A 66,950-nucleotide genomic window follows, 5' to 3' on the forward strand; every position below is an offset into this window, starting at 1 on the left:
GATGCATACAATATGCCCCATTTTATGGTCACGGGTTTTGATAGAAAGAAAGCAACTATGGGCAAGGAGTAATTAATGAAATCTTTAATCCATAATTAGCACACATACACTTATATAAAAAAAAATAACATATATAATTGTTGTTTTTATTTATGATCTTACATCACCTCCTACTTAATTAGGAAGCTTAATTTCCTTTTGTTACATTAAAAGTTGTTTCCTTTTTTATATTACAAAAAGCATGTATACGAGAAAACACTTGGATGGGTGGTTTTACCATGTAATGAATGTCAACTTGTTCTGTTGGCCTTATTCATATTTGAAGGTTATTTAGAAATCCATCACAAGTTGCGTGATTTGTTGAACTTCTTTTTCTTTGTTTGGGTTTCCATTTATTAACAAGAGGTTGTTGAGTCTAAGACGTTTCCTTCTAATTGGAGAACACTCAACAACTTGCATTTAATTAATTAACTCTTCTATTCCATGTCTAAAAGTGACATCTTCAAATTTTCATAGAAAAATTATACTTTAACTTCTATCATTTACTTACTTTCTGACGTGATTTAGTATGAATTATTGATTCTTTAAAAAATAATAATACATTAATGATGAAAATCAAAAAATAAAAATCATATCATTGTTCATTTTCATATTACTTAAACCACAAATTATATACTCTAATCACAATAATAATATTAATTAATTAAGTATTGCATGTCTATAAATATACTATATATAGTGTTGATATTTTTGACCAAAGGATTAGACGGTGCAAAAAGCAAAAGAAAAAAGAAAATTTTACGATGAGAATTGAATGAGGGTTATGTTATGAAACATTGTTGCAGGAGGATAATGACAATGCAGTCTTCAAAGGAAAGTTGTGTGTGCACAGTAACTAATGTTGAAATTTGATAATGATAATATGAAGCAGTAGTCAACTGAAGCACGTTGAATTTTGATAACTTAGACAAAGAAAACGATTGGCCGGCAATGGAGTGGTTGGCCTTAGTCTCTCTCACATTCTGCACTGCTCAAACTTTATGGAAAAATCATTCATTTCCTTTTTAGATTACAATTTTATAAAACGAGGTTCATGTATAAATTTTGTAAATAAAAATATATCAAAGATAAATTTCATTCAAAATATCAATTAGATATATGTCTTGGAAGAAATTTATCGTAACTGATAATCAACGTATTATTTCCCCTCTTGATGAGGTGGTGGTTGGTATGTATTTATAAGAATGATTTTCTAAAAAATTTAAATGTGTGATTTGTAAGATTAAACATTTTTGAAGAATAATATATTCGTCGCTGGTTATTGTAAAATAATTATAATTTTACATTTAATTATTGTGAAAAAGAATATGGTTTTCTGTCAATCAAAGTGAAAAAGGTTATGAAACGTATTCGTAAATGAATATTCCGTAAATCTTTATTCTCAAATAAATGTTTTTTATTTCTTCTGCCAAATAAATGTTACCTTCATTTAGTAAGATGTTTTTCACGTCACTTAAGAGTTTCATACGTGACACTTGTCGAGTGTTGTTATGCCCTGCGTTTAATGGCTATATTTCAATTTTCTTTTTGATGTTTTTATTTAATATGAATTTCTTTGGAGTCTTTATTGTACACATGATCGGAATTCGAGTAGATAAAATTGAAAAAGTAGAACATTAATTATATATTAATATTTATAAATTTTCTTAAAGTTATAGGATGAAAATAATATTAATCTTTTATGTGAATTAAGTTTATATTGTATTTGTATTATTTGTCGTATCAGAGTGAGCTCGTGATTAACTCGATGATATGTTCATACACTATATTATGGTTCTTGTAGAAAAAATTTGTACAACAAAAGACTTGAGAGTGAATGTACCGATGTGAAATGTGAGAGAGACTTATTCTTAAGGAGAAGAATATTACGAATTTAAGTGAGTATAAATTTTACATTTGGTAGAAATGAGAAAGTTCATATAAAAATAAAGGTTTGTAAATTTATTGTCTTTTTAAGGTTTTGAATTAAAAATAACATCAATTATTTTATATCCATTACATTCAAGTCCTATTTGATGGGTTTATATTTTATCATATATGGGTTATAGTTATAATTATTGTGAGATTGTGGTTCCATATCGTTATATAACATTAGTCTTACACATATAAGACATTTCACACCATTTTAATCCCAAAACCTTAAGGCAATGGTGTTATGAGTTTTTATTCTTATATAGTGTTTAACTTTGTCTATTCTATCCAATGTAGGACCTTTTGACTCACACTTGTACTATTCTCAACAATTTCCCCTCAAGGGTCAATCCCTTGTTTTTTTCTTTTTCATATGGTATATTTTCCCTCAGGTGTATGGTGACCCCTTTTTGGTTGTGGTCATACGATCAGTCACATAGGTGACCCTCCTTTTTTGTTATGGTTATGGTTATGTGGGTTGTCACTTCGAACCATTGACTCTGATACCACTGATAGGTTATATATATTTTTCACATATGATTATATATACCAATGGATACCTTTTGATTCATACTTAAACTATTCTCAACACTATTATTGAAGTTGTTTGTCTATTTTTAGTAAATCCTTTATAAAGATCCATCAATAAATATTTTAAAATAATAAGAATAACAACTTTTTATTTGTAAAATTTTTTAATAATATCAAATGTTAAAAGTGAGTTTAATAAACGAAACTGTAAGTTTGCAAACTTTTTCTCCTCAAACAAAAATATATTATTGAACTTAATTTTGTTTATAAAATGTTCATAGAAAAGTTTTGAAGATTCTAATGCATTATAAGAACATTATCTCGAGATGAAAATACAATATAAATTTTCTATTTGTGATAATAATTAATAACAAGAGGCTTATACGACTGTATAGTGAGATTATACTTTTCAAGACAAACTCAAACTCAAAATGAATATGAATATCTTATATACAAATTATTATATCTTTCGATGAAAGAGAATTCTAAATTATCTTTTTTACACCAACTCAAAAACCAACTAATATACGAAACAAAAGAAATAGTACAAAATATTTTATTTAGTAAATGTTTCTATAATTATGCAACCCCTATTACCTAATTAATAGTTTATTATAATGAAAAAAAAACTTTGTCCTTCGATAACCAAAGAAATTATCAAGTTAGTTACAGCTATGAACTTGACCATGATGACTCCATTTATAAATAGAAAAAAAAAAAATTCCAAATCCACACCAAATGAAAGTAGGTATTTTCTTCAAAATCAGAGGATAATTAGAATTCAAATTTGATTATCGTATCATATCCATACAAGACGTGTAAGAAGAAATAACAAAACTTACAAGTTATTATTATTATTATTATTATTCCAACCTAAAAGATTGAGGAAAGACTCAATCTTCACATGGAGTACTTGCTAATAAATTGCCTAAAATATAACATTGCTGACCAAATTAAATAGTCCTGGTTTGCCATTATTTTTTCTTCTGAGTTTCATGCAATTTTATATATACTAATTCTATTTATCATCAACAAGGCACTGATTTTTTCCAACATAATCACCGCACTTTTTGGTGATACTCAATTGTTCCCAAATCACATAATTTTACATATGGCAACATGGAATCACTGCAAATCATTTTCTTCACTTTGATGCTTCCCACACGATCCTTTCAAACAAGTTCACCAGCAATGTAATTTCCCTCTTTAAATTCAATTACATTAAGATAATAAGCTTAATGTAATATAATTAGAAAAAAAAATCTTGTCACATACCAAAGGACACGAATAGATCATTAAGTTTTTCTTTCTTTTAATAAAATTGTTATTCAGACCCTTATAGTTGAACGTCTCATGTTGAATATAGATAAAATAATTTTATAATATATAGAAATAGTCATATGTTTAGTAAATAATGAAATCTCGGTATTTTTTGAGATTTCATACAATCTTCGAAATTTTTAGATATTATTTTCAATATCGATTCTTAAAATTGGTAAAAATATAAAAAAATTCAATAAATAATATTCTCGTGGGTGAATATTTACTCTTTTATTCTCAAATTTAGATGTAATGAAATTTAGATGTTAATGTAAAGTACAATTCCTAAAAAATGGATTGTTTTAAGGTTTCTTCCGCCATTTCATCAAAGAAATCATTAAGATTTGTTTTCTTTAAGATTTTTTTAATAAAATCTTAAGTCTTAAGTATTTGCAGGTATCGACGTTGTTATCATCGCCTCTCGAAATTTTATATAATAAACTAATTTTATAAAATTGAATTATATTTATAAAATGAGAAAGATTGAAAAGTAAAATAATAAATTTTTATAAGTGAGAATTAAAGATAATACTTCTTTAATAACTGGGTGACAATTTTTTATTAGTTTTATAAAATTAAAATAAAATATGTAGTTTTTATTTTTGTAATTTCAACTTTTCTAGGTAAAACTTATCTTTCTCTTGACTGTGCAAAGACATCCAATTCAACGGAAACACTTGGTACTTTTGTTTGTGCTTATGTTGTTATAAACATGACAGTTCATGTAACAATGGGGGCCTGAAAATATGGATAGGGTGGGTGGCTCATTCATTCATGTTTCAAAATTAAGTTTTTTATTTTTTTTAAGAAAAAAAATATTTCCCTTTTTGTTTTAATTTACAATGTTGAGAATTTGTATGTTTTCTAACAAAGTATTTCTATTATCATGATTAGCAATCCAATTTCTAACTTAAGAAACCTATTTTTATTTATTTTTTACTTTTTATATAGAATATCTCAACCAAGTCTATTTTTCTTCAAATTAAACAAAAATCACTACGAACATTCAATTATTTTCTTTTCAAATATTAAGGACCACTGTTCACCAATTAAAATATGGTGGTATGCAGAGTGATTCAACGACGTAATGACGTTGATAACGAGAGAAAAATATTACATTAAATGACACATCTGAGTTTCGTTATTGTAAAATACTTTTCTAATTACGACAGGAAAACTTATACAAACCAAAAAAAAAAAACTAGAATAATTCGTGTCTACATATTTCAATTTTTGTATCTTACAAATAATTCCAAATATCTTATGACGAATCTGAATTTAAAAATTAAGATTGTTTAAGAAAAATGGAATTTAAATAAACCTTACAGGAATGACAATACAAAATTTATGTAAGATTCTTGGATTATTTTAAAGTAAAAACAATAATTTTCATGAAACTAGTTTTATCATATATATGTTATAAAAAACATATGATAACATGTATTAACATCTCATACTTTCATTTTAGGATAATTTTTGTCCTCTTATGTAATATAAGTACATCATATATTGAATAAAATCTTATGAACTAAAATAAGATGAACTGTTATTGGTTGCAGCATAACCAAGATTCAAGGTAACATTTATCATTTCTCTTTCCCACATCAATTATTACCTTTGTCCTACTATACACCGTATATTATTTTTCTTTTATTGGTTTTTTATAGATAAAATCGTCATAAAATTTCATATTTTAAACTGAATAATAATTCAAAACCATAATAATTTTTTTAACATGTTATTAAATTGATTGGATCGGAACACTTTTCTTTATATATATATATATTTAAAAAGTAAAAAAAATATATTATGACTTTTATTTTTTCACCTCTATTTTTAAAATGATTTAGTATTAATCATCAATTAATATATTAATATTTTTTTTATGAATTAATAACCTACATTAAACTATAATTTGATACATATGCATGTGGTTTTGTTGAGTTGGTACTCAGTCCAAAGAAAATTCAATAATATTGAATTCCATCTAAGCTAAGAAAGCTGCTGCTGCTACTTGTTGCCTCTCTCTACCCTATCATCACCACTCATCATCTCATACCTTCACTCCACTCCAGCAGTTGAAAAGGGCCAAACTTTCTCTCTCTTTCTCTCTCTCAACTCATTCATTACAGCCACCGTTTTCTCTCTCTTCTTACTTCCTTTGCTTCTTCTCTTCTATACCTAAAGCCTACCCTTCTTCATACCCATCTCCATTTCTAGCATGTTTCGTCTTGGCCACCCCAAAGTTCAATTTTTTCTCACACACTCCTTCCATTCAAACCTCTACACGCTCTTGGGTCACTTCTAGAAGATCTATCTCTCAACCCTTTTGGGTGAACACAAAGAAGAAAAAAAAATGGGAAGCAAGTGGAGAAAATTGAAGCTGGCTCTTGGTTTGGATTCCTGCGTTCACATTCCTAGAAGAACCTTTGATGATTCCTCCGCCACAGACAGGTTTTCCGGCAGCGTCTCACCCAGCGTCGTGTCGCCGGCCGGAGACACCTCCGGCTATCGCCCATCGACTCCCACGCCGTCGTCCTCTGGTCTACGGTTACCCAAATCCGGACCCAAATCTCCCAAGGTTAGAAGAACTTAGCATTACCCTTTGAACCTTTGCGTATAAAGTTCCGTTTTTTATCCTCTGTTTTTTCTTGGGTTGATTTCTAAAGTTGCCCTTTTTACTTCACCTGTAACACACCCGTGAATCTCCCTGGCAGGTTCTGGTTTTCAGTGGCCGCATTCATTACATTTCTTATCTTTATCGTTTTTGTTTTGTTTTCTGCGTTAAATTGGCATATTAGATGCTATGATTCATGCTATCCATTAAGATATGACTTGATGGACATCAACTTCAGCTTTAATCACACTTTAGCATTCTTAATTGGGGCATGGTGGAGTGTGACGCATTCTGACTATTGCTGAAGCGTTTTATTCTTTGTTGTGTTATTTTCAACTCCATTATGGGTGGGGAATGGCATAAAGTGGAATACTGTGCCTACCCTTTTATGGACCAGTTGCTTGGCTCAACAAAACATGCTTTGCATTTTACACCCTTCTTGTTTCGTCCATTTCTCAAATTTACTCTGCACTGTTCAATTTTGTGGGCACATTTTTCTCTCTCTCTCTCTCTCATTTCCCTTACTTTGTTATCCCCACTTGAGACCCCATAACCGTTGATAGGAAATTTCCCAGATACAAACAAAATAAAAAAGTTGCAGGATAATCCATCTACCGAATGAAAATCAATATAAACTAATATTAATAAAAATTTTAATTTTTTTTTTCCTGTCAGGTAAGACTTTGTACTATTAATCCATAAGAAATAAACAGGGAAAGATGTACTAATTTGTAATTGGATGACAGTGCATAGATTATTTAATAATTATAAGATATAATAATGATACAGATTAATAAAGATAAAGATGGTAGACCAGTGAATAAATCATGTTAGGTTTCGCTTTCTTTCGATGAAATTTGCAATTTTTTAGTTGTGAATTTGTCTTGGTGGCTTTTTTTAAAGGGGGTTGCTGATTGTTGTTATTTGTTTTTCCTTGGTGACCTCAAAGTCTTTGACCAGGGAACGTTGACCTAGTGTTGTTACCTTTGTACTGTATTAAGATGTGGATTCGGCTGAGAATCTAGGCCTCTGTGGTAAAAAGATGGGTTGCATTCAATTTCATCTTTTTATGCAATGGTCTTACTAGTGGACCTGCATCGGGACGAAAGAGTGCAGTGTGATACACTGTAGTGTAACAGTGACCTTTGCAAATGTTACATTTATCAATGATTACTTTACTGAGTCACTGTTCAGATTCTCGCCTATTCAATCCATTTAGTGCTTTTTCTTTTAATTTTTAATAACTTGCTAATTCAGATATTAGCATGGATTGTTGGGATCGATGTCCCCATAGATATATCTGTGTGGCCACGTTTTTCATTGTTAGAAAATTTTAATCATAGTGATAATTTATTTTAGTCAAAAACCTTCATATATACATACAGACAGTGGGATTTGAACCTGGGAATTGTTGTTTCCACCAACTGTTTGCTTCAATTTCTCTGAGAGCTTTGTTACTTATAAGTGCATCAATATGGCCATATTTTCCTAATATTTTTATCCACTGTGTGCAGGGTACGTGTGCAATATGCCTTTACACAATGAAACCAGGGCAGGGCCATGCCATTTTCACTGCAGAATGTTCTCACTCTTTCCATTTTCATTGCATCACTTCTAATGTGAAACATGGGAACCAGATTTGCCCTGTCTGCCGAGCAAAATGGAAAGAAGTTCCTTTTCAGAGTCCTACTTCTAATATACCTCATGACTTACCTCGAATTAACCTTGTTGCTGCTCGAGATGAAGGCTGGTCAGCTGCTGTACGGAGGCTTCCTTCTCCTCAAGGTGATGCTGCTAGGCCGATTTCGTCACTTTACCATGTTACTGAACCAGCTATTTTCGATGATGATGAAGCCCTGGATCAACAAACTTCTATTACCCATCAAAAAAATGAAACTGACCATGATATGATAAATACAGTAGAGATAAAAACATTTCCTGAGGTTTCAGCTGTTCCAAAATCAGCCTCTCATGATGCCTTTGCTGTATTAATCCATCTCAAAGCGCCTCATTCAGGGAGAAAACCACATATTGGACAAAATATTGAATCATCGCCTCCAGTTGAGAACACTCGAGCTGCGGTTGATCTTGTTACAGTTCTTGATGTGAGTGGTAGCATGGCAGGTACTAAACTAGCGTTGCTAAAGCGTGCTATGGGTTTTGTCATTCAGAATCTCGGTCCATCAGACCGGCTGTCTGTCATTGCCTTCTCCTCCACAGCACGCCGCATCTTCCCTCTCCGGTTGATGACTGAGACTGGACGACAGCAGGCATTGCAGGCTGTTAATTCTTTGGTTTCAAATGGGGGGACAAACATTGCCGAAGGCCTGAGAAAAGGTGCCAAGGTGTTTGCTGATCGCCGGTGGAAGAACTCCGTCAACAGCATCATATTACTCTCTGATGGGCAGGATACATATACAGTCAATAGCAGGCCTAATACTGGAACAGATTACCAGTCACTTGTTCCAAACTCCATTCATCGAAATAATGGTGTTGGCATGCAGATTCCAGTGCATGCATTTGGGTTTGGCTCTGATCATGATGCCACTTCAATGCATTCAATTTCAGAGATATCTGGGGGTACATTTTCTTTTATCGAAGCTGAGGATGTGATCCAGGATGCATTTGCACAGTGTATCGGAGGACTCTTGAGTGTGGTGGTACAAGAATTACAAGTGGAAGTGGGGTGTGTTCATCCTCATTTACAACTTAGTTCTGTAAAAGCAGGAAGCTACCAAACAAGCTTGATGCCGAATGCAAGACTGGCTACTATCAGTGTGGGAGATTTGTATGCTGAAGAGGAAAGAGACTTTTTGGTGACAGTTAATGTTCCAGTTGATGAATCAACTGATGAGATGCCTCTGTTGATTGTGAAAGGTCTTTACCGAGATCCCATAACAAAAGAAATGGTGGCTTTGGAAGAAAACAGTGAAGTTAAAATTCAGAGACCTGACATCGCTGGAGAACTAGTTGTGTCAATAGAGGTAGACAGACAGCGAAACAGGCTTCAAGCTGCTGAGGCCATGGCTGAGGCTAGAGTTGCAGCTGAACGCGGTGATTTGTCTACTGCAGTTTCAGTCCTGGATAACTGTCACAAGGCATTGTCTGAAACCATTTCTGCACAAGCTGCAGATAGGTTATGTGTTGCTCTTTCTGCAGAGTTGAAGGAGATGCAGGAGAGGATGGCGAATCAACGTGTTTATGAGCAGTCTGGAAGGGCCTATGTTCTGTCAGGATTGAGTTCACACTCATGGCAGAGGGCAACCGCACGCGGTGATTCCACAGACAGCTCTAGCCTTGTGCAAGCATACCAAACTCCTTCAATGGTTGACATGGTGACGCGCTCCCAGACCATGGTTTTTGGAACGCCGCAAAATAAACGAGTTCTCAGGCCTGCCAAATCATTTCCTGAGAGACAGAGAAGACAATAGGAATGAAAAACTATGTTTGGAAAATACTATTTGGCCTATACTTATACTTTCTGAGGAAACCTTCATGTTTCTTCGTATCTTAAGCTACCCTTTTGTTTTTGGTTTTGTGAAGGTGGGGTATAATGGAAAGGAAGGAGTTTTAGGTGGATAAAATTCCTGATTTTGCCAATATGAAAAAAGTGTAAATGCATAGGCTGGAAAAGGGGCTCTGCAGAGAATGAATGGCGAAAAAGGATGCACAGGTTGAATATTTCAGTGTGATTCCGAGTGATGTACATAACCTATTGTTTTCAGTTGAATTGTGCGGGTGAATTTCATCACTCGATTATATACATATGGTATAATATATGTGCTTCTGATTCTTTTCATCAGTGGTGATATTCTTTATTATGCTTTTCCTTAATTTTATGTCACTTTAGTTTGCATGCTTTCATTTTATATTATTAAAGTTCTTTTCAAATTCAAGAACCACCGTTTGTGGATTCTAATTCACCAATATTCTGGCAACAATGAAGGAGAACTTGCATTCTTCTCTAAAACGCCTTTGTTCAAGATGAAATCTGTAGGATTCTGAATATATTCTAATATAAGCGACATGATTGTGATATGAAAGAGGATGAAAAAATCTATTGGTGCCACTTTTAGAATCTAATATTCCAAAGCATATATTGTTCTTTAAAAAAGCAAAATTCAAACTTTTACATAAAACATATATAATATATTTTTGGACAAATGAAAGAGTTCCTCATCATGTTTTATACCCCCACCACTTGTTTCCTTACTGGATAATCTTGGATTTCATTCTCTAATGTCTCAATTCAGGCCTAACTCATAAGTTCGTTCTCACTTGTTTTCGATTTTCAATCCAAACTTACACCAAGTGTCATGTACTATGATACATCGGTATAATTTGAGTCACGTATCCGTGTCTTATATGAATGAAGTATTTAATTTATAAAGTCATAGTAAATTACAAAAGAAATATTTGAATAATGACCGATTCTAGTAACAAAAAATAATTAGTCACTATAGTGATAAATTTATGTTTAGGTACTAATTTATAAACAAAAACTTATCGACAACTAGAATAATTTAAAAAATTATAATTAATCTCTAAATTGATAACTAAAATACTTTCTATTTTAAATTAGTTTCGAAATTATTATTAATATTAACTAATAAGGTTTTGACTACAAAAATAATTTGTTTCTAAAGTGATCTTTAATTAGAAAATTAGTCTTTAACATATTTTTTGTTACTAAAATTGGTAATTATTTAAGAGTTTTTTTACAATAATGCTTTTATGATGACAAAAATTTATATTTTTTATGTTTTATGTTGAAAACTTCATTACATATAATTTTAATTTAGATTCACACAATAATAATAATAGTTTTATTATATTTTTAAAAATTATTATAAACTTTTTAATATTTATATATCATATTTTATTATTTTCAAAATAAAAATAACTATATCATAGTTCATATATATATATATATATATATATATATATATATATTTTTTTTTTTTTTGCTTTTCTTCATTCATTACGTGAAATCATATTCCTTTTCTTAAAAACAAACCACTCAAACCTTTTTTTTGTCTTCTAAAATTCAAATCCTATATTATATTCCCACTCTCTCCCACGTTCCATAGGTTTTGCGTTTTGACCTGCTTTTTATATGACATGGGCCAGAAAAGTAAAACTCCACCTACTCTTTTCGGATCTTTCATTGCAAACCTAAACATGTAGTGATAATGGAGCTATGGACACCACATGATTGGATATACCTCGTAATGTGAGTCATCAAGTCACGTGATTCTCATACCAATCTATGTAATAAATTTTCTTTGATGCAGATAATTAATCTGTTTAATAGAAGATTAAAACAGCTACGATTAGATATTTAATTTGTAATCAAGTGTGATTAATATGATATATTAGAGTGAATTTATTGCATGTATGACAAAAACTTGGTAGGACCACCACGTGTTTGATAAAGTAAGCAATGCTTGCCACCTTTGCACTTGCTTCTCTCTAGTTATGGAGCTACCTTCAGGAACCTCATCAATCTCTCATTCTCTGTGACTTCATTATAAGCTAAAGCAGTACCACAACCACTCTCTCTGTCATATTTGCGAAGGAAAAGACAGTGGCCATGGTAGAGAACGTAGAAGAGAGAGATTGGAAGAGAAAACGAAGAATGGTGAAGAGAGAAAGGGGATCTGCAGTGAGGTGCAGAGCCAAGCTCGTGGGAGAAGCAAGAGAAAGGTAAGAACTGTTTCTGTTATTGTTTTTATTTCTCTGTTCATACAAAAGGGGAAAAACCCAATCGGGTTTTATAGAAAGAGGGGAAAAACAGGGGTACAATGAAAACCCTAGATTACTGATTAAATCAGTAATCAGTTATAAGAAAAGGGGGAAAACGGGAAAAACCCTAAGGGTTAGGGTTTCAATATCCTCCCCTCAAGCTGGATGGTGGATGCTCAACATCCCAAGCTTGTGAACATTGAGCTTGAAGTTGGTACGGTGGAGCGCTTTCGTAAAGATGTCGGCAAGCTGGTTATTGGAGCTGATAGGGAGAAGACGAAAGAGGTTGTTCTGGAGGCGTTCGCGAATCACATGACAGTCAATGTCAATGTGCTTCGTTCGTTCGTGGAAAGAGGGATTCTGAGCGATATGTCTGGCGGCCTGATTATCACAATAGAGAACTGGGGGCAGATCAAGTTGAATGCAGAGGTCATGAAGAATATAGCTAATCCACTGAATCTCACATGATGTAGTCGCGAGAGCCCTGTACTCAGCTTCAGAAGATGATCGGGAAACAGTACTCTGTTTCTTGGATTTCCATGAGATGAGGGACTCTCCCAGGAACACACAATAACCAGTGACACTGCGTCTTGTTTCAGGGCATGTGGCCCAATCAGAGTCACTGAAGCCTTTTATTTGTAGATCAGTGTCTTTAGGAAAAAACAGTCCTCGACCAGGATCAGCCTTGATGTATCTTAGGATATGATGGGCAGCTTGGTTGTGGCAAACAGTGGGTGCCTGTACAAACTGACTGAGAAGATGCACAGAGTAATTGATGTCAGGTCTGGAGTTGGTGAGATAGAGAAGTTTCCCTATCAATCGCCTATAGGAATCAGCATTGTAGGAGGTATTATTAGTTGCGAAAAGAGGCTTTGTGTCATTCATGAGGGGGGTTTGGCAAGGCTTGCTGTTAGTCATTCCAGTTTCACTTAGTATGTCCAAGGCATACTTTCTTTGGCACATATGGATCCCTCTCTTGGTCCTTGAAATCTCAAAACCCAAAAAATATTTTAGTTTCCCTAAATCCTTGATTCTGAAGGTCTGATGCAGAGTACCTTTGGTCTTATTGATAATCTCCATAGAATTCCCTGCTAATATAATGTCATCTACATACACAAGTAAGGCAGTGAAAGTACTAGCAGTTTTATGTATGAAAAGGGAGTAGTCAGAAGTGGATTGAATAAAACCGAGTTCTAAGAGAAAAGAGGAAAGCTTAGCAAACCACTGACGGCTGGCCTGCTTTAGGCCATATAGAGATTTAGTTAGACGGCAGACTTGTCCTTGTTTGGGAAGTTTCAGTCCTGGTGGAGGTGTCATGTAGACTTCTTCATTTAAATCTCCATGTAAAAAAGCGTTATCAACATCAAGCTGATATAGGTACCAATCCTTGGCAGCTGCTAAGGCTAAAATGATTCTGACAGTTGTGAGTTTAGCCACAGGGGAGAAAGTGTCAAAGTAGTCTATTCCCTCTTGTTGGGAATATCCTTTCGCAACCAACCTAGCCTTATGCCTTTCTATACTTCCATCAGATTTATACTTGGTCTTGAAAACCCATTTGCAACCTATGGGCTTCTTTCCATTTGGGAGATTGGTGAGATACCAGGTTTTGTTGTTTTCAAGAGCTTGTATTTCCTTGTTCATAGCATCCCTCCATTCTTTAGTTTTGCTAGCTTCAGTATAGGACTGTGGTTCGTGGTTGGCAGTGATGGCGAGAGTGTAGTGAAGATGCTCCTTTGATAAACCATCATAAGAAACGACAGAATCAATGGGATAAGCAGTTTTATAGTTGGCCTTTATTTTGTTACTGTATTTAGGTTGACAAGAGTTATTGATAGTTAAGGAACCATTAACCTGGTAGTCCTTCAGATAATGAGGAATTTTTCTGTCTCTCCTGGATCTTCTCAAATCCTGAATGTTGTCTTCTGTGTCATCTTGTTCATATGCTGTATTTTCTTGGTTGTCATGATCTTGGGCAGGTTGATTCACAATCTGTTCAGGTTCTGTCTGCTGTAAATTGGAGCTGTCAGTTGTCCTGTCTTCTTCATCATCAATAGTGCTATCATTTTCTTGAATTTCTCCTGTAGGATCGTTAAGAGCAATATGGTTCTCCCTAATGTTGATATGAGAGTCATTTAAGAAACTAAAATCCTGATTCATGTGATTATTTCTTTCAGCAATGATGGTTTCAGTGGAACTGCAAGGGAAAATGGTTTCATAGAACAAGACATTTCTACTTATAAAGATCTCTCTAGATTTTAAGTCAAGCAGAATGTATCCTTTTATTCCATTTTTAAAGCCAATAAAAACACATTTTCTTGCCCTAGGATCAAGTTTGTTTCTATTTATGTCAGGGGTAGAAGCAAAACTTAAGCAACCAAAGGTTTTCAGATCAAGATAAGTGGGAGATTTTGAATAAAGCATTTCATATGGGGATTTATTTTTTAAAACAGCAGAGGGTATTCTGTTTATTATATGAACAGCATGATTAACAGCATAAGACCAATAGCATTTAGGTATATTAGACTGAAATAGCAGGCTTCTAGTAACATTTAAAATATGTTGATGTTTTCTTTCAACTACAGAGTTCTGCTGAGGAGTATGAACACAACTCTTTTGGTGAATAATACCATATTTATTATAAAGATCATCATACTCAAATTCAGGGCCATTGTCAGATCTGATGATTTTTATATCCTTCTTAAACTGATTTTTAATGTATATAACAAAATTCAATAAAAGGCTTCTGGTTTCTCCTTTAGAATGCATGAGGAAAACCCAAGTATGTCTAGATAAGTCATCAACAACAGTAAGAAAGTATTTATGCCCATGTATGGAAGGAATGGAAATAGGACCCCATATATCAACATGAATTAAATCAAAACAATTATCAGAAATGGTAATACTGTGAGGAAAGGGCAATTTATGTTGCTTCGAGTAATGGCATATGTCACATATGTTGTTACAAGAATCACGAACATAAGGAAAAGTTCTACAAATTTGTCTTAGCACACTATTACATGGGTGTCCAAGTCTGTAATGCCATACATTTATGTCTTTCTTAGAGTAATTCATAGCATTATTAACAAAACCATGATCTTGTGAAGTAGAGGTGTTTTCATCAAGGTAGTACAGCCCCTTTATCATGCTAGCATGCCCAATCATCTTGTATGAATGATTGTCCTGTATCTGACATTGCTCACAAGAGAAAGTTAGTTTACAGTTTGAGTCATTTATGAGAGATTGAACAGATATTATATTGAAAGAAAATTCAGGAATGTATAGCACATTAAAAATGATCAAAGATTCTGAGAATTTCTTAGTTCCAGCAAATTCAGCAGTGACAGTAGAATTGTTAGGCAATTTTACAGTAATAGGTTTAATTCTGTAAAAGCTTGAAAATTGGCTTAGGTCATGGGACACATGGTTTGTGGCCCCTGTATCAAGTATCCAGGCTTTACCTTGCTGATTTTTGTGAGTTGAGACATTGTTGCTGAAGCTCTGGATGTGGCTGACAGAGTGCTTAGGCTCATCTTTGTCATCTAAAAGCTTCAGCAGTCTCTGAATTTGTTCAATACTTAAGGTTGTATTGGCAGTACCTTCTTCTGGAGTGTGATCAGAGGATTTTTGAGATTCAGGATTGACATTAAGGTTGCACATCTGTTGAGTATTGGAGTTTTTATTACTATAGGAGCCTTTATCTTGTTCTGTCCTTTGCTTGTACCATGGAGGATATCCGTGTTTTGAATAACACTCCTCTGCAGTGTGATTCATTTTGTGGCAGTAGGTGCATTGTTTTCCTTGATTAGGATTCCTGCCTCTGCCTCTTCCTTGTGCTCGAGACCCATTGCCTCTTCCTTGGCCTCTCCAAGAAGCTTGTTCTTGGTTCCTATATCCTTTGTCAGCTGTATTCATGAGAACTTTATTCTCATTAGCCAAATTTCCAGAACCATTGCCCTTTCTTTCTTGCTGCATGACAAGAGAGAAAACTTTGTTTATGTTAGGTAGAGGCTCCATGAGCAGTATCTGAGTTCTGACACTGTTGTAGTTATCATTTAATCCCTTTAGAAAGCAGATGGCATGTTCAGTCTCCCTCTGTTTCAAGAAAACTTTGGACAAATCACACTCACAGGGCTTTCCACAGGTGCAGTTAGGTATGGGTCTCAAGAACTCTAGTTCTTCCCACAACTTCTTTAATTCAGTGAAAAATTGACTTATGCTTCTATCTCCTTGTCTGATGGAATGAATTTCCTGCAACAGATCGGATATTTGAAAGTAGTCCCCTTGAGAAAATCTTTCCCTTAATTCTTCCCATAGTTCTTTAGCAGAATCTATGTACATAACACTCTCTGCAATGTCTGGTGCAAGAGTTCTCATAATCCATGAAAGAATCATCACGTTACATCTTTCCCAGGCTTCATAATTTGGGTCAGTGGGCAGAGGTGTTTTAATGCTGCCATTAACGAATTTCAGCTTGTTCTTGGAGAGCAAAGCACGTTGCATGTTCCTGCTCCAGGAAACATAGTTATTGTCATTTAAAACATTAGAAACTAGAACCAAACCTGGATTTTCTCCAGGATGTAGGTAGTAGGGACTGGTGGGTATGAGTGATTGGTCAAGATCAAAGTTGTTGGCCTTTTGGCTGGTGTATTCTGGCTTTGTTTCAGATTTCCCATCCATGATCCTTCAAAAAGATGCCAAGAATCACGTTCTTGGTATAAAGAAAGGGAAAAGCGGAAGCACAGCAGGTTAGAAACCTGCTCTGATACCATAAAGCAGTACCACAACCACTCTCTCTGTCATATTTGCGAAGGAAAAGACAGTGGCCATGGTAGAGAACGTAGAAGAGAGAGATTGGAAGAGAAAACGAAGAATGGTGAAGAGAGAAAGGGGATCTGCAGTGAGGTGCAGAGCCAAGCTCGTGGGAGAAGCAAGAGAAAGGTAAGAACTGTTTCTGTTATTGTTTTTATTTCTCTGTTCATACAAAAGGGGAAAAACCCAATCGGGTTTTATAGAAAGAGGGGAAAAACAGGGGTACAATGAAAACCCTAGATTACTGATTAAATCAGTAATCAGTTATAAGAAAAGGGGGAAAACGGGAAAAACCCTAAGGGTTAGGGTTAAGCCCTTCGACACTCTCAAGTCCTTCATATTCTTCACCAAAACTTGCACTCAAATTCTCATTTCCCCAACATTGCATGTTTCACAGTTGGCAGATCAAAGGCTTTGAGGCACGTACTATGGTGAGTCCTATTTTTTTCAAAAAATATAGGTGGTGTTATTATTCTCGTACGTAGTTGTACCTAAAGAAGGTGGCATTGTGGTTTGGTTTGGCACATCAACCCCACCAAATTAAGGGAAAAAGTTAAGAGGGTATGTTTATTAGTGTAGGACATGATTGATTAAGGATGCTTGACAGCATAATTTGATTGCATTTTTTGGATTAACATGCTTTCCAATAACGATCTCAGAGTCACCACCGCTGATTAAGATTGTTCTTGAGGAACGGAAATGCTCATTTTTCTGATTGATTTCTGTGCTGACATCTCTCTCCTTCACGTTTGGCACTGACCCCACAAACGACAAAGCAACATGTCACTTGGGACCCACACTTTAGATCAAAACAACTCAGCGTTGAATTTCTTCTTTACGGGATTAAGTACATTTTAACCATATGTAGCTAGCTCCATGTCTTTCAAGCTAAGTTATGTTATATGATATGTATAGAAACAGTCATGAACCAGTGGACAAATAGTATAACTAGTATAATTATTAATTATACTTTATTCAATTCTTATCTAGATTCTCTCACATTTTCACTGGTAACTGCTAAGTTACTAATTAACATTTATTGATTAAAAGGTTGTGGTTCTGGAATGCATATACCAGTAGTTGTAGCCGTTATTATTGTGTGATCTGTATTCTGTCACATTTTCAATGGCAACTTAATAACACATTTATTGATCAAGATTTATTAAGAGAGAGACTTGCAAAGTTTTTGTGATTTTTAATAAATTTAACTGAGTTCAAAGAAGTGTTCTACTACCACAGAATATTACTGACGGTTCTCTTGTAACATGAAGTTATGGTATGCTTTATTTATCTAAATCCATTAAACTGTGTATACCGTCAGTGTTTTTTCATTGTCTCTCACGTCTTTTCATTCAAGAAATGACAAAGCAGTACTTTATCTTTTTGGCCGTTAGCTACACCTTATTGTTCTATTCTTTTGAAGTAAGTAAAATTTGGTGCTCCAAAGTTGAAACTAATTTATTCCATTTCGTTTTTCATGTTTGTGATAAAAGATATACTTGTCCCTTAATTTTTATATATTTTTAAATAAAGTACAAATTCTGTTACGACTACAAGACAATTCTGTAAATTCAGTGGGTCAGATTGTTCATACGAAGGAAGAATGGATCAGGAAATGGGTGAAAAACTAGACAAGCTGTGAGGTGGTTTTATTTTGGATAGATGCAAGTAAATTTAGAAGGGAGGTTGAAGTGTTGTTTTCAGTTAGCAATGAGTTATTTTCAAAGAGGTGGAGGATTAGATGGTTCCTTTTTTAAGCTTCAATTGAATCAATTCATATCTAGATGTTTATGTTGTTTTTGTAGAATAGACTCATTTGGATAGGTCTCTATCCTCTATATCTGTTTACCATTTGTGTGATTGATTTTCTTCCAATTGCCATCTATTGTTCTCCAATAATGAAACTTGGAGGTTGGTGACTGGGGTTCTCATCACTCTAATTTACTTCTGTTTTTTCCTTGTTCACTTTAGTGAAATAGTTTAGTTTCTTTCCAGAACAGAGAAAATGTGCATAATTTGAGGGGAAATTACAAAACCTTGCAAACCCTCCTTGCTATATTATTAATCTTAGTCTTTGCTTTCTCAGATGCTCATTGTAGCTTTCTTTCTCTTTTTTTCTGTTGCTGCTGCTTTGAATTTCTTTGCACCAAAACCCTCTTCTCCTATCTCCAAAATTCAAAAGCTTTGCAGAATTGTGGGTGAAAACCGTGATGGTTTCTTGTGTTGTGGTACATTCCATTTGTAGACTTTCGAGGCTGTTCTCAAGCCCTGCTTCTACCAGTTCACTACCTGTACTGATTTCTGTTTTTGTGGTTTAAGATGTAACATTTCTGTCGGTCGATCTGTCTTCCTGCAAATGAACATTATTGCAACCTTTTTTGTTGACTTCCTAACTCTTTATCTACTATTTACTCTACTAAATGCTCACGCCTTCAATGCTTCTGCATACAATGTTTTATAGTCAATAACCTACCCACTGCCACAGCTTTATGTTGTTTTAGTATATGGAACTGAGGGAGAATAACCTTGACTCTGATGTTTTGTTGGGAAACCCAGCATTTGTTCCTTCCTACCTTTTTACCTTCATTGCATACATGGCTGTGAAATTAGGTCAGGAAACGAGACTTTATATCCCCTTATTAAGAATGAAATTATTGACATCCATTTCCTTGCTCAGTGTAGAAACTGAAAAATGGGGATGCAGTTGGCTCTCTTGATTTATTTTTGTGAAGCTTGTAATTTTTGGATTAGTTAACCGGTGGATCACTTTTCCATTTTGCTTCCACAGATGCAGATTGGACTCACAATATTAGAAGACTAAGCCTGTTCTTAATACTGGTTTAATTTGTTTCCTTTCTTTTACTTGCAGTGTATGGGTTGGAATAAATGAAGCCACAGCTCAAAATTGCTCTTGCTTTAGTTATTAGCTTGCTTTGGATTCAGAGCTCATTTTGTGGTCAGTATAGCAATTTAGAAAATACTATGTAATTGGCTCTGCAATTGGTTTTAGTAGCTTAGCTCAGAAATTTAGGTGATTTACGGCTTCAATGAAAAAGGAATCCTATGGGCACTTCAGGGAGTATTTGATTTCAGTTTGCTCTGTATTTTAGCACTAGTTATTTCACAAATTACGAAAAAATATTTCTTTGCCTTTCTAATTTTGTGAGTAGTATAGTATAGCATACCTTGAATACTGATATTTAGGTGCTTTCTGCATAAATAAAGAAAAAGGTAAATAGATGTATTTGATACACGGGACATTACATAGACTTATTCCTGCAACGTGAGATGATTGATAATTCATAATCAGTTTCACTTTCATGTTCTTTTAATATGGAGTTTTTTGAGTTTCTGTCTTTTACTTGTTTCATCTTAGTGATAAATTAAACTCAAAATGAGCCAAAAATACATTTTTTTTTTTGCCTTGTATTGTTCTTTACAGATGAAGCTTCTGATAACCTAAACAAGTGGAGATGCAGATGTTCTTTTGGAGGGAATCAGAGTTTCTCTCTGGCTAACTGTTCTAAGTCATGTGATTGCCACTCAGGTATGCTGTTAATATCTTAGTGGAATGAAGACCGATAGCCTCCTGCTGTATATTTTTAGGAACCTACAAGCAAGACATCTGAGAAAAGAAAGAAAGAAAGATGATCTGCAAACTTTGATTACATTTTAATAAAGAAAATCGATAATTCTATTTCACAGTATATCTGGTGCTCAGTTTTCCATCACAATCAAATTTCAGAATGAATCTTTTTCTACTCCCTTCTAAGCTAACCACTCTGATTACCTTGCTTTGTTTTTCTTTATTACTGTGTCCTATCAGTTTTTTTAACCTTCTTTTCACTTGTTATATTCTAACACTTGATTATTTAACTTGGTCTTTGATTTTGGGTACGAGTAGTAGATGGATTTTTGAAAAAAATTCCTGGTAAAGGGAATCAATATAGATTTATACAAGTTGCTTTCACAATAAATTTCAAATTATATTTGTTGATAACAGAACACCCTGTAGAGTGGCAAAAACTCATTGGATATTAGTAGGTGTAGGTTAACTTTGATCCTCCAAACGTTTCATTGTAGATTTCATATTAAATGTTGACACTAGCATAAGAAGTTTTGGAGCTAAGATGCTAAAGTAGGTAATTGTGGTTGATAATCAGTATGCATGGTAGGAATGCAATGTATTTCTCCATTTCGGTTGAAATGGGGATACCATGATTACAGCTTCAGTATCATATGGTGACTACTTTGCCTTCCATGTAGATGCTGAAGAAAGTGCATCCGTATGGACATGCACATGCGATTCAAATGGGTTTCCCCAAGTGGCAGCAGATGGTCATAGCCCTAATTGCTTTAAAGCTTGCAACTGCACTTGGGGTACTTTCCCTCTATCTCTTCCTCTAGTCCTGAATTTCCATCTCTTAAATTTCACTTGCTCTTTTTTGGGGACATTTAATACAATTTTTCCACAACAGTTAACTTCTTACTTCAAGATTGGTTTTGTTTCTCAATTTTTTCCTATTTCCATCATATTCTGGTCCAGTTGATACTGGAAAAAGATTATACCATTTCACACAAAATTATTGATTTATTCCTATATCAAGCAACTCAGAAGCTGAATATATGATTTCTTATAACAGATGACTTCTTACTTGAAGATTTTTTTCTTCTTCGTATTTTTTTCTTAATGATATTGGAAAAAGTTCACTGAATGTATGATTTTTTATGTATTCTTCAGGAACTGTCAGCAATCGGGGAGGTTCAAAGAAACGTGTTTCCATCAAGATTGTTGTAGTTATCCTATTAATATGTGTTATATGCACAACCATGGCGTTTCTTGTCTCACTCTTATGCCATGTATACAGAAGGGACAGATGTACTATTCAATCACCCATATTCTCAACATATAAGGAAACAAGTAGTGGTAGTACCACCAACTTAATTAGTCATAGGTCAGGGGCTTCCTCAGTGCCAGAAACAAAATTTGCAATAAATTCTCCAATTTGTCATATTACAGGTGAGCTGGTTTTAATTTCATGCTTCAAATGTGTATCCCTTTTCAAATTTTATGAATGTATATGCAATTCCGGGGCTTTTCTGTTAATTTGCTATTGTTCATTGGTTCTCAATTAGCATTTTTCTTTTCTGTAGGATGCTTTCAGAAAGCCTCTTTCTTATTTGGGAGCCCAAAAGAAACTTACCATGGAAATATTTTTCCATTTTCCTTAGCTGAACTGGAAAATGCTACTGAAAACTTTTCATCTTCCAACCTGATTGGACTAGGCGGAAGCAGTTATGTATACCATGGTCGTCTGAAAGATGGTAGCAATGTGGCGGTTAAACGACTAAAAGATCAAGGAGGGTCAGAAGCAGACTCTGCATTTTTCAAGGAGGTTGTTCCTAATGTTGCATTATCAGTATTCTTTGGCTTTCCATTTGAAGTTATTGCTGCACAGCATTTACAGTAATTATTGATTAATCGTTTTTGGTTGCGCAGATTGAATTATTATCTAGACTTCATCATTGTCATTTGGTGCCTTTGCTAGGATACTGTTCAGAGTTAAAAGGAAAACATGTTCAGAGGTTACTTGTATTTGACTACATGGCTAATGGAAATTTGAGGGATTGTTTAGATGGAGTTTCAGGAAAACATGTAGATTGGGCTACTCGTGTCATGATTGCGTTAGGAGCTGCAAGGGGCTTGGAGTATCTCCATGAAGCAGCTGCTCCAAGAATTCTTCATAGAGATGTCAAATCAACTAACATTCTTCTGGATGAAAATTGGCAAGCAAAAGTATGAATCTTGTGTGTTCTGGATGCACTGTAGTAGTAAATTTGGGAATTAGATGAAATATTTTACCTGGATTTGCACATGAATACGAGTTTGGCTTATGATACAGAGCCAGTAAGATACTGAAAGCAGATAAAAAATGGTTTTGGACTAGAATCCTGTAACACCTTTCTGGCTGCTGAATTTATTTTATGAATCTACTATCTTTAGGAAGTATAGTTAATGATTCATAGCTGGTAATTGTTGTTTAAATCAAAAAGGTATACTTCCATAATGTTTTCAAATATTGAACTTGCAGATAACTGATCTTGGCATGGCTAAAAACCTGAGATCTGATGACCTCCCTAGCTGTTCAAATTCTCCAGCAAGAATGCAGGGTACATTTGGCTATTTTGCACCTGAGTATGCCATTGTTGGTAGAGCTTCTCTTGAGTCAGATGTCTTTAGTTTTGGTGTGGTTCTTCTTGAGCTTATCAGTGGCCGCCAACCCATCCATAAATCTACTGGCAAAGAAGAAAGCCTTGTTATATGGGTATTTTAAATTATCCTCTAACTACATAACCATAACCTTGATTTTACATTTGTTCATCTTAGGAACATCATTTTTCATGAGGATCTTTGACTTATAATAGCTTAAACTTGTTTTGTTTTATTCATTTCAATCATTGATTCATCATGTCTTCTGCATCCCCATAATACATTTCATTTTCCATTTACAATCTGAATCCCCATTGGTGAATTCAACCCTGAGGCATTGATACATGTTTGTTAACTTGTGTTTTAGGCTACTCCTCGCTTACAGGATAGTAGGCGAGTAATAATGGAGCTGGTTGATCCACAATTAAAGGGAAATTTTCCAGAAGAAGAGGTGCAGGTGATGGCATACTTAGCAAAGGAGTGTTTGCTGCTAGATCCTGACACTCGACCAACCATGAGTGAGGTTGTTCAGATTCTTTTAAGTATTTCCCCAGGAAAATCTAGGAGGAGAAGAAACATTCCAGGCACCCTCTTTCAGGTTTCTTATTTTTTTCAAAGCTTTGATGTATACTTTGGTTGTCTGGTTGTTACATTTGGTGGTATATCCTGATGTTTTGTTTCTTGATGGACTTGTAAAGGAAACGCAGGATGAAGAAAAGCAAAGGCAAGGCACACCCAGTAAAATATTTATTGATCATAATGTTTCTGTTAAGAACAAAAGTAAAGAAGCAGATCCAGTTTCAGGTGAGTGTATGGAGAGTTTGATCCTCTTGGCTTCAAAATCTGATGGCTCTTGTGTATCAGAAGAGGAAATGGTAGACCTAACTGAGCCTAGGTTTGAATCCTTTTGCATCACCACTGCCAAAGCCCCTTGAAAACATAGCACCTGCCAGAATTCTCTTGTGCATGGCTGAATCAATTGCAGAATTCTGCAATTAATTTCTTGTGTTGTTTCACTTTGTTTTGAAAGGAAGAGCACGTAGGTGGTGTTAGATAAGCACTGAAAATATTCGTTTGTTTCTTGTACAGAAAAGCATATAGGATGATACAAATTTCTGGTTTTCTTTATGTGGAAAAGAACTAAAGAAGAACCGGATGACATACACATTAAATTAAAGGTTTTGCTCTTTGATCTCAAAATTTTATTTTATTTTTGCAATTATTCTAATTATTGGTATACAATATGAATCATATGATGATAAAACATGAAACATATAGGCCCATGATAACATGAAATGTTTTTATGAAACTGAAAAGTAAATAAAATAATGAGAAGATCAAGGAGACAATGAGAAAGATGCACAAGTTATTGAAGTAAAAGATGACTCCATTATTTTCCCAGATAAATTTCTAGTATGGAATCATTACTTGTCTCATAACAACCAAAATAATTCTATAAAAATTGTCCTTCTCACACAATAGGCCCGAAATCAATCTTTAACGAAACTATTTATAAGATAAGTCGTCTTGAAATTCAAATATTACTTAACAATGAAATGTAATTTCTATTCCAACATTTGTTTTATGAATTCTAAAAAATAATAGAAACAAAAATTCAAATTTTATAAGTTTTTAGATTAATTAATCAATGGATAAGATCATCTTTATACTTTTCATGCTCTTATTACATTTTTTATGTTTACCTCATCGTGTTTTATATTCTTTGACTCAATCATATGGATTTTGAGGGGGTCTCAAAGGTAGACAGATACTCTTGGAGCAGTTTCTTTATGCACCTTCATACATTCTTCTAGCACTTACATAATTTTTCCCCCTTTTTTTATTTCATAATTTGAAAGTTATACTTTAATTTTCGGTTATCCGATTCAAAAGTTAAAAAATGATTTTCAAATTTTGTAATTCAAAATTCATTTTTTCCTTAAAAATAAGCTTCGAGAGTATATAATTCAAAAAGTATTTTTACTTTTTGAATTATGCAATCTCAAAATAAAATAACTTGCAAACTGTGCAATTCAAAAGTTAAATGATTCTAAATTATATAATTCAAAAACTATTTTTAGAAAGAAATAAAATTCAAATTACACAATTTAGAAATCATGTTCAACTCTCGAATTATTTAATCTAAATTTATTTTTATCTTTCAAATTGTACAATCCAAAAAAAAGTAAAATAGCAAAAAACAACTATAGAAAAAAAAAACAACCTACTCTTAGTTTGCCTGTACTCCTTCACCCTCATTATCCTTACTTCCTTTTGGACCTAATACACTAACTAAAATTATTATATGCACCTAACACTGCACATAAAAGAAAATACAGTAAATCTAAATTATAACATACTAATAAAGTAAATTCTATTATAAAACTTAAACAAACATTTTTATTTATTTAAAGCTAATAAAAATATTCTTACTCATACACTTATGATCAAAGAAGACAATAAACTCAAGAAAAAGAGTCTATCACGTAACATGTCTAGTTATATGCTGGGTACCAGCAAAAGAATTACAAATGGATTTTTTTATATCGTGAATATTTTTATTTCTATTAAAAAAGTATTTAAAAATCATTCTTTAAAATGTAGAACTCATGAAAAATTGATTTTAATGTATAATCTAAATAAAATTGGATTATATATTAGTGTAAATAATAAATTTAGTTTTTTTTTTCAAAACAAACTTAAATAAATTTTACCACGAAATACAAGTTTTAAAAAATTAATCTTTAAAAATTGTATTAATAAATAAATAGAAAAATATAAATATATATAATCAAATTTCAGAGAACTCTTAAACATGATATCAAGTAACAAGATAATTAAAATATGCATATCTATTATTCACAAATATTTATTAAAGGTATTTACTTAATATTTTTGTGGGTTTTATGCTCGGATATCATGGATACCTATGATGCACGGATACGATATCGGATACGACACATATTCGATACGTTTATTTTGGAAATAACAGGACACGATATATGAATATTAAAAAATGGATACAATAATTCTTAAAAGCATAATAAATATATGATTGTTATTGTGTTAATCCAAATTAAAACTATATGTACTAAAATTATCAATATAAAAAATAAAAATTATTGTCATCATAAAAGTATCACTATAAGAAAACTCTCTTAAATAATGACAAATTTTAGTAACCAACAATATGTTAGAGACCATTTTTCTAATTAGAGACCAATTTGTAGACTAATTATTTTGGTAGCCAAAACATTGATAGCTAATGTTAGTGACCAATTTAGAAACCAATTATTTTGGTAGTTAATGTTAGTGACCAATTTAGAAACCAATTATTTTGGTAGTTAATGTTAGTGACCAATTTAGAAATCAATTCATAATAAAAATTATTTTAATTATCAGTTTAGAGACTAGTTATAATTTTTTGGAACTATTTTAGTTACCAATAATTTTTAGTTTTTAAATTGATACTTAAATTGATCACTATATAGTGACTAATTATTTTTGTTACTACGATTTTGTAAATTAAATACTTTACTGATAAGTATCGATCAAGTATTTTAAAGTATTAGATACGGATACGTGCCAAACACGGATACATGATTCAAGTTGAAGTATTGGTGCATCATGGATAGGGATGTCAAAAAAATCTGTACTCGCGGATAAAACCCGCAACGGGTAGGAAATGAATATTAAAAATGGATACCCGCTCCCTGCGGGTATGGGTATTTTTGATACCCGCATGTTAACGGGGCGGGTACGGGTATCATAGTATCCGTACCCATAGATATCCGTACCCGCTAAACTTTTATTCACAAAAGTACCATCATATATATATATATATATATATTAATAAAAAATATTCTAGCCTAATTTTTTCTAAGTTGCACATCTTGTCTTCTGTTTTCATTCTTCAAACTTAAAGTATTGGTACGTTGTTTTCTTCCAAGTACACCCCTTGACATTCTTCTCTTTCATTTATTTTGAAATTGGGCATATACATCAAATCCAATATAGACAATGATGTTTATGATATACTTGTTGTCAAATGATGGAATCAAAATAAGAATACTTGGCACGTGGCAATTGATGTTTATTATTTGTTTATTTTTGTTTATTTTTTAGGAATCAATTGGAAAAATTGGATTTTTTTATCAAAACACTAATTATAAAATTTTCATTGTGTTGAACGTCATCTTATATTTATTTTTATAATTATTTGGACTTGAACTTGAGTTTATTTGAACTTTATTTAAAATTGATGACAATGATGTATTTTATTTTATTTGAATTTATGATTAAATATTTATTTTTTAAATAATTTTGTAAATACCCGCGGATACCTGTGGATACCCGCAAATATGAAAAAAATAAGCAAATACTCACATAACGGATACTCGACGCGGATATGGGTACGGATACGGGACGAATATTTATCCGGCGGGTAGGGTACGGGGAGCTACTACCCGTACCCTACCCGCCCCGTTCACATCCCTAATCATGGATGGATACAAATGTTTTGCCTTTCCTACTCATGAGCATTTCCTTCAATGCACCAGTGACACCTGATTAAGAGATAAAATAAAGATTGAATTTTGAATCTTTGTTTTTCTTTTAAAATGTGAAACAGAATCACTAATAGTGTATTATGCAGAAAGCGTGTTGAATAATTTGTTGTTTTTGAAAGGGTTAGTCAGGGGTGGCGTCTGTGATAATGACTCTGTGTGTGAATGGTTTATGATGAAAATAATGTTTGTTGATGGTTGAGTGTTAGTTAGAAGTTATAAACGTAGAAGTAACCATATGGAATCCTGTATTTTGAAGAAACTTTGACTCTTGCTAATATTAGTATCTTAGACGGATCTTTATTTTCAATCCATCACACAAAATGACATTGAAACAGACACAATTAGATCTCTTTCTTCTTATATTTTCAATCCTCTTCTTATATTTTCAATCCAATAATTTTGTATGATGCATATTAAGCCAATTCTTTATTAGAGGGATAAATCGGATTAATTTGACTTGTATTGACTCAACTTACCATTTATCTATAGAAGATAGAGAATATTGAGTTGGTTTCTCGAAATAAAAGAGATTGAGAATTTTAATTTGTCTATTTTTTAAGTATTTAATTATATAAAAGTTTCCGATTTTTAATTGATTAATTAATGTTTAAGAATTATGGTTTAAGGATTACTTAATGATTCTAATCGAATAAACAAAAATAATCATTTCATTCATACGTTGGATTATCATGTTATAATTGAGGCTTAAATACTAATTTACTCCACTTTTTTATGAGCTTGTTCAATTTATTTATTTTTTTTAATAGTTTCAATTTTGTCAATCTTTGAAAATTTGAGTTTTTTTTTGTAACACCATTTAAATATCCATCAGTATCTACCATCACTGAAACCCTCATGATTCTTCAAGGTCTTTAGGGGGAGGAGGTTTACTTGGAAGATATAACACCAACACCATTGAGACCTAAGCCTAACCACATAAGGCATTGACACCACTTTCAACTCAAAATTTTAAGACAATGAATTTATAGGTTTTTATTCTTATATAGTGTTGTACTTTCTCATTTCTAGCTAGTGTAGGACTTTAGATTCACACTTAGAATCTTAACAGATTCACGATTGCATATGGGATGTGCGTGGGCAGCAACATTGGTGGTTCGTTTGCAATATCGATGACTCGCCAGTGATGTCGATATTATTTCCAATTGAAGATGCCTCGTGTCACAAGCTTAGCAGCAATGGGGAGAAATTCAACCTTAACAAAGGAAGAAGAAGAAAACATTTGGGAGAAGAGAAAGTAGTTGGTGGTGACGCCAATTGAAGATGCAAAGGTGTTAGAGGAAGAAGATGGAGCGACAATGTCAACAATACCTCTGGTGGTGTTCGGCATCGTCATCGATAATCTCAACTAGGTGAAGAAGGTGCATACATGGGTGGAGGAGGTTTTACCATGACGACATATTTCCCTCTTTTTTGATTTAAAACTAAAATTTCATATCACATATTAAATAAATGAGACTCGTAAGATAAAACGGGTTATATTAGACGAATTGGATCACCCAATTCACTACGTTGTTAACTATTTAAATGACATTACCAAAAGATGCTAAATTGACAAAAAATGAGATTTAATTGAATAAAAACAAGGACTTAATTAATAATTAAACCTATAATTTATAATTATAATTTAATTTGTAAACATTAATAATTTAAATTATAAAATATTATATATTTACATATATTTAAGTAATATAATATATAAAAGTTAATATTTTAAATTATTTTAATTTTAATTTTTAATTTTAAGAAACAGATCGGTCTATTACCTACTAATTAATTTGACAAAGAGAATGGACCAAGTTGATGGATCGAAAACTTTAACGGAATCACTTGGTAAATTGGCAAGTAAACATGTGGGTTATGAGCCACTTTACCATCCTATCTTCATTTATTGTCGGTATAGATAACTCATCATGCATACTCTCAAGTTAACCACTTAACATGTTATCGAAAAACATTGTTCTATCCTTTTTTTCTCTTAGCTGATAAGCTGCTAAAGTTATGAACCAGTATAAACGTGTTTAGATTCATGTCCTTTGAGTTAAGGAGCATATCAATTTGAAATTGTTCACTCTTGTTTTTTTTTTGTACTCATGTTGATGATTTGGATGTGATATATATATATATATATATATATATATATATATATATATATATATATATATATATATATATATATATATATATATATATATTAAAAATTTCAAGTCTTTGTTTGTATCTAAACTCTATATTACAAAAATGATAATAATATTAAAAAAAAATTATTGATGTTAAATTAGTATGGTTTTACAAAATAAAGTTTAGGAAAATGATTTATGGATACCTTGATTTTCTCTACACCTATTACATATTTATTTTTTCTTTCTATCTCTCTCTTTTTTTTTTCATCACGTCACACAACCAATAGACATGCTATTTTTTTTTTCTCTCTAAATATATATCGGTATTAATGCACCTTTTGTTTCAATAAATTATTACTCTAAAAGTCTATATTGGTTCTGATGGTACCACAACTTATATAAACAGCAGGAATCTTGTGTAAAGTATGCACCATCTCTCTTATAGTATTCAATGCAGATGATATCTGTCTCCACATTGTTACTCACATATCCTACACAACCTACGAAATTAGCAAATAAAAGAAATTCTGCAACTCAAAAGAAAATGTATATATATATATATATATATATATATATATATATGTGTGTGTGTGTGTATGTATGTATCCTTTAAAAGAAGATGACAGAAGCTTCTACTTTTCTATGGTGTAAACTTAAATCGATCTTGCAGTGAAATTTTTTTCTTTGGCCACAAGATATAAAAGCTTGTTTGAATTGGGTAAATTATTTGTAGACAGCAATGTCATCATAATATTACTGTACCTTTTGTTATGTTAATTTGTAATATAACAATAGTATCAAAGTTTTAATGCAGTAATGATGACAAAGTTTTAAAAGTTATTCAAAATGGCATAATAATGTATATAAGGTTTTAATTTAATGTTATTAATTTGTGATCATGATGATAAGGTTAAGACTAGTTAAAAAGAGAAGAATAGAAGTGTATTTACATGACTAAAGTCTGATCCTTTAAATATTATATATAATAAACAATTGATTTGTTTAAATAGCTCTTGACACGACTTCTATTCGAATTCCACCCAAATACGTCTCAGCAATTTGTGCAACTTGAGAATATAACACTTCCAAAATGTTTTCCTTTCTTGAACAATTATTGATTCTGATATATAATTACGTATGAAGATGAAACTTTAATATCAATGATTCATGTTAAAGCGTTATGGGTCGTAGTCAGAAAATTTTCTGAGGCACATCTAAGTGCATGTCTTGTTAAGAACACATATCAGTTTCCAAAAATATGTGTGTATATATATGCGCGCATATCACAAGTGATTGGTCTCAGGAACCAAGTAGTTAAGTTTTCCATAATCATTCACTGCCATGGCCTTCAAAACACTGTTCCATAGCACTTTGGTTTTGCTTCTTGCTTTTGCATTTTGTGCTTTGGAGGCCAATGCTCGCACTCTTCAAGATGCCTCAATGCGTGAAATGCACGAGCAGTGGATGGTTACACATGGAAAACTCTACTTGGACTCTTACGAGAAAGAGCAGAAATACCAAGTATTCAAGGAAAACGTGCAACGCATCGAGGCATTTAACAATGCTGGAAACAAGCCTTACAAGCTTGGCATAAACCAATTTGCTGATCTCACAAATGAGGAATTCAAAGCCAGAAATAGATTCAAGGGTCACATGTGCTCCACAGTGACAAGAACATCCTCTTTCATGTATCAACATGTGACAGCAGTGCCAACTTCATTGGATTGGAGACAGAAAGGAGCTGTTACACCCATTAAGAACCAAGGCCAATGTGGTATATACATTTATATGTGTGTTTGGATTCATGATTATCTGAATTTTAATTACAAGTGTCCTTAATTTATACTTGCTTTAGCTCTTTTGTTTGAAGTAATGTATAAATTAAAGATAAAACTAATTTACAAATCTTATCTTATAATATGATAGTCGGTTTTAGAGGGTTGAGATAGGATTAAAGTCCACGTTTTAATATGTTATCAGAATTATAGATTAGATTCCATTCTAATGAAATTTATTGTTTGTTAGGTTTATTATTCCACCTATGTCATCGAACCGCTGTTAGACTATCCATTAATGTATATTCTCAAGTTCAATATTTATATCTCAGACCTAAAGAAAGTGTATTGTAACTCTCATCTCAACTGAAAATAAGGTCGATTTACTATATATAAATAATTGTAATTAAGATAAATTTAAAAACTTAAGACTCTTTCACATGTTAAATGAAAAATATGATATATATATAGATTAAGTATTTAAATGGTGATACATTTATCTAAACAAAACTTTTGTTTGTATTTTTATGTTTAGGATCTTGTTGGGCATTTTCTGCTGTGGCAGCAACAGAAGGAATCACGAAGCTGAGCACAGGCAAACTGATATCTTTATCGGAACAAGAACTCATTGATTGTGACACAAAAGGTGAGGACGAAGGTTGCGAAGGAGGTTTAATGGACGATGCCTTCAAGTTTATCTTGCAAAACAAAGGACTTACCACAGAAGCTGCATACCCTTACGAGGGAACTGATGGAACCTGTAATGCAAAAGCAGAAAACAGTCATGCAGCGAGCATAAAAGGGTACGAGGATGTCCCTGCCAACAGTGAGAGTGCACTGCTGAAAGCTGTTGCAAATCAACCTGTTTCTGTAGCCATTGAAGCCAGTGGATATGAGTTTCAGTTTTATTCAAGTGGTGTGTTCAATGGATCATGTGACACTAACTTGGATCATGGTGTGACTGTTGTGGGTTATGGAGTGAGTGATGATGGAAGTAAGTATTGGTTGGTGAAGAATTCATGGGGAGTGAAGTGGGGAGAAAAAGGATACATTAGGATGCAAAGGGATGTTGCTGCTAAAGAAGGCTTGTGTGGCATAGCAATGCTGGCTTCTTACCCAACTGCATAATTGCAAACCAAACTTTCTTACTCATATATATTTCATTAATTATCTGTATCTAATTAATGTACAAAAATCATAAGTGTGTCAATATTGATATTTATAGGTCTGAAGAAATTAGATAGTGATGGATTCAAACCTTGTATATAACAAGAAGTGATAATTATGCAATCACAATTGTAAGAAAAATTATATATCATGAAAGCAAATTATGTTTTATCTTTGTAAAAGTTCCTCTGAATGTGCATCATTGAAAATTTAATATCGTAAAATTTTCTTCAAATAAATAATAATAACTTTTATCGTTTTTTTTTTTCACAAAATAATACAAGAAATCATACTTATTTTTATCTCATAGTGAAAATACATGTATTTACTTTTTTTATGATAAAAATAATAACTTTTTATTATAATTAATAAAAATAAAAATAAATAAACATGATCAAATAAAGCAAAGTTTTTAAATTTTTAAAAAATCATGTAAAGGATAAAATTGTTAATATAATGTTTTAATTTAAAAAACTGTCATTTTGAAAACAAAAAATATGTACAGCGAAAAGAGACAATATTCTATATAATGATACAGATGTGTGTTATTTTTTTTATGATGAAAATAATAAAAATTTTATTACAATTATAAAAATTAAAATAAATTTTAAAATTTAATTATAGGTAATTTTTATTTATTTTGTAAGAAATTCTTTTATCATAAATAATTATTTTATTTTTAAATAGTGGTTAAAATTGATCAAATAAAAAAATATATTTAAATTTGGAAAAAAAGATGTAAAGGATAAAATTTTAAAAAATTCTTATTTAAAAAATAAAATGAAAAAGAAAATATACACACAAAAGAGACCTTTTATATAATGGTATAAATTTTTTGCATTATATCCTCTCTCTCTTTTTTCTCTTTATAATTCCTTAGGTTGCATTAAATATGAGTGTTATGGCAGTGATGGGAGTTAGTTTAGGGTGGATGCTGACATTTGATTTGTTTCTAGCAAAATATGTTACCCTAAGGTAGAATAATTGTTTTTTTCTTTTTCAACTTTCTCAAAACTTTCTATTAAGTAAAATAAAAATAACTTCTTGTTGAGATCGTTTATAACAGCGTTTTTTTCAAAAAATATTACTCCAATTAATAAATTATTTTTATTTTGACATATTTTTTTAATATTAATTGAGAAAATTTTTAATCACTAACAATTAATAATGAAGATTGAATTGTATAAGTGATTTTTTTTTGTTCATGTATACCCTTTTATCATTTTTTATTTATTTTTATATTCATTGACTAAATTTGTAGGTTCTGTTGTCCAATTAAATTGCTCATAAAAATTGAGAGTAATTTATGGGATAATTAGTAAAGACATGTGTGCATGTGTTCAATTTTTTATAATTATTATTATTATCAAAAGCATAAAGAGTAAATTATCTTTATATAATAATATAGATTATAATAGTATAATCATGATTTTCTAAATATATACATGTAGTATTTTCACTTATGTAAAGAATATAATTTGAAAAAATCATTTTTATAGTTTTACTATGATGGAAGGAACATGAAGTAATTATGGGTGACAAAGCAAAAACATTTCTTCAAATTGATGGGCCTGAAAGTAAGAGGCCCAGTCCAAGAAACAACATTTCCTTAATGTGATTCTTAAAGGAAGTTTTCCATGTACCCTATATAAACAACATCAAGAAATGAAAGTAACTAGTAAAGAGGTATAGTGTCTTGCCGTGGTTGAAAATGGCCGGCAAAGGTGGAGCGACTCCGGCGACGTATTCGCCATCTCCGACAGCCGATAGAAAGAAACCACCGTTTTTTAAGGAAGATTGGGTTCGGCCGGATGGCCGCGGTTTCCACCAGTGCAGACCTGCATGTAAGTTCCACTTGCTTCCAAATAGAACCATTCTGTCTCTCATTTCTCCATGCAATGACAATCTCAATATGTGCTTCTCCATTTTATTATTATTATTATGTATTTTGTTATCAAATGGAGGTTACTTTTTGTTTTCTTCTGGGAACTGTTAAGGTTTCCATACACGTTGTGTCTATAGTGATTTCTGACGCGGCCGAGCTGTTTGAATAAATGCCGTTTACGGATCACCATGGCGCTTTTGGGAGAATGGTGAACAGAGTAAAATTTTTTGAATAGGTTTACCTCATTCTTTTCAAATTGACAATGAATGTTCCAAGATGGCATGATTTCATTTGGTGAAGTGAAATGTAGAGAGCCAAGGGTGTTCCTGCAGACATCATTGAATCTAGAGTAAGATTATGGATGCATGCTGTCACTTGTACATGGCAAAGATTACCAGATGAATTTGTTAATTAGATTCATTTCTGACTACCAAAAACAGATGTATTTGGTCTCAGTTGTCCTGTGGTACCAGTTAGTTTTTTCTGGACAGTTGCCACCTTGAACCTCATGTCCCAATGGGACCTTTTGGTCCTCAAGATCTTCATCCTCTTATATGATTTTAACAGATGGGCATGTTCCAGAAGTTTCACTGTGTTAACTCTAAAAGTAGTATCCATCCAAACTAAAAAATTTCATCTCCTCCTGTCCCAGGAGTGCTGCCTACTCCCGTGCCTTGGATTGTGGTATCTGTTCATTGGTGTTGCTCCATTGGTCGTGGATTAGGACTTGAACAACCATTTGCAATTGATCCAGGGTATTGACTTGAACAACCATTTGCAATTGATACAGGGTATTGATAGCGGTGGTTCTGTTCCAAACACCTTGATCCAGTCCAGCCACTAGGATAACATCTGTAGTACCTGCTTCAGTCCAACCTGATATTGATAATATATGGCATGGAAAAGGGATGGGGATTGAGATTTAGATTCTTCATGTTGTAGATTGTGCTGTTAGGACTGGATAAATTGCTTAACTCAACCCTCTGAGCTGGCTAAGGTGAGGGATGTGTATTGCTTAATAAGCTCTTATCAAATACTATTTCTAATCAACATGGGGTTTAGTTTTTTCCAAATACGCACCTTCACATCCTACACTTGGTGCATGGATAATATGGCAAACGGGATAACGATGGATGTAGAATATGATACTGTGCTAAAAGAACTTTGTATTGTAAATGAACACATTTTTGATTCATCAATAGAGTTTATTTACACAATGAGGTACATCGATGCAAATGAAGTAACGCAACTCTAACTGTCATTAAAACTGATAACTAATCATCTAACAGAAGACTAAATAACTTCGGATCATTGAAATCAACAGTAAGAAAGAATCACTTATATTTATTGCTATGTTGATTAGTTGACCTGGTATTTTAATAAGAACATTGATATTTTGCGACTTGTAGTTTTCAGGACTGGTGCTGTGAATGCAGCATCTGGATCTGCATATGCTGAGTTTGGAAATACCAAGGTCATTGTATCTGTGTGAGTGGCTCTTTGTCTTAAAAATGTCAGTTAGCTTGTTGAGTTTTTTTTTTTTTTTTTTTTTTTTTTTCTGACTTTGTTGTTTGTTATGCTCTCACTAATGTGGGTATTTTATTTGTAATTTTTAATATAGATTTGGGCCAAGAGAGAGCAAGAAGGCAATGATGTACAGTGATATAGGGCGTTTGAATTGCAATGTCAGCTTTACAACGTTTGCAACTCCAGTACGAGGGCAGGTATATTAAAGGCTGAGTAACTTTTTCTGTTTCCTCCATCTTCATGGCTATTTGAAGTGACTTCTAATATGTTAAATCTCACTAAGCTAGGGTTCAGACCACAAAGAGTACACTGCGATGCTTAATAAAGCTTTAGAAGGTGCAATAATACTGGAAAGTTTCCCCAAGACAACTGTGGATGTTTTTGCATTGGTGCTAGAATCTAGCGGCAGTAAGTATTATACTATTTCATATTTATTTTCAATCTAATTTGTAATGATATTTTTTTATGGTTGTAAATTTACAGATAAAAATTGTGCTGGACATAGATATACTGAAAAACATTATTAAATAAAACTAATGTATATTTTTCTTCTCATCTAACCTTGCTGTTATTTAATGATTGCTTTGTGTCAACCTATTTTTCTTCTCTTGTATAACTGTGAAGGGGTATTTGGCTTTAACACATTTGTTTTAGTTAACCATTAGGTGTGGTTCAATTGACAATGTATATGAATAAATTTACCTGCAATGCATGGGTTTGAATCTCATGGACAGAATTTGTGATCAAGACCACACCACCAGGTGCTTGACTGAGAATTATTCACACACTATTGGGGGTGGAAAAGCTTGTCAGAGAATGAAGAATGTAGTTTCTTTAAGTTCGGCTATTTTTAGAGTTTTTGTGGCAAGAGATGTCAGCTGGAGCTTCTGTTGTCTGAGGCTTTTGTTGCTCATGATGAGAATTGATTCCACGTAGCAAGGATTAATAATTCAAGAATTCTTTGATAAAGGTTTCCAAATGCACAAAGAACAATGTTGTCAATAGCAGATTGCAGAAAGCCAAAATATGCCATACTATATACCACACGTAAGATAGAATGAGTAAGATGGGCAATAAACTAGAGGAAGAAAAACATGAAAAAATTGGAAAGATCAAAACTCTATGAAACGAGGGAGCGTGAAAAAATGAAAGAGGAATGAATCAAAGGAAAAACAATCCAAGTGAAAAGAAACAGGCAAAGATTGAGAATGAAAAAAAAGAACAGAGGAATACAACAGTTACCTGAAGTCCTGGAGATTGTAGGAGGGCGTGAATAGAGGAGTGACTACTTCCCCCTTCTTACTTTATCAGTCATTACTTGGCCCTTACGTTAACTGAAGTTGTGACTTTTAAGTAGAACACAAATGTCATTTATGTAAGCCACAATATTTTATAGGTTTTGAGTGGGATAAAAGACGTGCCCTGGATGAGTTTAATACTTGCAGATTTCAAGTGTAGCGAAAAAGTCTGGTGTCCTAGAAGACTTTATCATGTGTAAGACTTCATTTTTTGGTATTTGTGGAGTAAATACCCAGCAACTCTTATCAGATCTGTGCCCCGATGCTGCAACTGTAAGACGCCTTTTGGCTGTCACGACCTTTCTTGCGGGTGGTAGCGATGCAGTAGTGGATCAGCTGTTATTTGCAAGGCAATAATATTGCCTCATTTATATTATGGCCATAGTGACAACACTGACAAGCACAAGGAACGTATGATTTTTTCGTAATTTAGCAGTTTTTATGAAATAGTCATTTGTAGTAATCTGATTTTGTATGAATTTGTTTCAGATGTAGTATTATGCCTTTGGATTTTAGAATTGTAGGAGTAATGATGAATGATCCTATTTAAAGTTTGGAACAGTCAGAGATGCAATATAATTCTAATATTTTCTCAAAATCATTTAGTTTCTAGCAGGTAATAATATTATTGAACATGTTGCAGGTGATCTCCCAGTTGTCATATCCTGTGCTAGCCTTGCCCTGGCGGATGCTGGAATAATGATGTATGATCTTGTTGCCTCGGTTTCTGTGGTATGAATCTTGATCACATATTGTCACTAATATGTACTTGTCTTGTAGTGCGGATAATCTTTTTTCTCCCATTTCAAACCTTATCTTGAATTTCTTATTATAAAATCACATAATTCAATATTCTCTTACAATTTCAGACACTGTTCCTGCCTCACATTTTGTGCTTTATTAATTTACATCTTAATGTAAGAGTTTTGTCTTCTGTAGCCTAAAAATAAGTTTTTAAACAATTTTTTTTTTTGTTTATTCCAACTATCTTTCTGTGGATACCAAAAAAGTCTATGGCATATAATTGCATGCCAGCGGGCGTACAATTTTTCTGGAACCATGTTCATCTTCACAAAACTCATTATGATAAAATGAGATCATCATTATGAAGGTTAATGACATTTAACCAATTAGGAGTGCTATAAATTGTTCCTTCATGATGTGATTATCTTGCTGCTGAGAGTCTAATAATTATTTTTGCTAATTGTTGTAGTCAAGCTTTAGTAAGAACCTTATCATTGATCCTATTCTGGAGGAGGAAAACTCCCAAGATGGTAGCTTAATGATTACATGCATGCCTTCTCGCTATGAAATCACCCAACTCACCGTTACCGGGGAATGGTCTTCCCCGAAGATCAACGAGGTTTGCCTATTTTCAAGTTTTTGTAATATTTTTATGTAAATGCGTATTTTGAACTCGTGAATTTATGTCTTGATATCTATTGTTCCAAATTGGTCACTCTCAGTTACATTTTGGGTTCCCACATGCAGGGAATGCAGCTGTGCTTGGATGCTTGTGCAAAGCTAGCGAAGATTATGAGATCATGTTTGAAAGAAGCTGCTTCGGATTCCAGGGAGTAAAATGGCAGTTCTATATTAATACAAATCACGATGTGCTTTTAATTTTTTCTTATATTGAGTGATAATTTTGTGTTGGAGGTAGTAGAGAGAGGTGCTGTGCATATCCTGAAAATTTTGTGCTCATGAGCTTGTCAAAGATAAGGTGAAAATTATTGTTATAGCAACAGCTATATGATGAAACATTGTTTCATGAGTCAATTCAATCTTCCTCTGAATTAGGAAATTCTCAGTTATTGGCCCGCCAATTTTTTTATGACCCTCTCAAAAAAACGAGAAAAACATCAAACAAATAAATAAACTGTATGCGCATGTCACCCAAATATTCATTTCAACTAGTATCGTAATTTTTTTTTCCCATTTTTTTTATCCTCTGAATGGATTTAGTTACAGGTTTTCTCTTCTGTTCTGTCTCAAACCACCAAATTGTACAGCTTAAAAAGTGAAGACAACAATGGAAGGTAAGGAGAATTAAAGGTGTTACAAAAATATTAATTTAACTGAATTAATTGCATGAAAAGTGAACTACATTGGAGATGTATTTTGCAAGGGAAATAGTTAATTTGAATTGTACCAAATTATTTTCTACTGATATTGAAAGACAGAATTTTAACTTCATACAAAAAACAGTTTTCAGAGTTGTTAAATCAAAATGATTGAGTATTTGTAATAAGATCAAGGTAAAATTAACTGAAAATGAAAAAAACTACGCTACAAATGTTTGATAAAATATTGAATTAAATGTTAATTTTAAGTAATGATACATTTTTAATAATTATAAATGTCTCTTAATTTATTTCAAATTTTTTACAATGTAAAATATTTTATGTAAAGTTAAAGTTAAAGAAATATTTGTATAACAAATATTCTTTAAAATAGTTATATTTTCTCAATAAAAAGATACTTCATTAAGAGATAAATAGGATTTTGAAAATTAGAGTTTTCTATATTATTTATAGGAGATAAAATAGTAAAGTACACGTTTTGTTTTGAAATTGAAATGAACTAAAACCTAATAATGAAACTACATAGTCAAACGTAAATGAAATAATTTAATTAAAATTTTATCAGTCAACTTCATTCATAATTTAAATAAGATGTTTTGTTCAGAGGTTGAAATTACTTTGGTGGGGCTAAAATGATTTTGGCTAGTTATTATTATATATACAAGGAAAACACTAATCTAATAGTATCTTTGCTCCTAACCACTCTTTGAAACGTTAATGAATTGTGACTAAAGCGATAAAGGATGTATGGTTTCTTCAATTTCTTAAAACATATGGTTTAGTATTTCACAGTTGATAAAATTTATTAAGTTGGACAGTATAAAATGACATGTTTTGTGTAAACATGTAAACTATGTGTCACAAACTCATCCTCATCAGTGAAAGAAAAAAAAAAAAAAAAAAAAAACTCATTCTAGATTCTTAAATCCTTGGATGCTTCTACACCATACACACTCTGCACATGTTCATTTCATATCATTTGGAAGGTACACTCAATTATACTTCTTCATTTAAAGCTTACACAAGGGCTGTCAACCCTTTATATATATATATATATATATATGTGTGTGTGTGTGTGCCTTTTCTGCAATATATAATTTACTTGGTTCTTCCTTTTTCATCATTTTCTACTATGACAGAAAATTTTCATATTATTCAATAAAACTTGTTAATTCTAACTTGTAAAGAAAATTATGCAGACATGTGAAGAATTGGGTAGTATAGTAACAAAATTTTGTTTTTAATTGTGCTTTTTTCAACCTTAAATGTTTGGTCAAGAAAGATATTCATGTGATAACGAGTTATTATTCATGTTTCTCTTCTGGAATACTGACATGGGATATAAACGATACAAATTTAAAATTAAAAAAAAAAAAATTATTTTTAATCTAAATTCAAATAATATATGTAAAGATAAAGATAGATGAAAATAGGTTATATAATGAAAAGAATTTTAAGTTATTCATTTATATATTATAAATTTTTCTTTTCACCTATTTATATGTTCAAGTTAATTTAAGTTTAATTCAACGGTATGATAAAATTTATATCTCTATAAATTTTTAGTCGGTGAAATTACTATTACAATCAAATATTTCATTAAAAAAATAATTTTAATAACAAAAAATTATTAATTGTTGACGAATTTATAATAATTTTTTATTACTAAAATAGTCAATATTATAATAAAAAATTATAATTAACTATTACTCTTTAATTAATTATAATTTTTTATTCAATCGTAATTATTTTAATAATTAATAATATTTTATTCTATAAATTAATATTTAAATTATCACTATATAACTAATAATATTTAAAAAATTATTATTATTATTAAGAGTTTCTTATAATAAATCCTGAATCATTTAAAAATATTTTTAATCTTTTGGGATTTAAGAAAAAAATCATAACAAAATCCCCATTAACTAAAACATATAATACATAATATATGCAATTATCTTGACATATTGCAAACTGGTGTTGGTTACTAAATTTGATAAAGTCTATGGGAATAGTGATTAATGATGAGTGTGTTGTCCACACCATGTTGTTCTTATTTACGTGTGATTTCTGCAGGCATCACTTGGCTTTATGGGTTCTTGTGATGGATAAGTTTTGCTTGTCCAGAACAAAAATAAAAAATAAAATTACAAGATTTAAACAACATGAAGTGTGTTTGTGGTTACTTGTGACTCTGTCTCTTTCAATGGGGGCACTGTGTTTGTGGTTGATGCTACTTCCTTGTCATATCTACACCAATATACTAACATACTAATAACAGACATAAACTAATTTACTACAACTATTTTACTTCATTCAGTGTTCATATTAACTTTTAAACTTACTTAATTAACTAAACCAGGGTACGGTATTAACACAAATCTCAAGCTAAACCCATAAGCAATCTTTTACTTAAACCATGTATAAGTTAAACAAATCCACGTATGCTAAAGAAAAACTTTCAAAATAATATAAAAATTCATTATTCTTTTGTAAATAAATTGTATAGAAGTTCCGAGACCAAAATTTATATCATATATATATATATATATATATATATATATATATATATATATATATATATTAAAATCTTATTATTTACACCAAATGCAATATACTTGAGAGATATAAGTGAAGGCACTTAATGGAATTTTTTTTGGTAATAGTATATATTTGTTAGCAAATCATGTTTACCAACACATAGAAATTTATCTGGAAAAAGATTGTCCATAAAGATTATTGATAAATGCAAATATCAATCGATAATCATTGATAATGTTAAAATTGTCGATAAAATACGTGAAAAGGTCTTTTCCTTCTTTCTCTTTTGTTTTGTTTATTATTTTTATTTGTATATTCATTTGACCTATAACCATGCTACCATGGGTCTCATCCTTTTTCTATTTTGTTAATATGTTCTAACATATTTGTTTTCATCTTCTTCCACTTTCTCTACCTCCACTTACAATCCTCACCCATCATCGATGTCATTGGTGTGTTATCGACAAGCCTCTATGTCAACCACCATCCTCTATGTCACCCGCCAACGTATCCAATCAACTCCTCATCATTTCTTCTTCTTTTCTTCTCTTCTCTTTCTTCTCATCAGTCTCCTTGATATAACATCAAATCCACTAGATTGGACAAAAAAATTGTCGTTAAAAATATTGACAAAAGTATTTGTCAGTAACTATTATGATAAGTTATTAACAGAATAAAATCATCAGTAACTATAATGGTAAGGTACCGACGAAATTTTTCACAAATTTTATAAATTTAGTATCTTTTATAGAAAAATTACCGATAAATTTAAATGTTAAATCTATCGACAACATTCATCAATAAATAGATTTTACCGATGGATTATACACAACGGGTGATATCCTGTAGGGTAATTTTAATTTAAAAACTTAATTTTATGGTCATTAAATTTTGTCCTATGTTATTTTGTTTTATTATTATTTTCAAAATTTAAGATAATTTATTTATATTATTATCTTTTATCTCATTTATAATTAATTTATACATATGTTTTATCAATTTTTAAAATATTTATTAGAGTTAAGAAAATTTATTGTGTTTTTTAAAATTGTTTAAATAGATTTAAACTATATTTAAAATAAAATATTATTTAAAGAATGACTTTATATGTTCGCTTACATATAAACATTGCTGAATTGAAGAATTTTTAATATAACGATTGACTTTTAAATTAGTGATTAGTGATGATAAACAAAAAGGCATAAAGAAAAAGCGTTGATAATTTCAAGAAACATATAAAATATAAATATGTGTAGTTTAAAGTCGTAATTTCTTCATAATAATTATTTAAAATTTTAATAACATTGTTTTCATATCAATTTCCCATGAGATGATTTAGATAATTTAAATAGCCTAAGAAAAAAATAAATAATATTGTACATATATAAATAGATTTCGTTTACACATAACTAAAGAAAGATTTTTCATAAAGGTATGCATAAATAAACAAAGATGATTTATAAATATTAATCTAAGGAGGAAGAAAATAAAACTATAAGTTAACATAAATAAACAGAGTTTTTACCCAGAAATAAGAATATGTATATTACTTAAAGTAAACTTATTTAATAGAGTATAAAAAATAAAAAATATTCTTTATAAATAAGATCTGCATATTAATTAAATAAGGGTACAAATATTACAATTTACGTAAACTAAATTAATTTATAACTTGTTTAAGTAAGATTTTTAACCTTTACAAATAGTTTCTTTATAAACAAGAATACACAGTATCTTAAAAAGTAAACACGGTGATTGAAACAAAATTATTTAATCACAATAAATAAGAATCTCACACAAATAAGGAAACTATTTTATAAATAAAAATATAATTATCTATTTTCACAGTATTCATATATATAATAAATTACTTCCAAAAACAAGATGATTAGGAAAAACACTCTAAGTGTCTTAAGTTTACATAAAAATAACATTATCAGAAAATAATGTGCTGGGAAATCATTTTTCACAAAAGTTTTATAAAAACATTCTTATGGGAAATTGATAATATAACTTTCCCAAGTTATAATAACAAAATTTAATGAAAAAAATAAACGCTACTCTTATTAATAAAACATTTAACAATTTTATAAAACTTAAATTATTTTAAATAAATCATAAAAAATAGTTATAGAAATCATAATCCTTCGAATCTATGATTCCGACAAAATCAAGATTAGTGGATATGAATTCTTTTTAGATACAACTAAATTATAATTGACTTACAGCAAACAAAAATCACGTTTTTCTTAAATACATAAGAAGTATTATTACTATTTCCTCATTATTATTATCAGCAATGTGTAGAACAACGTTGTGGTAACTAATAAGATCGAAAAAAAAAACTACAAGTTACAACACACCGACAACCACTTTGTTCCGATAATTACGTGGAACAGTGTCGTAAAAGAAATTGCTGTCAAGTGTCCCACATCGTTTTTCATGTCCTTTCCTTATTGAATTATTAATCATTTTAACTTTCGACACCTTATCTTAAATTGCTCAATTTTGTATATGCATGTTGTTACTGTATCCTTATGGTTTTGAATGGTAGATGTATCATATAATAATGAGTTGAGAAAAAGTGAGAAGAAAATGACACATGTTAAGGTTCCCTAAAAACGTATCTAACGTAGTCAACTTCACACGTTGAACAAAGCAATTGTCATCTTTTCCTCTCTGTCTCCAGCCAGATACCTTACTTGGTTCAACTTTCACACACCTCTCTCTCTCTGCCTCACTCTCATCCATGCCTACACGCTTTTCAAACACTACTTTTTCTCCCTATTCATTTCTCTTTCTTGTGTTTCTGTGACTGAGTTTTTTTTTTTCTTTTGCATTCAAGTCATTTTCTTTCTATTTGCATAGGCTCTTCCGTCTTCAACTCTTTTAAATTCACCATTTGGGTTGTCAAATACGGTTTTGTCTTTCGTTTTGGCTGTACATGATCACCCATTTTTTATGTAACGTCTTCTCTCATTTTGCAATCAATCCTCTCACATTTCTGTGTTTGTGTCAGATGCTAATGGTGAAACAAGGGTTGGAACGGAGAAGAGATTGTTGCTAGAGGTGTAAATTGACGAATTTGTTGGTTTTATTATGTGACATGGCTTCGCTTGCAGCAGAGTCAAATGCTTTGGAATTTGTGTCACTTTAATTCTCTGTCAATTTGAATAGCTGTAAGCAGCTAAACTTTCACAAAAAGTGCTTTTTTATTCACACAATCCGTGACTCTATATGGTTTAATTTATCCATATCCTATTTCTAAAAGTTCCATCTTTTGGCCACTATTGTTTCAGTGGTTGATTTCTATACTTTTGGTTCCTTCTTTAACTCTTACTTTTCATAAGAATACAAGCACAGATGATATAGATTTTGGGTTTTGATAACTGCAATTTATCTAAGTTTCAAGGTTATTATTCAGAGATGCTATGACATAAGGAACTTTTGTTCTCAATTGGATAGCTTCATCTCCAAGTTTCATGTATATTTTATTTCATTGTTTCGCAAAAAGTCCTGGTTCCAACAAACATGGATTGGTCCAACAAACATTGATTCAACCAGTGATATTCATACATACATACATATTGTTGATTGAGAGAAACTGAAACTTGTGGAAAGTCAGAATGGCTTCTGATTGTTCAAGATTTGTAAGGTGAGTCTCCTTCCTATTGTACCTTTCAAGTTCTAACTTACTATGCACTCTTTCCTCAGATTGTGTAACTTCTCATAATCTATACTATTAGCCTCTAATGTAAAGTTTCACTTTACAGATTTCAAGATGACCCTGAATTGGTGAAATTGCCGACAGCAAAAAGTGGCAAGGGAATCAGGAGCAATGGAACGCGATTAGCTGAGATAAGGGGTAAAAAGGGTCTGAAGGAAACAAGGAAGTTCTTGAAGGCTAGAGTATTGTCAAGAGTATTCTCAGAGGATTATGAGAGAGTTAGAAAAAAAACACTATTAGATCCCCGGGGACAAACCATTCACCGGTGGAACAAAATTTTCTTGGTAGCATGTCTGGTTTCTTTGTTTGTGGACCCTCTTTTCTTTTATTTGCCACTAGTTCGAGATGAAGTGTGCATTGATATTGGAACAGCACTTGAAGTTTTCCTCACAATGATAAGATCAATGGCAGATGTGTTTTACATGATTCAGATTCTCATGAAGTTTCGAACAGCTTATGTTGCTCCTTCTTCTCGGGTATTTGGGAGGGGAGAACTTGTCATAGACACTACCAAGATAGCTACTAGGTATCTCAGAAAGGGTTTTGGTCTAGACTTCATTGCTGCATTGCCTCTTCCTCAGGTAAATTACTATACTTTTCCTTTATCTTGATCAAAGCCAAGGTGTTTCTTTGACTTGGTAGGTAAAATTGTCACAGGTGTTAATTTGGATTGTGATCCCCAATCTCGGAGGTTCAACCATGGCAAACACAAAGAATGTGCTTCGCTTTATCATCATTTTCCAATATTTACCAAGGCTGTTTCTGATTTTTCCACTTTCATCCCAAATTGTAAAAGCTACAGGGGTTGTGACAGAAACAGCATGGGCTGGGGCTGTTTACAACTTGGTTCTGTACATGTTGGCTAGCCATGTGAGTATATTGAAACTTAACTAAGCTAAAATTTGAGCACATATATGATTATGACATGAATGATATGAATAAAGAAAATGTAGCATGCTTCACTAATACTGATTTTTTGGTTGAAGGTTTTAGGAGCTAGCTGGTACCTTCTATCAATTGAAAGACAAGAAGCCTGCTGGAGGAGTGTCTGTGATATGGAGCAATCTTGCGAATATGGATTCTTTGACTGCAAAAGGGTTGAAGACTCCTTCAGAGTCTCCTGGTTTATTGCAAGTAATATCACAGTTTTATGCTCACCAAAGGCTAACTTCTATCAGTTTGGTATATACGGTGATGCTGTGACATCCCAAGTTACCACCTCATCATTCTTTCACAAGTACTTCTTTTGTCTTTGGTGGGGCCTAAGGAATCTAAGGTAACTCTTATTTGGAAGGATATATGGGTAACTAAATGCAGAGACCTGTAACAAATCAAAGTTGGAATTTCTAGCCTTAAGCATTTAAGCATACGCTTCAAAAGCGTTTTATCTTTTATCCCTTCAGCATTAATAGTTCGTGATATTTCGTGCAGTTCATTGGGACAAGGTCTTCTTACTAGCACCTTTGTTGGAGAAATAATGTTTGCCATTGTTGTTGCAACCCTTGGACTCGTTCTTTTTGCATTGCTTATTGGTAATATGCAGGTAAGTGTCTATCAATTATCTCTCTTAGCATATTGCTGCTTTAATTTGCATATTTCAGCCATTAATTTCTCTTCTAATGTCTTCATAATGACAAAACAATGCCTCAACATAGGACCACAATCTGCTTCCTATCATCCAAACTCATTGTTAATAACTTGGAGGGTATATGACCAGTTTGTGCTTCAAACATTTTGCTCTGAATTCTCATTTTTTTTCATGCTTCAAACATCTTTTTCATCCATTGTCCTATACCAGCTAGTACTACAAGAAGCAAAACTTGTTTGATGTATGCCTGATTCTCCATAGCCTCTTCTGTTATAGAGATTGAGCCTAAAATCAACCTCAAAACTGTTATACTTTTAGTTAGCCTTATAGCAGTGAAATGTAAGAAAATACTTGAACCTGAATGAACTTTGTTCTTGATAAATTATATTTGGCAGACATATCTCCAATCAACAACTGTTCGCTTAGAAGAGTGGAGGGTGAGGAGAACTGATACAGAACAATGGATGCATCACAGGCAGCTACCCCCAGAACTTAGACAATCTGTGCGCAAATATAACCAATATAAATGGTTGGCCACACGAGGGGTAGACGAAGAAGCTCTTCTCAAAGGACTTCCTGCTGATCTTCGAAGAGACATCAAACGTCACCTTTGTCTCGAATTAGTTCGACGAGTAAGCTACTCACTCATCAAAGTTTATATCAGAAAAAAGTTTTGACACCGGTTATTTTGAACAAACACTCACATTTCAGTCATATTCTTTTCATGTATAGCAAGAAAACAAGTTTGGAACTTGATACCCTGTATAAGAACCATTTGAACCAACAAGTTGATAACACTTCATTACTTACTTTAACATGAATCTTGGAATAACCTCTTTTACTTAAAACATGTTTGTTGTTGATGTTGATGATGATGATGACGATGTTTAACGTAGGTGCCATTGTTCGATCAAATGGACGAGAGAATGCTTGACGCGATATGCGAGAGGCTGAAGCCGGCGCTGTGCACGGAGAACACGTACCTAGTTCGCGAGGGCGATCCCGTGAACGAAACTCTCTTCATAATCAGAGGCCATCTCGATTCTTACACCACCAACGGAGGGCGCACCGGTTTCTTCAACTCGTGCCGCATCGGGCCCGGCGATTTCTGCGGCGAGGAGCTGCTGACATGGGCTCTGGGCCCACGGCCCAGCTTCATCCTCCCCTCCTCCACTCGAACCGTGAAGGCCATCTCCGAAGTGGAGGCCTTCGCCCTCATAGCCGAAGATCTCAAGTTCGTGGCGTCACAGTTCAGAAGACTACACAGCAAACAACTCAGACACAAGTTCAGGTTGGAGAGATGATGATGATGTATGATTTGATGAGTTTGATGTTGATATATTAACGTACATTTATGATTTAGGTTTTACTCGCACCAGTGGAGAACGTGGGCTGCGTGTTTCATACAAGCTGCATGGAGACGCTATAAGAAGCGAAAGGAAGCTGCAGAAGTGAGAGCTTTGAGCTACTTCGTTGAGTCGAAGAGTGAGAGTGAGACCGTAGGGTTGGTCGTGTACGGTACGAGGATGACTAGGAAGAGTAGTGTGCATTCGGATGAAGTTGTGAACTCTTTGCAGAAGCCAGAAGAACCAGATTTTTCTGTTGGTGGTGAGTGATGAGTTTGTTGGATTGTTGTATACCCTATAAAGGGTTATTCTTTTATTGGTTATTGATGTAAGTTAGGATATAGAATTTCTTGTATGGTGCTGAGATAATTGTTCATAATGTATATCTTTTTCAAAATTTAATTTTAAAGAACACAAGAATGATGGGGTAAATAGGTTCTCAACACAAGACAGACCGTCAATTTGGCTCGTGGTCCTGACGCATACAAGTTAAAGTCAAAAAGCATTTAAAGGACAAATAAAAAGCGCACATAAAAATAGTCTATATGAGCTAAATAGCAAGTTCCATGACACAAGGTCAACCCTCGGACTAGGACCAACACATATATCGGTCTCATTCAGTTGGTATTAGGTCAAGATATAGGATTGGGTCAGAACCAAACTAGATACTTCGGGTTAAGTTTAGGGTAAGCCAAAGTTAATAAAGTTCGAATAGAGTAAGATAAATTTGATGAAAAGTTGAGTGGATCAAAATTAAAGATTGAGTTGAGTCGATCTAGGTTAAAAGTTAAGTCGAGTCAATTTAGATCGAAATTAAATTTGAGTTAATCGAGTTGAAGAATTAAGTTGAATTTACTCAAATTAAAAATCAAGTTTAGTCAGTTCAAGTTAAGAACAAGGATTTTGGAAGGCCTAAAACAAATTTAAAAACAATACATTTTTATTTATTAATAAAATATTTAATGTATCATGATTTATTTAAAATTTATTGAGTTTTGTGAGGCATTTTTTTTTTATAGAGATAGAAAATAATTAGTACTAAAAAAATTTAAGGCATTTTTTTTAAGGCTTAAAGCAATTATACTAAAGTGAAAATTTAAGACATTTATTTTTCTTCGAGGCCAAAAGTAAAGGTTTATATGCTTAGGCCTTGAGTCAACCTTGATTAAGAGATTCAGGTCGAAGGTCGAGTTGAATCGATAAAGATCAAAGGTTTAGACAAATCGACCCGCATCAAAAGTCGACTCGAGTTTGTTTGAGTCAAAAGTTGATCTAAGTTGGGTTTAGTGAAAAGTCAACCTAAGTCAATCTAAATTGAAAAATTGAGTCATCTCAACTTTTTGTCCAAGTCGACTTGATTTAACCTTTGGATGTTGGATTGACACATCTTAACCTTTGATCTAGGACAAATTAATTTAACTTTTGACACATTCACTTGACCCAACCTTCTACTTATACCAAAAATATTGTATTTAAAAATTAATTAAAGTATTTATAAATAAAGCCAAACTTACTTTGATCTTGATCTAACCCCACTTGAAGATAGAAGTTTCATACTCTTAGGTGAACCAATAAAATACAGACTAATTTAAAAATGGGTTAAAAATTAGTCTAGTCTATATACCATGATCAAACTTAGAGGGTTGTTTATAATATGGACTTAGATATGATCAGTTCAGAATTATGGTGGACTGTGTAAAACAAACAGTTTTTTTGCATTATAAAAATATGGTTTTTGGAGCACACTTCAGAAAACTAGTTTATGGAACAGTAAAAGTTAACTCATATATATGATTGTGGTCCACTATTGGTGGAAGACCTGTCACCTGACGCAAGAAGAAGCATAAACTTTTCAATTACAAAAATAATACTTTAATAATTACAACAATTATTTTCATGTTATATTATAATAATATAAATTGACAATTGATGAGTTAAATGAAATTTTGATCTCATTATGTATTTAAATGAAGTTGTCATTGTTATTTTAATTAATGGGCTGAAAATATGGGTTTGAGTAGGAAAATGATATTATGTTCTACAAAAAAAATAACAAAAAGAAAGGAAGTGCAAAAAGAAACTCCTAAACCATATACACCAAGGCCCACTCCTTAGTAATCACACGACAACTTTATTTCTAAATGTCAATAGATCAAATATAAATCAGTATTTACTATGGATAGTTATCGTTAGAATTGTTGTTCAATTATAATAATAATTATAAAGAGTAGTGATATTTTAACACACATTAAATTTATTAGACACATTATAGGAGTAAAATAATTATAAAAAAGAGAATTTTTTTATTTATAAAGGAAAAAAGGTAAAGAATAATAAAGGATAGTACCAAATGAGTATAAGAAAATTTTGTGTATCAAATTATCATTATTCAATTATAAAAATTGAGTGAAAGTTCAACTTCAAGTTATAATATTTATTTATTAATTAACTCTATGGTAATATAGATTGAAATTTGTTAATATTTTAATTAAATTACATAAAATTTTATATTATTTATTTATTTTTATTTATCTTTTAGTTATTTTGTTTACATATTGTTTCTATTTGTTAATGTATATATGGTAGATATTTCTAGTGAGAATTTTGTTAGGAATTTAAGATAAGTCTAAAAGTGAAAATGAGTACAAAGATTTTGTCTTGATTTTTCATATAGATTTTATCACAATTGCGTAGCCAATTTTCTGTGTCTCTTTACAAAAACTCTCACAAGTTGCCAACCACTAATGAAAATATATATAGTTTTAAATAATAAAAACTCAAAAACATTATAAAAATGAAGAATTATACTTTAAAAGTCATAAATTTTGACAAGTGATGAAGAGTATATAATTTTGAATAACAAAAGCTGAAAAGAGTATAAAAATGAAGAATTATACTTTAAAAAGTCATAAATGTTGACCGATTGTCTTTTGTTTGGATAAGCAACGGATCTTGCTTAGTTGAGAGTGCTTTAAATTATTCCCTTCGGATTTTGATGTCTCCTAGAAAATAGGAATGAACTATAGATGAAAGTGGTAATCATTTATTTATTTTTCTCTGCTATATTCTCCTTTTTTTTAGTTCAGATTTTTAATTAATTATTCTTTTATCGTTCTTTGTTGAACATTAAAAATATATTATATTAATATTTTAAATATCTTTTTAATATATTTTAAAATGTTAAAATTAGTGGTAAAAAACAGCACAAAAAAATTCAACCGTGAATTCAAATTTCCTTTTTGCTTTTGTTGATTTTGCAGTCTCTTTTACATACTGAAAAACGAATTCATGATGGTGTAATCCACCAGTAACACCTCACTCTCATATTTCAAACATTTTAGTCGAATCAAGAACATTTGCATCGATTTATAAAATGTGCTGCGACACATGAAAAAATGTATCAAACAGCGTGAAATACTCTTTCTGTGATTTTGAACAAGTTATGTGAAAAGGAAACACATTGCAGACAAGTTTTGACAGTTACTGCTACAAACAACCCTGCTTAATTAGGAGCCCTTTACTGTTTTTACACTTCCTCCTACAATCATACTTTATGTCTTATTGCTAAGATTTGAAAAATGTGCAACTAATTCTGCAAATTTTCTTTTCTTGTCCTTTCTGATTTGTTTCTTCTTTAACCATGAATATGAGTCTTATAGTCTCGTAATAGCATTGCTTGAACATGATATATTATCTTCGAGTCTGTGATAAGGTTTGTTGTGGTTGAGTTTTCTAACACTATGAATTCAAAAATTTTAAGTTGTTATTGATAACATTAATATCCAAAATGCTTTACATATTTATATATACAATAAGTTTAAAAGTTATTACACTCCCTTAATATTTGAAAATGATATTTCTATTAAACATCTCAAAGTGTTTCAAGATATAAGAAATAGGTTTTGATACAACTTTTTTTAAAAGAAAGAAAAGGACTCTGTCTTCTAAATTATCATTATCATTTGTTATCAGTTCCTAAGCTACTGACCTCGTATGTTATTATTTTTGTTCACGTATATGAATATCACATACAAAACAAGTAACACAAGATAAGCTAATGCATTTAAAAGAAGAAAGGAAATAATTAAATCATATTATAAAAGTTGTGAGAAATAATTTAAAATTTGTATGATTAAATCTCTGTTAGAGATATCATATATCTCCTGATTTTAGTTCTATTGATAGAGATATCATATATTTTATTCTATTTTATTATTACCAAATATTCTGTATTATGATGACATATTAGGTTTTACTTTTTCCCTTTATATCATGAAATCTTGTACTTTATATATTGAACAAGTTCTAATAGATCAATATGAACAGTAAAAAAGTTCTCTTTGAGTTACTTTTCATCAAACACGTCTTATGTATATTTTTCCTTCTAATGGCTTACAAAATATCTAACAATCTTTGTACACTTGACTTTTGTGTGACTTTTATTTTTGTTAGATACCTACATAGTCTTCATTTTTTTTTTCATCAACATTACTAAACTACTTTGTCATTGAACAATTTCTATAAAATCTAGCAAAAAAACTCAAATGGTTCATATTAATTAAAAACAACTATCCAAAATCAACCCATATAGCTCTATTCCAAAACCTCAATCACATTTTATCTTTATATAGCATGGCTCAAACAAAAGAATGCATCTAGACATTGTTTTCAAAAGACTAATGTATTGAATGGACTTGTGAAATTTTGCATTTGTCATGTTTGCTAATAAATCCTCCATTTGATCTTCCAGCACTCTAGACTATAATGTACCCAAATCAAACCATGACAAAGTTAACTTTACTAGCTCCCTAAGTATGATTCTCCTTTATATCATATTGTCTACTATGTGGAGCCTCCTTTGACTCACACCACCTAGATGTCCTACTCTATGTGAGTCAAACATTAGTTGAGTCCAGATTGTCTCACCCCTAAAGACCCTTTCAATACACTCAAACTCAACCTAGATTAACATTTTCTCTTGGAAATAACTAATTTGACAATTATAAAACACTAAATTTACACCAACAATCATACATTATCAATAATATTCCAATACAATCATAAATATAATTTGTGGCATGTGAAGAGTTAGTAAAATATCAACCACTACTAGTAGTAGAACTTACACAGAATTGTCAGTCGAAACTCGTTAATTGCCGTCCAACAATAGAAACTAATTTTAGTGCAATGTAAGGTATTTTCATCTAATTTTATATAATTTTCATTCCCATCTAACCATCGACCACAATTTGACCAAGTCATAAAACACATTTTTCATCAATCAATTAAGATCTAGATACTAGCCAAGTTTTAATTAGATTTTTCAATGATTCAAATCTCTCTAAGAATTAACCTTAATATAATATAAGGATAATAAGTACAATAACGGATGATTAACTTCCCTCACCTGTTTTAATATGAATTTAAACCAAAATTTTAGATTTTGGGAAATATAAATAAATAAAAATTTAAGACAATCGATTTTCGATTTTTTTATTAGTTTACTGTTATTTATTTTTTGACTGGGTTTTTAAGCATGCCTAACTCATGGTATTTAAAAAGTAACTTTATTATTTTTTCGAGACTTATTCTATGTTGAGTAATTTTACTCGAGTGAAATTATGAGTGACAAATTGAGAGAAGTTTGGGACTCCATTTTGTTTCTTTTATCAAAAGGTTACCCAAATAAAATGTAATTTATCTTTTATTTCAATTTTTTTCTTTTATTTATAAATAAGTTGCGTGGTCTTATAATTAAAAACTATTACACAAATTTGTTATGATAAATATAGGTGTTAAGTATATTTTTAGTCATTAAACTATCGTAAAATTAAAATTCATCTATATTTTAAGTTTTGATACATTTTTGTTCACAAATTTTAAAAATAAATATAATCCTTTTAATTCAATTACGTTAGTTTTTTGTGTGTTAGACATATTTTCTAGTTGAAATTGAAGTGAGAACGAGTCAAACAGTATAAACAATTAAAATCCTCAAATGCAAACATAAAATACGTTACACTTAAAAATAAGTAATGTAATTAGATTAAAATGACTATATTCATTTATTTTTAAAATTTATGAACCAAAATTATCAAAATTTTGAATAGAAGACAAATTCTAAATTCTCCTTAAAGTTCATAAATTAAAAACACAATTAACCCTACGTATAAATAAATATAGTGTAATTAATAACTGTTACAATGGTAAAACAACTATCAAAAAACACACTCTCTATGTTTTTAGCGGTTTAATTAAATTTAAATCTATAATAATATATTTAAATATCTTATAAAAAATAGATTTAAATGTGGTAATTGATTTTGTTCAATTTTTTATTGATTTTTAATTTGAAATTAGAGCGAAATTGTTTGGTTGAAGAAAAAAATCGAAAATGTAAAAAATAAATTATAATCCATTCTTTTTGCTTTATTGATTTCCAATTGCTTTTGTCAATTTAGTTCTAAAATCCTAGTTACAATTATGTAATGTCTAGATACTTAAACTTAATCTATTAAAACAATGTATACTAGTCAATTCGAAAAATCAATATCGTTCATTTTAATTCCTTAAATCTTGTGATACGTGAGTTGTTTTGGTACATATAAAGCATCGTAAGAATAAATACTTAACAAAATATGCAACCTTATCTTTTAGTTTTTATATTTAAAAAAGTATATTTTGGCTATTACACGTTATTAATTGAATCTATTTTATTTCCAAAAATGGTAAATAATAGAGATTAAAAGTACCATCTATATGATTTTAAAAAAATCAAAATATATGTGTTGATATTAAAAGAAACGTTTATAAATTCTGGACCAAAATATAAAATAAGTTTAACCATAAGACTAAATGAATGATTAAAGTTATTAATAAGAATGTAATCAAATTGAGTTATCATGCATGTATATTGTCATTAACAGTGTTTAAGTAGAAGATCTAAACCAATTTATTTGTTTTAAATAGCAATAGCTTAAAATATCAAATTTTAAATTTAGAAATCAAATTCAGACTTACCCTAAGTTTAAGACATTAAAAACATTTTTACAAGGTTGTATGAAAAGCAGGGATGGAGTGAAAAACAATAAGAACAAAACATTAAAAAAAAAAAAAACTTTGGAAAAGGTGGGAAGACATATGAATGGTTGAAATGTGAAGTAGAGATGAAAAAGAAGGACAATAGGTTGGAAAGGGAAACAGATTTGACCCCTTTGGTTGTATGGCTAATCAAGTGATTCCCTTAATTAAGCCTTAATCATCACTTTCATGGGCCACTTGTACACTTACTATTGCTCTCATTAACTGCCTAATTACTCACACCATTTTCCTAACCATTTTCTTCTTAATTCTGGACCCACTTTGACAATTGGCCTGCCAAGCTTCTTTCTCATGTGGAATTGTGTGATTTTTTACTTTAGCTTTTATCAACCTTTCGAGAATGACCTCTCAAAAATAAAATCAACTTTTATGACAGCTTTTTCATTTCACCTTATCAGCATATTGAGAAGCATCTCATTAATAATCAAAAACAATTGGAGACTTAAAGTAGTTGGAAATTTCATATCTATTATATATGACACAAGATCAATTTATATATATATATATATATATATATATATATATAAATAAAAGTCGGTGTTACATAATAAAATATAAGAATCTTTCTCATTTAAAATCAATTCTAATAAATTTTGTTAGTACCATTTATTTTACTTGTTATTGGACTATTATTAAACTATCCATAAATATATAAATTCATAGTTACGATTTATATGTTTAAACGTGAGGAAGATATGGTAGAAAATCCATATATATTTTATAAAAATGAGACCAATTTATAGTGCATATAAAATTTTCTTTTAGTTGTTTTACTTCATGATTACTTGTTTTCTCAACACAAGATCAAGCTTACTTGAGCCTAAGAGACCAATATAGTGTTTGACCTCTCGGCATAAGGTGGAGCTTAATTACTTAGGCTTGGGGACTACTTGGCTTCTCGACATGTTCCATTCATAACAATAGTATAAATAATTGTTGAAGCAAATATATAACCCTTTGGAACTCTCTTGTATTGGTACTTTTATATTTATAAAGTATGTTTTTATTACATGTTTGTGAATTGGTTTACACTTGTTGTTGGATGAATTGATCACTCATCTTATTTCATTGACTTGGGATTGAGTGGGAACTGGTTTCAAGTTGTGATCCAATTAATTCTCCTCTTGCTTTTAGATGCTAGGAATATACCTAAGGCTCTCTCTAACTGGTTATAGGGTCTTGATCGTAATGCAAATGATTCATCAAAGGAATTACTGAGGAATCATATTGAAGTTTGATGATCCTAGCTAGGTGTCAGGAATGAACCTAGAGTCACATTCAAAGAGAACTCCCAAAACATTAATGTTTACATATGTGTAAATAAGGATTGCATCAGTATAAGAGAGGAACAAAGCACGGTGGAATATAGCTTCAACACATTTTTATTATCTTGAAGTTAATCTTTTACTAAAAGTTGTTTAAGTACACTTTTACTCCTTTAAATCTTTTTACACATTGAATTTGTCTTCACCTTCTGGTATACCCCAAACATTGTTTCATTGAAATCAAACTAGTTTAAACTTTGTATATTCTATCAAATTCATATACATACGATACTTGTTGTATTACAAACTATCCAATATATTTGTTGAAAAATTTGATTGCAATGGAACATCAACAATATTATATTATAATTTTAACATATCAAAAGTAATATAAAAAAGCGATTTTTTAAACAACAAAACTAATTATGACTTTTTATGATTCATATACCACTCATAAATCCAGAATCAGAAACACTTCTATATCAGAAGCAACAGTGTTGAAAAAGGGAGTTAAACAAATTTTAGTAGTATACTACACGTAATTATCATTTGATTCAAACCCCCTAGACTAATCCTATCATATAATTAACCTTGCATGATGAATGCATTTAAGGACTTGTAAACTAATCCGATTATGCACCACCATTAGGTTTAACGTTTTAATTTCCCTTTAAGAACAGATAAACCATTCACCCCTAAACCTTCTTCTGAATACATGAAATTCAATGTATTCACAAAATCTATGATGAAATGTGACAAATCAATAATCATCACCATTCTTGCGATGCATGCATGTTTCCGCCATTGGACTTTGATGTCGACTCTTCACATGCATGCTCGTCGTTATTATTTTCACACTTGGATATGTATTTGCATATACCTTCAAATTAATTTACGTGTTAGTTTTCGTGTTATTAATTAGATATATAATCTTAATTAATTTTATCCCCCGTAAAGCTTGATATTTTTAATTGATTTTTTATTAATTTTATTTTAAATTATTAAATATTCAATATATATATATATATATATATATATATCACTACTTAAAAAAATTCATATTTTCTGTAAATTTTGTTTTGAATTTTTTTTTTTAGAAAATACTTATAAATTTTGTTATGAAAATAAAATTTACTGTCAATTTTTTGTAAAAAATTTTTGTATAAAACATTTTTTTATGAAATATTTACGAATTTTATAATTTTATAGAAAATAATTATTCACGAAATAATTACCTGTCAATCAAGGTTCTAGAAAAAATAGTAAGAAAAAGTCTTTTTCTACAAATTTTATTAACAAATTTGCAAAAAAAATCTCATGTAATATAAGAATTTTTAATAATACATTCGGAGCATCATATTATTTTATCATCTTATTTATTTATATCTATATATTGAAAAATGCAAAAATAATATTTTATATTAACTATAAAATATCACATTTTTTTAAAATACAGAAGTAAATAATAACAATAACACTATCTAGTTAACGAAAATATTAATTGCATGGATTAGATTTGAAAAATATAAAAAATAATCGAGTATTGAAATAGTTCAAAAAATTTAATAGAAACTCGTCATATATATGTATATATGATAAAAAATAAAGTCAGAATTTATATACATGACGCGTGTATTGGGGGGAAAGGAAGCACTTAACAGTGATGAAGTAGCATTGAAAATGAGAGTTATGAGATTGAAAGTAAGAATAATATTAAGAAGTTGATGATGGGTCCAGTGATGGTGTTCCATTCCATTCCAGCGACACAAACATTGCACCCATAACTGCTAATTATGACACTCATGCCTTTCCATTTTATGTCAAAGCTTCACCAAAGTGTTTTCCATCAACCAGATTATATATGCCCTAAATTGAAAATTATGTGAAAGCTCTTACTAAACGTGGCTTTAATCTATTCATGCTTTTATTTCAAAATTAACTAACAAAGATATAAATTATAGTTATTATCTAAATATGTATATTTTTATAGTTTTATCTTTTAAAAACATTTTAGAGGGTGAAAGGGGAAATATTTAAACTGCAATTGACCTCGACTCTAAGCAATATAAGACTATTGGGTGTACTAAAACAAACAGATTTTGTTTAAAATTAACTTTTTAACTTTTAATCAATTCTCATATTTAAAGAAAATACTTATGAATTTATTGTTTTAATATTTTAGGTTGAAAATGACGTTAATATCTTGTATGAGTTTGATTCATGTTTCATTATTGTTAAATATTTTTAGTCAACTCCTATCTTAAAAGACCTTGGTGATATCAAAGTCAAAAGTTAGTCTTGGTGACTTGATACAAGAAAGAAGACCTACAACCCTATTATCTTAAGGGTTTGGATTAGAATAATATTAAACCTTTATGTAGATTTACTCATTCTTATTGAATTCTCTGATAAATCATCTAAAGACTCATCACTTAGTAAGAAAAATATTCTAAGTTGATTGATATTTAATGTTTTACAAGTATCACTAAACCTTCACAATTCTTTTTATATATTCAAAATTAATCACTAGATAAGTCATCAATCGACAACATTTATATAAAATCACCGTCGTAAAAAAATTTGGTGGCCATTTTGTAATTAAAAAGACATTTTTAACAACAATTACTTTAAAATAGTTGTTTATTAGTAAAATTTCATAGTTTAAATGATGGTTATAAGGAGGCACAATCATTGTTGTTTCCTTGTCGTCGTCGTTGTTTCCTTACTACCAAAGTTGCTTTCTTGTCACTGTTGCTATATATATTTTTAAAAATTATTCAAACTTATGGTGATGGTTGTACTTAGGGATGTCAACAGGACGGGTAAGATACGAGTAGTAGCTCTCCCGTACCCTACTAGTTGGATAAATATCTGTCCCGTACCCATATCCGTTGGGTATCCATTATGCGCGTATCCGCCTATTTTTTTCATATTCACGGGTACCCACGAGTATTTGCAAAATTATTTAAAAAACAAATATTTAATCATAAATCATAAATTCAAATAAAATAAAATAAAATACATCACTGTCATAAATTTTAAATAAAGTTCAAATAAACTCAAGTTGATACAAGTCCAAATAGATCAACGATTATGGCTTATAATGACAATGACAATTAGATCAACGATGATTCTAGAACCTTCTTTAAAAGTTTTTTTTAGATAAATACTTTCTTAATACTGTCTAATATGTTAAAAAGTTAGATTTCATCATATTAATTTCAGGTGATAATGATTAAATATACTATTAGGTTTAAAGATCAAACCAAAAGGCTGAAAATAAAACAATTCTAACTCATTAAAAAGGTTCTTTTAATAATAACAAGAAATTTTATGAAAAAGTATATCTCAGACCTTAAGTATTTAAAGGTAACTAATAGAACTTCATTAATAGTATTTCCTAAAGTTTTTAAATATAGTGAACCATATATTATCACACAAAATTTTCACAAAAAGTAAATCATTAACATAATTAAAAAATTCTCATACTAATATAATTATTATGATATTAAAAATAACCATAAGAATACATATTACCTATAAAAAACTGTAAAAATACATGTATTATTATTATTATTATTATTTAAACAACCGACCTTCTGTAACTATCATGTACAAGACAAACACTTAAAACATTATTAGAGTGGTGAAAATGTTAAATTAAATGTTCAATGAGTGTTATTGAATTTTTGTCTATTGTTTACACAATCGAGATCATCAAATTTTATTATAAATAAAGAAACATTACTACCCATCACTTCATCCAATAAAGATGTGCTTTCAAACTTCGAACAAAATATATTAACCATTTATCAAGGAATTTATTACAACACTTTCAGTAAATTATGTCCGCACACTTGTTTGTCGTTGAGTCCAAATATCAAATTATAGGTTCATTTCATTCTACCAATATTTGTCAAAGATTAAAATAATCTTTACATAATAAGTTTAGATAAAAGAAAACACAAGCTATTTTTTTAGCATGGTATTTTTTATTGGAATTGCTTTTCTTTAAAGAAAAAAAAAACCTCAAACTTAATTAAAATATATTTATATAAAAAGTGTTGCAAGTGACATCAATTGTCCCGTGACAGAGATCAAGTGGACTAGATTACAATCGAATAAATTGTAACGTTTAGATTTATGTCACACTCTTAAGTAAAAAGAGTTATACCCTAATTAAAAATTATAACTTTTGACCAAGTAATAAACATTTTATCCTAAAAAAGAATCAAAATTTTATCACCCGAATCAAGTAGGTACTTTTGTCTCTACTTTAATTTTGATCTCAAAAAGTTTATATTGAGTACATTGTTTGAACTCGTGTTGACAAATAATTCATCACTATTACAATTATTAAGTGGAAAATGGAAAAGATGTTTGTTTGAATGAGAAGGAATGTGGGTTTAAATTTGGAGGGAATATGCATTGAAAATAAGGTAAAAAGAGATTTTAGTAGTTTGAATAAATACAAAGAAATTACGTATTCAACTTGGCTTCTCCTACCTCATCCTTTATTTTTGATGTTGAAATGGAAGAAAGTGACATGCCATAGACATAGCCATAGCTAATAGCCAACAAAATTATGTCACGCACTTTCTTCAAAGGACAAAGGAGAAGTCGGTGTTTGGGATTGGGATTAAAACTTGTTTAAATTCCTAACAATTATTCAAATTTTTAAAATCTTATTAAACTACTTAACAAGATTTAAATATCCAACAAAATTACTAATTTTATTATTATCAAACACTCTTTCAACGTCGTTCTTCTTAAACTTGTTCAAACTTCAAAAAAGTTCATGTGTATCAAATAAATAAGTGGAACTTCAACGTTGGGTTTAGAAACAAACTTAATCTAATTCGTTTCTATACTGCCAAAATTCTCCTTTTCTAAGGAGAAAGTTATTTGTCATCCAATATACTTTTATAAACGGATTAAATATAGTTTTAGTTTTTAAACTTTAAGTTAAATTGAAATTCGTTTTTATTTTAATTTTTTTTTATATAGTTTAGCCTCAAATATTAAAAATAAGAAAATATAATTCTTCCGATCTAATTACTACGTTAAATTTCAATATATCAAAATTTGGTACAAAAATAAATTTTAATTTCTCATTCAAATTTAGTGACTACTAGATATAGCAATTGATATATTGTATTTATAATAATTTAAAACAAAATTATATATATATATATATATATATATATATTACTTAAATATACGTTTACGTTATTTAAAATAATTAACTACATTGAGCTTATATTCTGATTTCAATTAACTAAAATAGTTATTACTATATGTTTGATTGATGGTCAAGTATAAGTTCGAAAAACATTAGTAATTAAATATTTTTAACACTAAAATATTTTTTGTATTTATTTCTGTACTAATTGGAATATTTTATTAAAAAAAATAAAATTTAATAAATTATAATTTGAATGATAAATAATTCAATTTTATTATATTTAAATTTGGGGAATTTTCTATAAAAAAACATGATAAATAATCTTTTAAGTTTATCGCCATATACTAATTATTTTTTAATTTTGTAACTTGAACCTATCCGATCAAGTTAAATTTGACTTAAGGGTCTGATGTCTTATATGGGTCAATAATTTTTTTTTTCGTTCAGACAAGATTATCAAAATTATATATTAATTTCAAACTTTGCACTAAGATTATTTTGGCACGAAAGAACTAAATTTTTTGACAGTGATTGAAAAAGTGAAGCAATCATATAAGCTTGAGCATGTTGGACAGTTTTATGCATGTGAAATTTGTAACTTATACCCTATATTTATAGTATCTCAATTTTCCATTATTTAACAAAAGAAGAAAAAAAAAGAGAGAAAATATCACAAGACTTTTCTAGAAGACTTAGAAGAATTGGTCCCTCTGAAAACGTATTTTGGTTCCGAAAGTGCAACGAATGTCTGGCGTTTGTGTCCAGTGCTATGAATCCTGCATTTTACTTCTTTTTCCATTAATTACAAAGTGATTCTATGTATGCTCGATACATCTCTTTCAAGCCTAAATACTCATTAGGTATTTTCAACCGCGGAGTTTATAAAGGATGGAGATAATGGTCTTCCAATCCGTTATTACATTCATTATTTTTTTATTTTTTTTCCCAGATAAAAAAAGTAAGAATGACAATACCAGATGAATTATTTATGTTAGTTCACAAGTAAAAGTACGAGATAGATCGGGTATTTTTCTCACTAATTCACTTAGTTTCGTTATATATTACGTGCAATCCGAACAAATCAATGATGGAGTGGGATGGATTAAATTACATAACTTACATTGTATAGATTTGCATCAAAAATATGCTCATACTTTATGATATATCTATTAATCTGAGTATTGTGTAAATTTGTCATTAATTAAGTTTATTTTCAAAAGGGTCTTTCATCGTTTCTCAATTCTATTTGACAACTTGAGATACTTGAAATTTAATTTTTCGTTGTTGTATTAGTTATATATATCTCTTATGAAATTTTTAATAGACTTGTACTTAAAAATTAAAAATTATAAAATTATGAATATTACTTATTTTAAAAAATTGATTTATAGAATTTACTATTTCTAATAATTTAATTAAATATAAATAAGGTTATTCACGACTTATATTTTTTTTGAGAAAAATAAATAAAAAAATTTGTTAAATATATTTGTTATTTTTCAATTTTTAGTGAAAATTAGAATTACTCTCTCTTGAAAAATTTTGAACCAACCAATTTAATCTTTTATCTTTAAAAATGTGTGAATCTTTAAACCAAATTCTTTTAAGTTCATTTACGTTTCAAACGCGTTTTTCTACTAACATTGAAGCAAACATGTATCAAACGGTGTAAACAAACTAAAATACTATAATAAAATGTGTTTACACTAGTGCAGAAAGGACTTTTGGCAACGATTGTTTTTTATGTTCTGCACCGGTTCTCGAATCGAAGCATATTGGGGCGAGGCCAAAAGGTGAAGGCTTTTGGCCTCGGGTGTGACCCGAAGCCATAGATCCATGTTTATGCTTCGGTTATCCTGGAAACCGAGGCCATAGAGTCTCTAAATTTTTAGAGATTCACCGTAGCGAACCTCACCACCATTCGTTGTAGCAAACCTTGCCACCATTGCCTCGCCGTGAACTCCACCGCAGTGAACCTCACCACTGTTCGAAACCCTAATCACGAGAGATCACTGCACTGTCTCTATCTTCAACGCAAGAGAGATCCAGATCGTGCTTGAACCACCTCTACACCACGAACAGAAGAACACGAATCATCTGCCACCAACATGAAACCCCAAAGCACGAGTGAGGCGCTGGAACGAACCAGAGTTCCTCCACAGCAGCACCTTCGAACCTTCATCGAAGTAACCACATAAGATCATTACGGCAGCAACCCCTGAATTGCATAGGACCTCATTCTTCTCTGCCACGAACACGAACTCGCTAGAACGAACCCACCTTCCTGCACCGTTGACGTATAGCCACAACGTCGCAACAAAGTGGCACAGAGCAGTGACAACCTTCGGCGGAGCACAATGGTGGTTGTGGTGGACGGTGGCGCAATGGTGCGGCGGAGTGTGGTGGAGTTTGCACAGAGAGAAACAACAGCTTCGCGACGGAGTGTGACGAAGATGAACAGTGTTGGGTTCGCGAATTTTGAACCCTAAATAAGGGATATGGCCTCAGTTCAATTAATAATTGAGACATAAAGTGGAATAGGTTTTGGTCTTATTCCACATGAGGCTAAAACCTTTGCTGTCAGTGACACTTTTGAAAATTTGGGAAACTCTAACGTGTTATAGGCTTCGGTTGAGTGATAACCGAAGCATAAAAGCTCTTATAGGCTTCGGTTGGATTGGGACCCGAGCCAAAAAAGTTCAAAAAAATTCAAAAATGCCACCGCGTCCTTATAGGCATCGGTTCCGCAATAATCGAGGACTATAAGGCAATGTAAAAATGCGATTCTGCACTAGTGTTGAAATGTCAAATAAACTTAATAAAATTTGGTTAAAATGACTAAATTCATGTATTTATAAAATTGATGAACTAAATTGGTTCAACATTTTCAAGAATGACTTATTCCAATTTTCACTGTTGAAAGATAAAAATATATTTGACTTTTAAAAAACACTCAGAATAATATGTTACATTTGATATTTTTATGCAAAAAGTAAAAGGTGGGTACTTTAATAAATGAATGGGAACGAAGAGTGACCACAGTAGAACCTTCCCAAAAGAAAAGGGAAGCACATAACAAAGCTAACTGGTATCACCATATTCGATCCATTTCCTAGTTTCACAGCATTTTCTTAACTCTCTGTTCATTACCTTCATTCAAATAATTTCGCATCAAAGGCTTTCTTAAAAATTGACTAGTCTTTTGATTAGCAACAAAATAGACCCCATTTTCTAACAACATGCTCCACACGCGATTCCATTATGCATGGATTGGTCTAATTCTTATAACTTCTCCATTTCATGAAAGAGATGCTTGCCTTATCCCAAAAGGCAACCTTTGGACTTACATTTTATTCCTCTCAATAAAGACACAGTCACAACTTCACTTCAATTATTTTTATTCATGCACTTCACTTTAACTTATACCTCTCTTCCAAACATATTTCACACCTTTTAATCTATATAAATATATTAATTTCCCTTTCATGGTGGAAAAAAAAATGCAAATCAACATTTCTTATTATTCTATGACGCAAACCAAATCGGTAGAAAAGAAAATGAGAAACAATTAGAAAACTATTTAACAGGTGTAGGTGTTTGTATATATGTGTCGTTACCTCAACTTATACAAAGAATTAACATTACTTAACTCAAAATCTTGAAACATTGAGTCTATGAGTTTTCATCGTTGTTGATCATGTGGTGGTTGGATTGGATCATAATTAGATTTTTTAAAAGATAAAATTTCAATAAAGGTACTGTAAATATAGCATGTAGGTTAAATATTTAATACTTTGAAAACTATATCCATTTATTGCCCTCTCTAAAACCAAACACTTGAATGTAAAATATCTTTTGCAAATAACTGACTTCAATAAAAAATGAATAGATAAATACACTAAAAAAAGAACGAATGGAGTATAATAAGACAGAAATAAATAATTAGAAAAGTTGAAAGAAAATCCCAGTTCATAAAGAACAATTATTTAATTTTGTTATTTTTATTCGATATAAATTTCGGACTCAGAGTATTTCCATCAACTCAGAAAAGCAAGGCAAAAGTGTTAACACAACGGCAAATATCTTATGAGAGGAGTGATAACTGGTTGGTAATTGATTAACATGGTCAAAGGATTTGACTGGCTGTCACAAAAAAGAGTGAAGCAGAAAGGGGTAATTTCATACCCTGACCTTAAGTTTTTGTGAGACCAATATGCCAATTTGGTAATGGGGTTACACATATGCGTCAAGTTTTGATTGGCACTAGAGAATGGTGATGGTCCTGCTCCTTCCCATTAGGATTATGTGACCACAAAAACCCCATAATTTTCTCCACAAACAATGACTCCCACGTGCTTGTTCCTATCTATATCCTCTCAATAGAGCAAAACAACATTGGTGTCAGTGAAGTACACATTCACTGTTATTTCCTCTCTATTCATCAAGCTCTCAATTCATCAACATCTATTATTGCACGGATGAATTGACGAAACTGAAACCATCCAAACCTCCATATTTTAATTAATCCATCACCAAAAGCTAGTA

At 31.2% G+C, this 66,950-nt stretch overlaps 5 protein-coding genes across 11 annotated transcripts; all 5 read left to right on the forward strand.

The window, feature by feature from the left end:
- Positions 1 to 5,815: 5,815 nt before the first annotated feature.
- LOC114169156 (E3 ubiquitin-protein ligase WAV3) lies at positions 5,816 to 10,241 on the forward strand. Its single transcript, XM_028054194.1, has 2 exons — positions 5,816 to 6,403; positions 7,954 to 10,241. The coding sequence occupies exons 1-2, from the start codon at positions 6,179 to 6,181 to the stop codon at positions 9,868 to 9,870; spliced, it is 2,142 nt and encodes a 713-aa protein (XP_027909995.1). The 5' UTR covers positions 5,816 to 6,178; the 3' UTR covers positions 9,871 to 10,241.
- A 6,705-nt stretch (positions 10,242 to 16,946) lies between these two features.
- Positions 16,947 to 24,404, forward strand: LOC114169562 (receptor-like serine/threonine-protein kinase NCRK). Of its 7 annotated transcripts, none has more exons than XM_028054771.1 (10): positions 16,947 to 17,122; positions 19,863 to 19,949; positions 20,436 to 20,540; positions 21,260 to 21,373; positions 21,735 to 22,013; positions 22,148 to 22,389; positions 22,494 to 22,790; positions 23,086 to 23,319; positions 23,572 to 23,802; positions 23,903 to 24,404. In XM_028054771.1, the coding sequence occupies exons 2-10, from the start codon at positions 19,880 to 19,882 to the stop codon at positions 24,137 to 24,139; spliced, it is 1,809 nt and encodes a 602-aa protein (XP_027910572.1). In that variant the 5' UTR covers positions 16,947 to 17,122; positions 19,863 to 19,879; the 3' UTR covers positions 24,140 to 24,404. The 7 variants fall into 7 exon arrangements, with proteins under 7 accessions (XP_027910572.1, XP_027910579.1, XP_027910574.1 ...); XM_028054778.1 differs by lacking the exon at positions 16,947 to 17,122 and adding an exon at positions 18,071 to 18,636; XM_028054773.1 differs by lacking the exon at positions 16,947 to 17,122 and adding an exon at positions 18,072 to 18,722.
- A 6,790-nt stretch (positions 24,405 to 31,194) lies between these two features.
- Positions 31,195 to 33,037, forward strand: LOC114168594 (senescence-specific cysteine protease SAG39-like). The gene is made up of 2 exons (XM_028053479.1): positions 31,195 to 31,687; positions 32,224 to 33,037. Exons 1-2 carry the CDS (start codon positions 31,255 to 31,257, stop codon positions 32,814 to 32,816), a joined length of 1,026 nt encoding a protein of 341 aa, XP_027909280.1. The 5' UTR covers positions 31,195 to 31,254; the 3' UTR covers positions 32,817 to 33,037.
- A 1,474-nt stretch (positions 33,038 to 34,511) lies between these two features.
- Positions 34,512 to 39,379, forward strand: LOC114168440 (exosome complex component RRP41-like). Its single transcript, XM_028053253.1, has 7 exons — positions 34,512 to 34,699; positions 36,150 to 36,228; positions 36,362 to 36,464; positions 36,555 to 36,675; positions 38,209 to 38,297; positions 38,779 to 38,928; positions 39,057 to 39,379. Exons 1-7 carry the CDS (start codon positions 34,567 to 34,569, stop codon positions 39,144 to 39,146), a joined length of 765 nt encoding a protein of 254 aa, XP_027909054.1. The 5' UTR covers positions 34,512 to 34,566; the 3' UTR covers positions 39,147 to 39,379.
- A 5,532-nt stretch (positions 39,380 to 44,911) lies between these two features.
- Positions 44,912 to 49,276, forward strand: LOC114169006 (protein CNGC15b-like). Its single transcript, XM_028054016.1, has 8 exons — positions 44,912 to 45,848; positions 45,967 to 46,501; positions 46,578 to 46,790; positions 46,907 to 47,196; positions 47,352 to 47,463; positions 47,904 to 48,140; positions 48,405 to 48,799; positions 48,872 to 49,276. The coding sequence occupies exons 1-8, from the start codon at positions 45,820 to 45,822 to the stop codon at positions 49,122 to 49,124; spliced, it is 2,064 nt and encodes a 687-aa protein (XP_027909817.1). The 5' UTR covers positions 44,912 to 45,819; the 3' UTR covers positions 49,125 to 49,276.
- Positions 49,277 to 66,950: the final 17,674 nt, after the last annotated feature.

Source organism: Vigna unguiculata, chromosome 11, assembly GCF_004118075.2.
Source record: "Vigna unguiculata cultivar IT97K-499-35 chromosome 11, ASM411807v1, whole genome shotgun sequence".
Lineage (NCBI taxonomy): Eukaryota > Viridiplantae > Streptophyta > Magnoliopsida > Fabales > Fabaceae > Vigna > Vigna unguiculata.

Excerpts from the sequence above, each read along its gene's own strand:
- LOC114169156 (XM_028054194.1), top strand. The coding sequence starts at position 6,179 with ATGGGAAGCAAGTGGAGAAAATTGAAGCTGGCTCTTGGTTTGGATTCC. Across the intron at positions 6,404-7,953 it reads CCGGACCCAAATCTCCCAAG|GGTACGTGTGCAATATGCCT; the intron begins GTTAGAAGAACT and ends CACTGTGTGCAG.
- LOC114169562 (XM_028054771.1), top strand. The coding sequence starts at position 19,880 with ATGAAGCCACAGCTCAAAATTGCTCTTGCTTTAGTTATTAGCTTGCTT. Across the intron at positions 20,541-21,259 it reads GTCATGTGATTGCCACTCAG|ATGCTGAAGAAAGTGCATCC; the intron begins GTATGCTGTTAA and ends CCTTCCATGTAG. Across the intron at positions 22,014-22,147 it reads TCCAATTTGTCATATTACAG|GATGCTTTCAGAAAGCCTCT; the intron begins GTGAGCTGGTTT and ends TCTTTTCTGTAG.
- LOC114168594 (XM_028053479.1), top strand. The coding sequence starts at position 31,255 with ATGGCCTTCAAAACACTGTTCCATAGCACTTTGGTTTTGCTTCTTGCT. Across the intron at positions 31,688-32,223 it reads TAAGAACCAAGGCCAATGTG|GATCTTGTTGGGCATTTTCT; the intron begins GTATATACATTT and ends TTTTATGTTTAG.
- LOC114168440 (XM_028053253.1), top strand. The coding sequence starts at position 34,567 with ATGGCCGGCAAAGGTGGAGCGACTCCGGCGACGTATTCGCCATCTCCG. Across the intron at positions 36,465-36,554 it reads CAACTCCAGTACGAGGGCAG|GGTTCAGACCACAAAGAGTA; the intron begins GTATATTAAAGG and ends TCACTAAGCTAG. Across the intron at positions 36,676-38,208 it reads GGTGCTAGAATCTAGCGGCA|GTGATCTCCCAGTTGTCATA; the intron begins GTAAGTATTATA and ends AACATGTTGCAG.
- LOC114169006 (XM_028054016.1), top strand. The coding sequence starts at position 45,820 with ATGGCTTCTGATTGTTCAAGATTTGTAAG. Across the intron at positions 46,502-46,577 it reads CTGCATTGCCTCTTCCTCAG|GTGTTAATTTGGATTGTGAT; the intron begins GTAAATTACTAT and ends AAATTGTCACAG. Across the intron at positions 47,464-47,903 it reads TGCTTATTGGTAATATGCAG|ACATATCTCCAATCAACAAC; the intron begins GTAAGTGTCTAT and ends TATATTTGGCAG.